The following is a 72,089-nucleotide window of genomic DNA, read 5'->3' as shown; positions in this document are numbered from 1 at the left end:
GGGTTTATATGTGAAGAAGCACACAGATCCTTTGGCTCTGAACAATAGTATTCTCATAAAACAAGCAAGTGCTACTACTGTTTCTGTTTGCAGAACATTCATTTTCATATATACATTATCATGGGCATATTTCTAGGACAAGGAAATAGTTTAGGGTTCTACTCTTTCTTAGGTGAAAAACAGAGCTCTGAGGAGCTTTTTGCACACAAAGAATTCTGAATTATTTTTAATTCTCTTGATTAAGATGAGGGTTACAATTTACAGAGCCCCACAATTTCATTAAGTGCCAGCTGATGCCAACTCTCCCTCAGTCTTACCTTTTTCTGTTGAGAACCCTCCTGACTCCTGCTAGGCTAGACAATGAGAATGCATGACTAAATTGTTTAAGTTGAATTTCTGGTTTTATTAGCAAGACATCTTTTTCCCATTAGTAGAATTTATAGTAGAAAATTGGTGACTATTTCACTTTGTTTTTACTGTTGCTTCTTTTGTTCATTTCAAGTTTTTATTTACATTCCAGTTACTTAACACATAGTATAATATTAGTTTCAGGGATAGAATTCAGTGGTTCATCACTTACATACAACACCCAGTGCTCATCACAACAAGTGCCCTCCTTAATACCCATCACCTATTTAACCCATCCCCCCACCAACCTCCCCTCCAGCAGCCCTCAGTCTGTTCTCAGTCCGTTTTATGGTTTGCATCTCTCTTTTATTCCCCCTATGTTCATCTGTTTCATTTCTCAAATTCTACATGTGAGTGAAACCATATGGTATTTGTCTTTCTCTGACTCATTTTGCCTAGCATAATACACTCTAGCTCTATCCATGTTGTTGAAAATGGCAAGATACCATTCTTTCTGATGGCTGAGTAATATACCACTGTGTATATATACACCACATCTTCTTTACCCATTTATCAGTTGATGGACCTTTGGGCTCTCTCCATAGTTTGGCTGTTGATGATAATGCTGCTGTAATATCAGGGTGCATGTATCTCTTCGAATCAATATTTTTGTGTCCTTTCAGTAAATACCTAGTAGTGCAATGGCTGGATCATAGTGTAGTTCTATTTTTAACTTTCTGAGGAAACTCCACACTGTTTTGCACAGTGGCTGCACCAGTTCACATTTCCACCAACTGTGCAAATCCTTGCCAACATCGGTTTTTTCTTGTGTTGTTAATTTGAGCTATTCTGACAGGTGTGAGGTGATATCTCACCATGGTTTTGATTTGTGTTTCCCTGATGATGCGTGATGTTGAGCATCTTTTCATGTGTCTGTTGGCCATCTCTATGTCTTCTTTGGGAAAATGTCTATTCATGTCTTCTGCCCATTTCTTAGCTGGATTATTTGTTTTTGGGGTGTTGAGTTTGATAAGTTCCTTATGGATTTTGGATACTAACCCTTTTCAGATATGACTTTTGCAAATATCTCCTCCCATTCTGTAGGTTGCCTTTTAGTTTTGTTGATTGTTTCCTCCACTGTGCAGAAGCTTTTTATCTTTTAATTTCTTTTTATTTATTTATTTATTTATTCTTATGTTAATCCCCATACATTACATCATTAGTTTTAGATGAAGTGTTCCATGATTCATTGTGCATAACACCCAGTGCTCCATGCAGAATGTGCCCTCCTCAATACCCACCACCAGGCTAACCCATCCTCCCACCCCCCTCCCCTCTACAACCCTGTTTGTTTTTCAGAGTCCATCGTCTCTCATGGTTTGTCTACCCCTCCGATTTCCCCCGCTTCATTCTTCCCCTCCCAATACCTTCTTTTCTTCTTTTTTTTTTCTTAACATATATTGCGTTATTTGTTTCAGAGGTACAGATCTGAGATTCAACAGTCTTGCACAATTCACAGCGCTTACCAGAGCACATACCCTCCCCAGTGTCTATCACCCAGTCACCCCATCCCTCCCACCCCACCCCCCACTCCAGCAACCCTCAGTTTGTTTCCTGTGATTAAGAATTCCTCATATCAGTGAGATCATCAGAAGCTTTTTATCTTGATGAGGTCCCAATAGTTCATTTTTGCTTTTGTTTCCCTTGCCTCTGGAGATGTGTCTAATAAGAAGTTGCTACAGTCTAGGTCAAAGAGGTTGCTGCCTATGTTCTCCTCTAGGATTTTGATGGTTTCCTGTCTCACATTTAGGTCTTTCATCCATTCTATTTTTGTGTGTGGTGTAAGAAACTTGACCCCAGTTTCATTCTTCTGAGTGTGGCTGTCCAGTTTTCCCAATACCATTTGTTGAAGAGACTGTCTTTTTTCCATTGGATCTTCTTTCCTGCTTTGCCAAAGATTAGTTGACCATATAGTTGTAGGTCTACTTCTGGGTTTTCTATTCTGTTCCATTGATCTATGTGTCTGTTTTTGTGCCAGTACCATACTGTCTTGATGACTACAGCTTTGTAATATTGCCTGAAGTCCAGAATTGTGATGCTTCCAACTTTACTTTTTCAAGAGTACTTTAGCTATTCAGGGTCTTTTGTGGTTCCATACAAATTTGAGGATTGTTTGTGCTAGCTCTATGAAAACTGCTGGTGGTATTTTGATAAGGATTGCATTAAATGCGTAGATTGCTTGGGGTAGTATAGATATTTTAATATTTGTTCTTCCAATCCATGAGCATGGAATGTTTTTCCATTTCTTTGTGTCCTCTTCAATTTCTTTCATAAGTGTTCTATAGTTTTCAGAGTACAGAACTTTTACCTCTTTGGTTAGGTTTATTCCTCGGTATTTTATGGGTTTTGGTGCAATTGTAAGTGAGAAATCCTTGATTTCTCTTTCTGCTGCTTCATTATTGGCATATAGAAATGCAACAGATCTGTACATTGATTTTTGTATCTCATGACTTCACTGAATTTATGTATCAGTTCTAGCAGTTTTTTGGTAATGTCCTTCAGGTTTTCTACATAGAGTATCATGTCATCTGCAAATAGTGAAAGTTTGATTTCTTCCTTGGGGATTTGGATGCCTTTTATATCTTCTTGTTATCTGGTTGCTAAGGCTAGAACTTCGAGTACTATGTTAAATAATAGTGGTGAAAGTGGACATCTCTGTCTTGTTCCTGACTATAGGGGAAAGCTCTCAGTTTTTCCCCATTTAGGGTGATATTAGTTGTCAGTCTTTCCTATATGGCCTCTATGATGTTGAGTTATGTTCCATCCATCCCTACTTTGTTGAGGGTTTTTATCAAAAATGGATGCTGTATTTTGTCAAATGCTTTTTCTGTATCTGTTGAGAGGATCATATGGTTCTTATCCTTTCTTTTATTAACATGGTGTATCACATTGATTTATTTGCAAATACTGAACCATCCCTGAAGCCAAGGAATAAATCCCCCTTGATCATGGTGAGTAATTCTTTTAATGTTTTTAATTTTTTATTACTCATTCAATGCCAACAAATTGGGCAATGTGGAAGGAATGGATAAATTCCTAGAAACATATAAACTACCAAAACCAAAACAGGAAGAAATAGAAAACTTGAACAGACTGATAGCCAGCCAAGAAGTTGAATCAGTAATCAAAAATCTCCCAACAAACGAAAGTCTAGGGCCAGATGGCTTTCCAATGCTTAAAAAAAAAAAAGGAAGTGAGAGAAACCTGGCAGGGCCCAGATTTTCCACAAATTACTGAGCTTCTGAAATATAAGCAGAATTAAACAAGATGGTTATTTGAAAAGTAATACACAAGTCAATGAGTTAAAAATAAATATTTTAGTTAATGATTTCAGTTGGCTCTACTAGCACCTCTCTACCAAATGTAATTACTTTTGGAATCATTCCAAATGGCTTCCTTTCTGCTTAAAAAAAATGCAATGTTATGCCAGCTTTTCAAGTAGCTTATAAACAGTTTATTAGCAATATTGATTTGAGTTCAAATAAACAAGAAGGTAGGAGATGTCTATCAGTTTCCATTTAGGATGAATATATTTTAATAAGGTACTATTTTGGGTAAATAATCATGACCGGATAGTTTTAAGGAAGTCCCTCTTGTTCTATTTTTATTTTCTTCCCTTTTTTGGTAACCTATTTGGGTCGCAGAAGCAGCTGTTTAAAAACTCATAATGCACATATTTTATTTAAATTACCTATCTAAATAACTCCACCAACACTGTAACTTTTGAGAAAACATTACTCTTTATACTTACTTTTTTTCAATAAGACAATGTAAATTTACAATGAAAAAGGAAACTGAGGACAGAACACCTGGCAAAGCCAAAAAGAGAGCTTAAAATCAAAATGAGTATGTTGTACACAGCTGCAAATAGTCCATGCTTTAAGCTGTAGCTAGATATAAAATAAGGAAATTCTGCTTTCCCTTTCCCCTAATTTTTAAAAAGATTTATTTATTTATTTTGGAGAGAGAGAGAGAGTGTGTGGGGGGGGGAAGGGCAGAGGGAGAGAATCTTCAAGCAGACTCCCCAATAAGTTCAGAGCCCAATGTGGAGCTCTATCCCATGACCCATGGGGATCATGACCTGAGCTGAAACCAAGAGTTGGACGCTTGACTGAGTGAATCACCCAGGTGTCCCACATCCTTAATTTAAAAAAAAAACAAAACTGTTTATTATGGAAAATGTCCAATCTGTACAGAAGTAGAGAGAACAGCCTAATGAACCTCATCTAGCCAGTAGCCAGCTTCAACAGTCATCAGCCCATGTCCAACCTTGTTTCATGTATATTCCACCATCCCATCTATTCCCACAGGACTATTTTGAAGCAAGTCCCAGACATCATATCATTCTTTTTTACTGAAGTATAGTTGACATACAGTGTTACATTAGCCTCAGGTATACAACATAGTGATTTGACAAGTCTATACGTTATGCTATGCTCACCACAAGTGGAGATACCATATGTCACCATTCAATGCTATTACAATACCATTGAGTATATTATCTATGCTGTACCCTTCTTTCCCATGGCTCACTCATTTCATACCCTTCACCCATTTTGCCCATCCTCCCACTCCTCTCCCTTCTGGTAACCACCAGTTTGTTCTCATCATATCATTTTAAAAGTATACATGTTAGTATGAATTTCTAAAAGACAAGAAGTCTTTTTAAAAACTATAATCTCAATACAATTATTACTTAAAAATTAATATCATCATATATCCAATCAATGTCTAATTTGCTCTGATAGTTATCTTATAAATGTTTTTTAATAGTTGTTCTGTTCAAATTAAGATCTAAACAATACCAACACATTTAATTTGCTTGAGAAGTCATTTTAAGGCATTTAAAATCCATAGTTTCTCTTTTGCCCTTTCATTTTTCCTTGCAATGTGTCCATGGTGTAAATGGGTCATTTGCTCTATAGTTTCCCACATTCTGGATTTTGCTGATTGTATTTCCAGATTATCAGTTGACTTGTACTTTTGTTTCCTGTATTTGTTGTAAACTGGTAGCTAGAACTGCTAGCTAGACCCAGAGGTTTGATCAGATCAGCCTCCGATTGCTTTTTTGACATGAATACTTCATAGATGTTTCTTTGTACTTCCACCAGGAGAATGTCTGGTTTTCTGCTGTGTGGCCCTAAAATGGGTTCTGGTGTTGTCAGCCTGATCCATTCCCATCAGCTTTTGACCCAATATTTTAGCAGACATTGCTAATTGTTGCTCTAGATCCATTACATCAAGAGCAGGACATTGTAAGTTTTAGAGGGGAGGGGGTTAGACCAGTGATGGGTATTAAGGAGGGCACATATTCCCTCTCCCTCTGCCTGCCTCTCTGCCTACTTGTTCTCTCTCTCTATCTCTCTGTCAAATAAATAAATAAAATCTTAAAAAAAAAAAAAAGGAGGGCACATATTGCATGGAGCACTGGGTGTTATACGCAAACAATGAATCATGGAACACTACATCAAAAACTAATGATGTACTGTATGGTGACTAACATAACATAATAAAAATAAAAAATAAAAAATAAAAATAAGATACATTTTTAAGAGCCAGAGTGAGGGTGTGCTGCATGACAAAACTGTGCCACCTTCCTGCCAAGTTTGATCATCACAAGAGTCTTCACTAGATTGGTAGGCAGAGAGTATAGCCAAAAAAGAGATTTGGCTTCTATCTCATGTTTTTTGTCCCCTCTCTTTTCCTGGTCTATTTATGTACAGGAAGGCTTTAGAAGTCAGATTCTCCTACTAATTAGTTACCTCTCAAGGGAAAGGCCACTATTTGGTGTGTGTGTGATGATGACTTACTAAGGACATATCTTAAAATCTCTGACTCTGGGACAGTAAACAGTGAAAGCAAATGTTTATAAAAATAGAAGCCCTGTTTATGGGCATTTTTTTGTAATAAAAATGAACAATGGATGAGATGCATGCAAAAATGCCAATACTGTAATTGCAACTTGTTGACCTAGAATGTTTTCCAAGTGATATAGGGACTGTATTGGGTAAGAATCTCTTTGAAATAATTTTATAACCCCAGATATGTCCTAAAAATTTAAAAGAGAATATAAGTACAGTTGATTACTAAAGGAAAAAAAAACTTTTATCGAATGAGCAAGTATATACACAGAGATATATAGAGTTCAAAAGATGATACAAAAGATTTATTTTCTTCTTGAGCTCACTCTCAGTTGTACCAAAGCCAACTTGATTGATAAGCAGGGAGTCTGTCCTGTTTATTCTCACTCTTCTTCCTCCTTCATTCACTGAGTATGGACTGAGTGCTCATAATGGGCTACCCACATTTCAGTTGATGAGACTAGAGTGGTAAACAAAAGAAAGAGCCTGCCTTTATTTTGACCTTGCAGTTGAAATAATAAACAAATACAAATATTTTTGTATATATGTATGTATATTTATATACATATAACATATATAATCTATGCATTTATTTATACAAATATCATTTATTTAAATGCATATTTACATAATGTGTACCAGGGGTTGATGAGTGCTGTGAAGAAGTCAGGGAAGGTCTCAAAAATAAGAGGACATTTGAGTAATGACATGAAGCAAGTAAAGAAGTGAGTCATGTGGCTATTTGGGGAAGAACATTCCAGACAAAGGAAAAGCAAGTGCCAAAACCCTGAGGCAGGAAAGTGCTGGAGTGTTTGCAGAACAGTAAGGAGGCTGGCTTGGCTAGAACAAAGTGGGTCAGAGGTAGAGTCATTTAAAATGATATCAAAATGACGAGAGAGTGCCTCTGTGTGTGTGTGTGTGTGTGTGCCTGGACACTTGCATGTGCATGCATTCACGCACGCATGTGTGGGTGTGTGTGTATACAGGATCAAGCCTTCATCTTTTTAAGCCTCACTTACTCTCCCCTCTCCTGCCATGCTTCTTCCACTCGGACTCTGACACTCTTGACAATCAAATGGTTTTGTCTGGTTTTCACCTTGATGGAACCAAGCCATGGAAGGTGGGGGCCAAGACTAGGGAGAAGACGTCTTTAGATGCTTCCGTGTGTGTTTACAGGGGCTGGGGTGGTGATTGATGGGGTAAAAAGAAAGCCTTTGAGTCAATAAAGAGCCTACAAGACATGCAACTCTTTCATACTAATATCAACCTCCTCTTAATGCTTAGTTTTGGTGTTTTTTTAATCTTGCACTCTATCTCTTCTCCAACTTACCAAACACTTTCTTCTGCCATCCTACCTGATATCAGTCAGGGGAGTGAGGGGGTGGTAGAATACTCTATCCTGCTACAATTACCATTAATACTTCACTTCTTCACTTATATTTAAACTACATATTATAAAGCTACAGAGTAAGATATAAAAGAAATAAAACAGCAATTAAAATAAATACAGGTGCATTATCTTCCCCTTCCCTAAACCCCACCCTCAGGGGCCAATATAGAACACTTTCTTTTGTACATTTTTACAATTACTGAAAACAAACACAAACTATGTATGTTTAAGACATAAACTGAATTAGACACTGTTCCAACTTGCAGAATATTTCAGGCCACTTCAACATCAGGTTGGAAGATTAACCAGGTAAATGATGCAGAACATAGATTGTGAATTTGCCAAAGTTTTGTCCAAAGTTGACAAAAAAGAGTCAAGATTGAGAATTCAAGTTTTTGTTATCCTGTGGAAATAATTACAAGATGAATGTTAGAGATTGAATCTCAATGTTAGAGATTGATTCTCGTTTTCTATTTTTTCACAGCCTAAGAAAATCTGGCTTGAGTGGTAGTTTATTATTTGCCAGAAAAAATAAAATATCTCAGTTTGAACCTCAGAGGAATGTGGCCCTTATTACTTGTGAGAATATGAATACTACAGAGTATGTCAATCTGGGCCTCTCCGTCATCTCTTTCTACTCACACCCTACATGCACTAGGGCTGGATTTAATCTTACATGATGTAGAAATCAATTTAGAAACTTAGTATTGAACTAAATCCTTTGTCAATAATGATCTTTAAATGATTTTTAAATGAACTCATTTGCTCTCAACATTGTGATTAGGATAATCACTCCATTGGAATGTATGTACAGTAGAGATAAAGGGCATTTAAGTAGTGAAGGCTGATTCTTCTATTTTCTTCTATGAATAGTTAATGTTTATACCCCAGGAGGACCATAGGCTAAAAAGGCACTTGGGTTTTCCTTTATGACTCTTGCAGATTCAGGCTGAACCAGCATGTTGGTTTGCAATAAATAGAGACATAAATCAGGAAAATAGCCAGTCTAATTTTGATTGTGTAAGAGAATGAATTCCATTGGGTCTATTTTTTATAGTTTTCTATTTCCAGTGTCTTCTAATGTGGTTTCCCTGCATAACAAGAGGAAACATCACTGAATTTTACTTATGAGTACTTTACTTGGTACTGGGTTTTCATTATACCCTCACAGGATGTCTTGAGGTTTGGGGTTATTTTTATCATTATTTTACAATCATGTTGCATACTTATAAATGGAGAACCTTGGGTGAAGTTGAGTGTGCAAGAGACCTGACTTGCCTAATAATGACAACAAGATGTCCTTTGTGCCTGGATGTGAAGAAGTGGAATCCCCCTCAGCAGAGTCATTTGAAGGTCCTTTCTTTTCCTAGTAGAGGTGATCATCTGTTTCAATATATCCATGTATCCATCAATCGTTTCCTACATCAATGCCCCCATAACTACCACAAATAATAGGCTATGGCTCTAGGATCTGGAAAACAAGCCAAATTCTCAGGTCCACATGGGGGCAAATCTGTAGCCTGACCAATGGACATGATCGCCAGTGACAACTTGGTGAAAGTGGTGAGGAGGGACGGCGTGGGGCTAATGCATCTTCTTACTTTGGGAGGCAGCCTCGTTCATCTGAGGGACGAGGGGCTGTTCTCAGCCTTGCTCTTTCTTAGCCTCTGCGCTCATTCATATCCCAGCCACCCCAACCGACCAACCTACTCACCAAAAGAGCACACAGATATCTGCAAGAAAAACAGGGATTGTCAAACAAACCTCTCTTACACAACATGCAGCTTACTTCTTCAAAACCTGCAAGGGAGAATGTCTCTGGCATCTGTCTACTAGCAAGATGGAGACTTACATCATCTTTGCGGTAGCCGATTGGCTGGAAGCAAGTTCGGCTCCCTCCCACTCAGGGGGAGGGGATTGCACAAAGACTTGAACAATAGGAGGCAGGAATCATGGAGCCAGCCACCTTACAGCCTGCCTACATACCACACTACTGTGGAATGATTATTTTCTCATCATATCTCATCTAATTCCAAAAAGATGGGGAGTAGATCATGGCTATACAGTATAATACAGCTGACCACTGCACTGACGTAGATAACATACAGTAAACTGAACAGTAAACTGGAAGGCAGTTTGCATCAGGCTGAGCCATATTTAAGGTCAAGTGATTATTGTGGCAGATAGATCACTTTGGAATACTTTTGCCAATTCCAGAAAAAGCAATCATGAAGTTTGAGGGAATAAGCATCCTGTTTTAATATACCAAATGGAATATAAATTTGAACTTTGAGAATGAATATTGCATTGAGTAGTGAATGGCTCTGTGCCAATGCCAGTGATTTTTTTTCTTCTAGACCACATTTCACTTTTCATTTCCTACTCTCCCCCATCACCATGCTCTCCATCCCCTTCCCAACCTCATTACATGAAAGTTTCCTCATGCTGGCCATTTACGGCCCATGCTGGCATGTTCTGCATTGGGACCACTGCAGTCACTGATAAAAGACATGCTGCCCACATATCCACATATCACTATGGTCTCTCCATCCACAACCACCACTGCCCTGGGCATGGCCATTGTTACTCTGTGTGCAGCCCAGGCCTCAGTAAGACCCCTGTTTCAGGCTTGGTCAGCTCAAGTGATCAAGCCTTCTCTCACTACTCTTAGCTGCCTCCTCCATCTACCACCTATTTATCTAGCATGGTCACTTGCTGCTACTTAGGTCAGTTTGCTAGCTCAGCATCTATGATCAACTTTGGTACCTTGACCATGCCCCAAGGCTGAAATGTTTGTTTACATTATTTTAATAGTGTTTAAAAATGAACTTCCTGATTCATCTGACATAGTGTATTTAAGATGTCAAATGAATCAGGATTTGCAGCTTGGGGCACCTGGGTGGCTCAGTTGTTAAGCTCCTGCCTTCAGCTCAGGTCATGATCCCGGGGTCCTGGGATCGAGCCCCGCATCGGGCTCCCTGCTCCGTGGGAAGCCTGCTTCTCTGTCTCCCACTCCCCCTGCTTGTGTTCCCTCTCTCGCTGTGTCTCTCTCTGTCAGATAAATAAATAAAATCTTAAAAAAAAAAAAAAGAGAGATTCGTAGCTTACTTTCAATGGAACATGTTTAAAGATCCATTGCTATTGCTAATGCCTTATCCAAGGTATTTTTACATCCCAGATACTTTTATGTTTGCTATATGTGATGCAAATGGTGACTCCCATTCTGTGACTCTAATTCTACTTGGTAGTCTCACTTTAAAGTCATTACCTTCTGCTTCAAGTGGACTGCTGATACTGCCATGTCTCCCTTCTCATTTCCTTATCAATTCAGTGTTTCATTTTATAGACAACCATTTTGCATGTTCTTCTCTTTTCTCAAATCTCCAACACCTTCTTCCACATTACTCTCTGCTGATTTTGCTTTCTACTTCACTGGGAATACAGAAAACACTAAAACAAATCATCCCACCCATCGGGTCCACTGGATTACACGCACACACCCTACCATGTCTCCCAACTTACTTTTTGACTGTACCCATGTGCTCTGCCTTTCCTCCACTTGTGGGTAAACTGTGCTCTTCCATTTATCCTCTAGACCCCCTTCCCTCTCATCTGCTCAAAAATATTATTCTAGCAATTGCCACTCTATCCTGCATCCCCCATTTTTTCTCACTCTACTGAATTATTCTCTCTCATTACTCAATGATTCCCACTTATGGGAGATATTCCCATAAGGTGTAATATCTCCCCTCTTTAAAAATCCTCCCTTGCTCTCACATCTCCCTACAGCCACTACCTCCTATCTGTGCCCACTCTGCGACAAAACTCCCCAAATACATGTGTCTACTCTCTGCCTGTATGCCTCTCTTTTGTTTTCCATTGACCCCTCTCTGGTCAGGCTTTCAGCTGCACCACTCCAATCCCTGACAGCTCTTGTCAAAGTGTCTAGTGACCTCCTCATTTTCTGACCCAGTCGTCAATTTTAAGTCCTCATCTTATTAGACCTAAGCAGCATTGGACAGAGCTGACTACCCCTCCCTCCCTCTTTGCTTGGCTGCATTCTATCTTAGCTCCCTCTCACCCCACTGTCCCCCTCCAATTCCCTTTGCTGGCTCCTCCTCATTTCCCTTTTCTCTAAATGTTGGCATGCCCAAGGAATTCTTCCTTCTCTATCCACACTTAACCTTCTGAGATTCCATCCAGTATCCTGGCTTTAAACACTACCTATATACTTCCAAGTACAAAACCACACCTCTGGCTTGAATTCCCTCCCTGAACTACACATTCACATGTCCAGATGACTTCCTGGCTTCTCAAAATGGATGTTTAAAGGGCATCTCAAACTCAGCATGTCCAGGACAAACATTCTGATTCCTGCCATGATCAAGTATGCTTTGGGAAACTCAGTAAATAACAAGCCCATTATTTGAGTTCCTTAGGCCCCAAATCTTGCCATCATCTTAACTCCTGTTTCTCTTATATCTCACATTCTGTCCGATAGCAAAGTCTATTGAATCTACCTTTAAAATATGTCCAGAATATATCCAGGCCTGACTGCTTTGCTCCACTCCCCATGTTACTGCCTAGGTCCAAGTCATACGAATGCCCCCTAGCTGTTCTCCTTCCTTCCTCTCTTGCCTTTTTATAATCTATATGCTACACATATAGGTTACAAGACCATCCTTTTACAATATAAGTCAGATGATGTCACTCTTCTACTGAAGACTCTCCAAAGGCTTCACTTCATTCAGAGCAAAAACTACATCTTTCCAGAGGCTTAAGTCCCTCATTCTTCCCACTCTTCCCCTTTCTCATTATGTTCCAAACTCTTCTGAAACACTCTTGACCCAGATATCCATGTGACTTGCTCACTCCCAACAGATCTCTCTCAAATGTCACCTTATCATGGATGCCTTTCCAAACCAACCCATATAACACAGCACTTCTCAGCTCCCCCACCATCTTTCTTAGCCTCTTCTATTTTTCTCCATAGCATCAGTTGCCACATGACACATTATGTAATTATGTGTTTATTTTTGCCTACCTCCACTAGAACATAAGTTCCATGACAGCAGAAATTTGTTATGTTCAGCACTGTAACTTCAGTGCCTAGAACAAATACTACCAAATCCATAGTAGCCATTCCATGAATATTTGAAGAATAAAATAATTTAGCAACACATTATATTTCAGAGAATATTCCTTTCATGAATAATGACAAAAAATAAATATCAATTGTGCCAGACCCTTTGTTAGCAAGAGGAAACAAAGCTGTAAATGATGTGGTCTCTGAAGTGAAGTTGCCCTGAGTCTACTTGGAAAAATTGGATATAGAAATAAAGTAATAATTCACAATGTAAGGAGGTGAAGGAAAATGCCACATGAGTGACCTAGGCAGAATATGCTTTGGTTCAGGCTAGAAATTAATTTTCTCATTCAATGAAATTAGACTGATTCCAGTGCCAGGTCCTGGGCTGGCCTGATATGGAAGGTTTTCTTGATTCCGGGACCATATGAGCTTGCCCTTGAAAGAAAAGTAGAATTTAAGTGAATCAGAACTAGATAAATAGCATTCCAGACAGGGAAAAGAAGTGAGCAAAGGCATGATATTAGCAATATGTATGACATGTTTGGATAAAAATTAAGAAGCCAGTTTACTGAGATGTTTTGTATATGGAAGTAAGAGATTATAGTCAGAAAGGTGGGGATCATGAAGAAAAGGCTAACACTGAGGTTTCATTTCTCATCTAATAGGTTACTATTTGAGAGGAAAAGAGATTCCTCCTTCATGCTCCCATTGCATCTTGCACTCACCTTAAGCTCTGTATACCCCATCTGTCACATTAGAAGTAAGAAGAATTGAGGGTCATATACACATGTAAACCTAAACAATGTCTGACTCCTCCACTAGAAAATAACCTTCCCTAACAGGGCACCTTGTCTATAGTTTGGTTGCTTTGGTTGTTTCTTTGTTCCTATTGCACCTGTGCCTGGCATAGTGGCAACACTTTAGTAGATGCTCAGGATATGTTAGTTGAATGAATGAATGAATGAATGAATCACATTGTCACTGGAACTGAAAGCAGCTGAAAATCCTTTGCCTGCAGAATACTCTTTTGATTTAAAATACAGTAACACACACAGCTAAGCAAAGCAAAAAAAAAAAAAGAGAGAGAGAGAGATACTTTGCAATTCAGCAACAAGACTCGCAGGCTATCTTAGCAGGTAAGTGTAGATCAGTGAGAATTCATTTTCAACTTAGTCCAGGATGAGTATTGCATGCACCACCATGAAATTTGCCCCCAAAGTCTTTGAATGTTTCTAACTGGAAACACTGGCTGTGTTGGTACTGGCCCAGCTGTTCACTGCCTGGCACAGAACCTTGCTCACAGCAGGTGCTCAGTAAGAGTCCGTGGAATGAAATGACAGAAGAAATAAGTGAAGAAATTCCATGAGTTTGCCTGCCTGCGGCTCAGGCCTCCTGACATTTGAGCAGGGCTCCCTACACAGGGGAGGCTGTGATGATTCAAACAACCCAATTGTCTGCACTGGGTGAAGATTTCCTCCAGGCTTTCACTGTGACATCTCCAACGAGGGACTCTCAGAGCCGAGTTAACACTAATTACCCACCTGGGGTTTGGGCGGGGGCGGAGGGTGATGGCTGTGTCTTCTGCTTCAGCTCCTTTAGAAGTGGGAGCAAATGGGATTTAGACAGAAGAGAAACTGGGAAGGGAAATTTTTCAGGTGAGTGTGAGGAATCAGGTAGGAGGTGAGTAGGACAGAAATCCAGCCTGAATGCCTGCAAGCCAGGAGCCAGGCCATCCCTTATGCTGTGGTGGAGCTAAGCTGCAGAGCTTGGAAAAGTGTCACCTAACTTCTCTGCAAGTGCTCCCTGGTCATCAGAAAGCTTGTAGACACATTCATCATCTTCTTCCCTTCCACCAATGGCCCATTACAGTTCTCTGCAGAGTGATTCATTGTTAGGGTGAAATTCCTAGGGAACTACATTCACACACACACAAAAAATCTGCTCTCTGGCTCCAGTCAGAACTCCTCAGCCCCAGGAGACACATATTTTCCCTCCTATTCTTAATCATTTTGTTAAAAGTGATTTGTCTGATCATATACTACATATGTTATCCCAGAGTCTCTGTTGTTGTCCTGGACTTTGGGACTGTTGAACAGTTTTTCCCTAGAGTGTTCCTATTTAACCGTAAATAGGCTGCCTAAAGTGCCTGCAATAGTGAGGTAAATATGAGGGATGCAACCTTCTAGAGGAAAAAAATGCTACCATATATATAAATATATATGTATATTTATTTTTTAAATTTGACTAAAATGATACTGCCTAGGTATATTTACACAAATCAATTATACTGGATCAGTAAAAATTTTAAAAAGAAACAAAAACCAGAAAAGAGAAGAGAGAGTAGGGACTTAAATAGTATAGATAAATATCTGGGTATTGCCTTCAAAAAGTGTAGTCCCAGGAAAGAGTAGAAGATGAGAGGAGTGAATTTGTCCTTCACCCAGGCAACCTCAGTTCCGTGAGCCCTCGTGGTGTGAGCATCTTGTAGTGGTGAATGGAATTCTAGTGTTTAAAGATTTGCATTTTTCATAGAATATGACATCCTTACACTAATCTTACTTTATCTAGTACTCAACCGAAGAAATAGCCATCTGACCCAGTTTTGAAAAAGAGGGTTTGGCTTCTTGAAATAATGGTATGTCGTTCTCACAAAGGGAACTTTTCTAAAGGATTTTCAAGGGTAATCTCGACTGCACATAACGTTTGCTTCTTACGCTGATTTTAGAACCTTACCCCCATGTGACTCTACAGTAACCTCCAAGCACCATGGCATTCCCAGAACAGCCACAAAGGTGATTCTTCTTTGTTGGAGATTAAAACTTAAGATATATTTAATGAGTGGGCTCACTGCTGTTGCAGTTGAGAAAGTAGAAAGACATTGTAATAAGTTCTCTAAGGGAATAATGATTCCTTACCATGAAAATGGCGACCCACTGCCCTCATCTCTGCTGAGAACAGAAGAGCAGGAAATGGGCTTACAATATGGCAAAAAGGATGTGTTTCAGATACTGAGATGGTTTCTTGAGAGAGATGTTTTATGTGGAAACCTCTTCTTATGTGGAAACTGTTCTTTTTAAGTTCATTCTGACCGGGGTAGTTTATTACCAGCATTTCTCAAAGTGTATTCTAGCACTGCTCATGACACTAAGAGGGTTTCCTCAAAATAAGGATTCTGTCATTAAATACATTCCAGGTCATTTGAGAGGTGTGGATTTAGACATATGAGGGTGGGTGGATAAATTGTACAGACTTGTAATGACCCCCTCAGAGCACGATCTAAAATTTTTCTAGCTTACCATATCCCAACCTTCAAGAATGACAAATCTTCACAGTTATCCTTTAGCAACACCACCTACAGAAGGATTCTTTTGGAACATTTTATTTTATAGAGAGTTTCTAACTAGTCAACTAGTAAGAGCAAGAGGTCTTTGAAGGAAAGTTATCTGCTTACCTCATTGACTATTGATTAAAAAGAAACACAAAAGTGGGGCGCCTGGGTGGCTCAGTCACTCAAGCATCCGACTCTTGATTTTGGCTCAGGTCATGATCTTGGGGTCGTGAGATCAAGCCCCGTATGGGGCTCCTTGTTCAGTGGGGAGTCTGCTTGAGGATTCTCTCTCCCTCTCCCTCAGCACCATCCCCCACTCGCATGCTCTCTCTCTCTAACATAAATAAATAAATCTTAAAAAAAAAAATAAAGGAGGCATAAAAGCAAATAGGAAAGGATGAAAGCACAGAATGAGGCAATATGTTGTCTGTGTGACAATTTAAACTGCATCGGTGCCAACATTGTGTTACTTGTGGGTGAGGAGAACTTTCCTGTACATTCTAGGAGTAGTTAGTTGACATTTAAAACACTCTCCTCAGGAGTCAGTTCTCTTGAGGGGCTTCTACATGCTCTTCCAGTATTGTCAAAATTAATACGAAAGGTTTGTTCTTCAGTGTAAGGGGTATTAGAAAATAATTCTATACTGCTGAAGTAAGTGCTGGCCAAGATAGGTGGTTAGCTAAGAAGATTGTACAGGAACGGTCACCCTTGAATGAAAAAGATTTAAGACAAGCCAGCCCAGCAGCCTTATGGAGCTAGAACCAGGCTTTGTTTGTCCCTGTGCTCCACACTTCACAAAGGCTCTGGGCCCAACCTCACTAGGAGGTAAACTGCTTTACCTTGGAGTGTTCTTACATTGTCCTCAGAGGGAGCTTTCCACACAAGGTTGTATAGGAAATCCGCAAGACTGAGTGAGGACTTCCCTGAACTTACAAGAGCAGATGGTGGAAAGCTGTTTTTCTACCTCCTTGCTAATAAATGTTGGTACTTCAGCTGCATTTTATCCAAGACTTGCTGTCAGTGTTACATCCCATCTGGCTCTAAACACCAGGGACCACTAGTGTTTACAAAAGACCCCCCTTTAAGAAGCCAAACTGGCTTAGGTTAATTTTCATTTGATATTAAAAAGTAACCCAATGAGAGGAATATCTTTGAGTCAACCTTCTTGGAATCACTAGAAAAATCTAATCATTCAAATCTCTCACAATCTCTTTGACGTTAGTAACTTTGGCCAGTGAATTCTAATCATCTCTGTATAGATACTATATGTAGACAAACATAGACCCTTATTTTACAAGATCTTCTGTTGGTAATAATATAATGCCAAATGCTGCTGAAAAACAAGTTTTACTCTTGCTTTTAGCCAAAGGTATTTGTTTCTACCATCCTGAAGGAATTTTCTAGGAAAATATGACTCCCCATTATTGATCAGTGGGTTGTCTTCACCACATCTTCAAGCCTTGTGTGGATCATATAGTTTCCTCTTTCTTGGATATACTTTAAGATTTAAGTTGATACCATGTGAGGGAAAGCAGTCCTTTTATGAATGCACCGTCCATGTCTTGATACATGTGTAAGTGAATGTCTGCTGAGCTGATAGAAATATAAGGACTTGGTGCCATTTTCAAAGACAGGCCTTCTTTTTCTAGCCATTGCTACATTTTATTAGTCAATTACAGTTGCCCTTTAAATGATGGAGGTAGGTTGTTGGAATGTATATTTAATTATGGAGGAAGTAAACTATTCTTTCAAGTGAGTTATCTGTGAAAGTAGCTTTTTAAACACCCCTTAAGAAGCAAAATAATCTATCACACTTTTATCACCATATGTCTCATGAGTAGGAAATTGGGTCCTGTCCAAAGAGATGCAACATATTTTGATTATACGCATTTTGCTTTGCATGCATACAGGATGGATAGCAGGAATCAAATCTACTATTAATAGGAGTTCCTCCAGAAGCTGTTATGCAAGTAAATCTTTCTCTTCCTTTTAGCTGCTAAAATAGAAGCTTACTGGATTTATTGTTACTTTCATATGTCATGAAATAAGCCAAAAATTTCTTGCCATATTTGTTTGACAAAATATGATGAGTGTTTGACTACCCTCAGGAGATGCAGCTCTAAAATATGTGGATCTTCACCAAGTGAGTGAAACTTTGTGGATTATATTTGGTTTATTTTCTTTATTGATTTCAGATTCCAGAGCAAAGGCACCATCTTCTAGGTGGCAATCAATAATAAGCAGCAGAAGAATGAAATAGCATGTCTTGTAATTTCATAAATATGCTGATCTTAATCTGCCTTCACCTGTCTATCATTGGTGCCTCTTAGGGAGAAAAAGTTTGGCCTTGGAAAAGCAAGTTTCGAAAATGGTTGGGAGAACAGAGTGTACAAGTCTACTTTTGTCTCCTGGCTATTTAGTTTCTTCATTTAAATTATATCAGTGAATTTTAGAGCTTATGAAAGTCATGAAATGAATCACCAGCTTGAGCCAAATAGAATGTAGGTTGGCAGTCACACTCTTGGGTTCCTGAAACAACCATTTTCTGTCCCAGTTCAGCTTTGTCTTGTTGCTCTCAGAAAAAATGAAATAGGTCATCTGTTCACGTCTGCATTTGACATAATATATATGGCCTGTGCTCACACCATGGGAGATCTATCCTAAACCTCTCTGCAGCGTGGTGTTGTGGCAGTTTAATCCTAAATCAGGGACACAGCCAAATATGGAATCATTAATGAGATATGGCAGAAGTGATTCAGCTTCTCAGAATCAGCTTTTAACTTTTTTTTTTTACCTTAAGACCGGCCTGAGATTCTCCTGCCCCACCTTGCGATCCGGGTCTGTCTGTGTATGTGTCCGTGTCTGCTTGTATCTGCGTATATCTTTCTTTCTTCAGCTGTGCCCCCATGCTCGGGAAGCTGAGCCAGGACTAAATAGATGAAGGGACACCTAGGAGCTTCCAGATTACACTCAACCCTGGAGCTGGAATTCATCTGCAGTAATTTATAGCCCTGGAAAAACCGGGTGCTCTTCCATTAGCTGCTCGGGACAGATGCATGGCTGTGCTGATGGCTGCTGAGTAACAGTCTGGGCTTAGACCGAGTCACCTTGGAGAGTCTTATAGGAATACTGAACGAAGATACAGTTAACCCTTGTACAATGCAGGGGTTAGGTGCCTACCCCCCACACAGTCAAAACTGTGTATGACTTTTGATGCCCCAAAAACTTAACCACGAAGAGACTACTGCTTCCTGCGCCTTCAGATCTGCGCTCCCCGCTGGAACTAGGGAGTGGTGGCCTTCACCTGTCAGAGCGCCCTCTGTGGAATCTCTCCACTCTCTCCTCCAGCCCCCCAGTGGCCTCACGTCCCAGGCAACATCGTTCGGATAACACCCACTTTCAGGGCCACAGCAACCTTTGCATCCAGCTCTGCTGAGCTCTGAGCAGTAAGCCTCGCTTGTTTCATCGTAGAGCTGAGGCACTTGAGTATGGAAAGGCTAAGGTGTCTGCTCAAGGTGACCGATTGCGCATTAGTGGCAGGGCTATGATTTGAGTCTGGACATCGACTCCTGGTCTGAAGCTTCACTTTCCGTGCATGTGGACCCTCCAGCAGCTCCCCATTGCCTCTAGGTAAAGGTCAACTCCACAGCAGGTCACAGAAGACCTTCATGATCTATCTTCTGCCCACACATCCAGTTTGATTTCCGGCCATTCTTCCCTTGCACTTTATACTCTAGAAGTATTGAAAGGCTCTTAAATACACTGGGTGGCATTTGACATCTACTTGCCTTCTACGTTGTGTACCTTCTGCCTGGAAAGCCCCTAGCCTTGACCCCTCTCTCAGTATTTTCTGCCTTGTAAGCATTTATTCATTTTTCAAACCCAGATTGTCACCTCTACCATGATGCCCTCTTCTACTCAGTTTTCTCCCTTGCCTGGTATATTTATTCACTTACTGATTTATTCAACAAATATTTTCGAGCACCCATTAAGTGCCAGGAACTGAGCTAAGCACAGACCATGCACCAGCAAACACAGCTGCCCAGCTCCCTGCCCTCCTGTCTCCTGGTCTTCGGGGGAGACATTTTATAAAGACAGGAAACACACAGATAAATGTGTGATTACAACTGGAATGACTGAAGGAAATAAAGATGCTCTTGGAGCCTGAAGAACCTGGTGGAGGAACAAGGAACACACGGTGTTGTGAGTTTTCAGTTTGCACATCGGTCCTCTGGAGGAGGCTGGGGGTTCCTTGACTCTCACCCTCATCTTCCCTGTCCCCAGCAGCGGTGAGCTCCGTGGGAGTCCTGCCCCCTGCAGGGTTGGGAGAGGGAGGGGGAGGTGGGCAGGCACGGAGATGGGTGCCTGCAGGTCACCTGACACCTGCCTCCTCCCAACCTAGGGGCTCCTGAAGCAGAATTCATGAGGAACACTGGACAGGACACTCGTTCTCTGGGGTTTGTTTTCAAATTTGTCAAGACTTATTTATTCTTCAGCCTTCTTACAAAGGTAGGGGTTTTTTTCAATTTAAGTACTTCGAATTCTTGAACTAAAGGTGCTTTGTAAACTCAAACTATAAACTAAATCACAAAGATAACTTGCAGCTTTTAAATAAAATGATTTGCCCTTCCTTTAGTTTTTTTCAATATCAGCGGGGCATAGAAATATAACATCTTATTGTACTCATTTAAGATGAAAGCTTATAATAGTAGTTTTTATTTGTTTGTCTCTCCTTTTTGTTTTAAATCTAACAGATATTGTTCCTTTGAATTAAAAAATGGCATCATTACTTGGAGAACTATTAATTATTTAGAGGAAACTATCCAAATTACAGTTGTTCATGTGGAATCATTCTCAGAAACTTTATTATTCTATACACTATAGTCAGTAAAGCACAATTTTTAAATACAATTCAGGTGACAAATAGTCCAAGATGTTTAAGATCTTTTACTTTGTATACTTAAAGTATTTGTAGTTTGTATTAGGAGTCTTAGTTATATTTTTGAAATCTTTTTGTTTATTCTTTTATAATTATTAATAGCAATAGGTTATTTAAAATGTTCATAGGAAATATTTGAAATTGTAATATGGAAAGTTGTATATGGTTTTCTTATTAAACATTTTTTAAAAGAAAAACAAGACCACCCAATATATTAAAGTCTACTTTAAATAGACCTCCCTTTAAGTGCATCTTATCATATACACATAAGGAAATGCAAACTACTTTTCACAGTGTCCCTTGGAACATATTAGTAATAATTTTTTTCTGTTACTTATAAATGACAGGATAGTCTTCACAAATTATATAGACAATATCATAGACAGGTGCTTTCTCAGTTTAATGAATAATTATGATTTTTTTTAAGAGACAGAGAGAGCATGGGGGAGCAGGGGCAGAGGGGGAGAGGGAGAGAATCTTAAGCAGGCTCTGTGCTCAGCACAGAGCCCAATGTGGGGCTCTATCTCAGGATCATGAGATCATGACCAGAGCTGAAACCAAGAGTCGGTTGCTTAACTGAGCCACCCAGGTGCCCCTGAATAATTATAATGATTTCTGATTTTTAAAAAATGTCATGGAACAAATACTTGATTACTGGCTTAATTTGAGAAGTGCTAAGAAATCTTCAGCTCAAATAGTCTCCCTCACTGGCACCAAATTTTACTATTAGCATTTAATTTCTTTTATGCTAAGGTTTGCTTCTCCTGATGAGCTTTGTTTTTTATTGTTAATGTTGCTTAAATGTGTTCTATTTCAGAGAGGACAATAATTAAATTCTCCATGATGCCTTAGTGAGATTGATTCTATTACGCTGCTTTGCTCTCTGGAAACCAGTTGCTTGGCGGGGACAGAGATTCTGAAAGGGACCAGAACCAAAAAGTAGGGTCGCTATAGGGTCAGCCCAGAACAAGGAGTAATGGTCACTGATCCTGTGCAATTATCAGAGGTTTCTGGGTGGCAAACGTGTGCCTTGCCAGAGGTCTTTCAGCCCGAAGGCTTTCTCTGATGAATTCAGCACACTGATCAAAGGGTTTGCGTTGGTCTCCTTTATTCATTCCGTCAATGAGAACTTGAGAATGAAAGAGATGGTTAAATGCCGACTGAAGTGAAATGTTTAAAAAATTAATTTGTCCTTCACTATTGTGTGTTTCAGAGACTGGAGCACAAGGAAGTGTTAGTGGGCTTGTTGTTCCTGGTTTTCCCGTTCATTCCAGCCAGCAATCTCTTCTTCAGGGTGGGTTTTGTGGTGGCCGAGAGAGTCCTTTACATGCCTAGGTAATTATTACTCATGATTTCCTCTTTAAGAGACCTGCCTTCCGTCACCAACATGGATAGTTCCAGAAGGACGGTCCTTTGCATGTGTCACAATTAGGTCCTCGTGTTGCTGAGGCGTGTATTACCTCAGCTTTCACAACAGCCGCAGGGAGGTCTGGGCGAGCTCGGGCTTGCACCTGTTCACTCCGGCTCACAGCGGCTTAACTCCAGCTGGGAGCTTGACGGCTAAATGGGAAGTACTGACTTGAGTATATTCGGGATTCCAGGGGATCATTTACCCCAATATCTATGTTTCATTAAACGTAATTGTAGTAATTTTCTAGAAATATTTGATTTGCATAAAATTATTAACTATGTTAAGTAGCATGATTATAATTAATTTCTTCCTGTCTTCTTTCTTTTTTCTTCCAACCTTAGAAAAAAATTTTTTTAAGTTTTTCAGCTTTAATTCTAATATATACAGTGTTGTATTAGTTTCAGATGTACAATGTAGTGAGTCAACACTTCCACACATCACCCGGTGCCTATCACAAGAGCGCTCCCTAATCCCCACCACCTATTTCACCCATCTGCCCACCCACCTCCCTTTTGGTAACCATCAGTTTGTTCTCTATAGTTAAGAGTCTGTTTCATCGGGGTGACTGGGTGGTTCAATCGTTAAGTGTCTGCCTTCGGCTGGGGACATGATCCCAGGTTTCTGGGATCGAGACCCGCATCCGGCTCCCTGCTCCGCGGGAAGACTGCTTCTCCCTCTCCCTCTGCCTGCCACTCCCCCTGCTTGTGCTCGCTCTCTCTCAAATAAATAAATAAAATCTTAAAAAAAAAAGTCTGTTTCTTCATTTGTCTCTCTCTCTTACCTTTTTTTTATCCTTTGCTCATTTGTTTTGTTTCTTAAGTTTCACAAGTGAGTGAAATCATATGGTATTTGTCTTTCCTTTACTGACTTGTTTTGCTTAGTATATTACTCTCTAGCTCCGTCCATGTTGTTGCAAATGGCAAGATTTCAGTCTTTTTTATGGCTGAATAACATTCCATTGTGTGTATATATATATATACACACACATGCCACATCTTCTTTATCCATTCATCTATCAATCAACATTTGTGCTGCTTCCATAAATTGACTATAGTAAATAATGCTTCTATAGGAAATAAGTCAATCAGAGAAAGACAAATACCATATGATTTCACTCATATGTGGACTTTAAGAAACAAAACAGATGAACATAGGGGAAGGAAAAAAAAGAGAGAGGGAAGCAAACCATTAGAGATTCTTAACAATAGAGAACACACTGAGGTTGATGGAGGGAGGTGGGTGGGGGTTGGGCTAGATGGGCGATGGGTATTAAAGAGGGCACTTGTGACAAGCACGGGATATTATATGTAGGTGATGAATCACAAAATTCTACTCCTGACACCTATATGTTAACTAACTAGAATTTGAATAAAAATTTGAAACAAAAAATATACTGCTATAAACATAGGGGTGCACATATCCCTTTGAATTAGTGTTTTCATATTTTGCGGATAAACACCCAGTAGTATGATTACTGGATCCTAGGGCAGTTCTATTTTTAACTTTTTGAAGAACCTCCATACTGTTTTCCACTGTGGCTGCATCAGTTCGCATTCCCACCAATAGTGCAAGAGGGTTCCTTTTTCGCCACATCCTCACCACTTGTTGTTTCTTGTATTTTTTATTTTAACCATTCTGAAGGTGAGAGCTGAGATCCCATTGTGGTTTTGATTTGCATTTCCCTGACGATCAGTGATGTTGAGCATCTTTTCATCTGTCTATTGGCCATCTGGATAACTTCTTTGGACAAATATCTATTCAGGTCTTCTGCCCATTTTTTAATTGGATTATTTGTTTTTGGGGTGTTGAGTTCTGTAAGTTCTTTATATATTTAGGATACTAACCCTTTATCAGATATGTCATTTGCGAATATCTTCTCCCATTCTGCAGGTTGTCTTTTAATTTTGTTGATTGTTTCCTTTGCTGTGTAGAAGCTTTTTATTTTGATGTAGTCTCAATAGTTTATTTCTGCTTTTCTTTCCCTTGCCTCAGGAGACATATCTAGAAGGAAGTTGCTACAACAGCCAATGTCAGAGACCATGCTCTTTTCTAGGATTTTTATGGTTTCAGGTCTCACATTTAGGTCTTTAATCCATTTTGAGTTTATTTTTGTGTGTGGTGTAAGGAGGTGGTCCAGCTTCATTCTTCTACATGTGGCTGTCCAATTTTCCCAACACCATTTGTTGAAGAGACCATCTTTTTCCATTGAATATTCTTTCCTGCTTTGTCGAAGATTAGTTGACCATAAAATTGTGGGTTTATTTCTGGGTTTTCTATTTTGTTCCATTGATCTATGTGTCTGTTTTGGTGCCAGTACCATACTGTCTTGATGATGACAGCTCTGTAATATAACTTGAAATTGGAATTGTGATACCTCCAGCTTTGCTTTTTTTTTTTCAAAATTGCTTTGGCTATTCAGAGGTTGTTTCTTTTTTATTTAATGTAAAAATGGGAAATAAGCTAAGAGAATGGTATGCTTAAAAATGCTAAAAATGAGAACTATGTGACAGGATATGTTAATTAGCATGACTGTAGTAACCATTTCACTATATAGATATATATATAGATATATCAAATCATGTTGTCTTCCTTTAAATGTATACAATTTTTATTTAAAAATATATAAATAAATGGAAATTTTGAAATTTTTTAATAATTAAAATAAATAAATATAAAAATGAGGACAATATCAAGAAATCTATCTTTGAGGAAAAAATGGCATAAAAAGTATAAAGAGCATTCAGGCATATAAGATTACACAATGCCACTTAGCTCTGAATATTTGAACTATGCTAAGTCTTGTCTGTTCTCTTGTCTTATTCAAATATAGGTATTCCAAGGCAATGATTCTTTCTGGATCCCTGGAAATTACTCTGAATCAAGAAACAGAGTGTTCTGCCAATTATCAGTTGTGTGCCCAGGAGAAAGACACTAAATTTCTTTGGGCCAGGTTTTCTCATTTTTTAGAATCAGGGCATATGATTAAATAATCTCTGAAATTATATCATTTTAGAAATGTTGTATAACAATGCCCAGTATCTGAAAGTCAGTGATTGTAAACCAAAGAATTATAAAGAAATTATTATTCTTATGACTTTGAGCTAGCAATAAAAGTGATCAATATTATACATTTTAATTAGAAATGGATTTCAGAATTGTGGCTCCCCTAAGAACAAAGTACTTAATAGCTTTCTTGAGACATTTCAAAGTCTTATTTTCAATTGACTAAAGGAGTAGTCAGTTCAATTGTGCCTTATAAGGCTTCAGCACCATTTGAAAAGCAGTTAATTGCTTAATAAATACTATTCAATAAGATTAAAAATAGGTCAGGACGCCTGGGTGGCTCAGTCGTTAAGCGTCTGCCTTCGGCTCAGGTCATGATCCCAGGGTCCTGGGATCGAGTCCCGCATCGGGCTCCCTGCTCCTTGGGAGCCTGCTTCTCCCTCTGCCTCTCTCTCTCTGTCTCTCATGAATAAATAAATAAAATCTTAAAAAAAAAAGATTAAAAATAGGTCCATAATCCTGGGTATTCTGTATGTGCCTCACTCTCTCCACTCTGACTTCAAAAGTGCCAAATATCACCTGCCTCCTAATTGCACTTTGAAATCTGTATAAAGGAAGTGGGAATGGTTATTTAGTACTGGCTACCTGCTTTAGCACTGTAGAGTTTACGGTCAGAATTTCACCTGCTTTAGCACTGTAGAGTTTACGGTCAGAATTTCACCTGCTTTAGCACTCACTGTAGAGTTTACGGTCAGAATTTCATCAGCCAAATACATGGGAATAATCTTTTATTCTGATAACAAGTGCCAGTTTTATGGGTGTCCTTTTTGAATAAGAAGACATGTTTATGGCTTAAATTGATCCATTACAAATTTCTTGCCCTCTTATTTTTATCCAGAAGGAGACATATAATTTGATGGCTCCTTTTTCATGTTTCAGTCATATTTCAAATGGCTAAAATTTCTTACAGTTAAAGTTGAAATAGTTAATGAGAGATGTCAAAATAAGTAATAGATTCTGATCTTTCATCCACAAGCCAGAATAAGGTAATTTATTCACTCTAGTACAAAAGTGTAAATCCCAAGCTAACAGAAAACTTGAATGGGCTGGAATAAAGGAAAAGTAGACAGAATTAGCAAAGGAAGAAATAATATGTGGGATAGAACTTACTGGAATAATTGAGAATACAGATGGAGAAATTGGATAAATAATTGGGGAAGAGGAAAAACTAAAAATGGCTATCAACTTAAAAAGAGATGTTCTTTATACTGCACAATACCTAAACTTATAGATATTTGAGACATGAAGAATTTGAAGAACGGCCTTCTGTTATTTTCTATTGTGAGTAAAAATTTCCAATCATATCTATCAATATAAAGTGAAAAACTTTAATCAAGTAAGAATCTTAATAAAAATGAAGTTCCATATTTATTTTTTGAGATACCGTGTGAAGAATGTTACATACAATATGTGAGATCCATTCTGATGCACTATCTGTGCATGTGAATCTCTGATGTTTCAGAGTCTCTGGAAAAGAGAGATGCTTAATTGGTACTGAATATAGTTCCTGCCAATGCCACATCATCAGCAAAGGCATTTTTTGTTATCAGAAACTTAGTTTAGTAAATGTAATCAAAAGAACACTGGGGCGCCTGGGTGGCTCAGTTGGTTAAGTGACTGCCCTTGGCTCAGGTCATGATCCTGGAGTCCCGGGATCAAGTCCCACATCGGGCTCCCTGCTCAGCAGGGAGTCTGCTTCTCTCTCTGACCCTCCCCCCTCTCATGCTCTCTCTCTCTATCTCATTCTCTCTCTCAAATAAATAAATAAAATCTTTAAAAAAAAAAAAAAGAACACTGAACTAGCTGGTAACCTTGGAAAAGCATTGAAATTTGCCAAATTACCACTTTCTGATCTGTAAAATAAGATGGTTGACCTTTTTCGATGACTTCCAAATGTTGGTTGAAGGAACACTGTGGACTGTCGGTCCATGACTGATCGGTGGCTACATGGAAATTAAAGGAAGACAGTGTAGAGAATTTTTCATAAATCTGAGTTTATGCAGTTTTTAAATTCTGAGGTTATGTCTGTTCTACTTTATTGCTGTTAGAACTTCCTTTCATTTATGAAATGATAATAAAGGCAAATGGTTGTTGTATTTATTAATATACTTATTTTGGAAAATTACATTAATTAATAATTATTACTATTCTTACTTAACAACCCCCTGACAGTACTCCCAGTCTTTTTTAAAAATCTTTTTTTTTTTTTAATTCTGGTGCCACAAGGTTACATGATTTCTAAGATTTCATTTACCTCTAAAGTTCAATTGTTTTGTGATTAAAAGTATTGTAGAGAATAGGTAGGTACTGGGCAAGGTTGAGCCATCTGATGGAATATGAGTCATTCCAGATTTTAAGGAGTCTAAACCACAAAAAATCATAGAAATCCCAGAAACCAGGCACAGCCTTGATGCTTTGTTTGGCATTCTCATAGAACTACTATACTAGAGAAGCAGGAAAAGCAGTGTGGGCTTGTCAAAAAACATTCTCCTAAAACACTAGCAAATATATCAGGATACAATTTCACAGTTCTGAAATGTAGTGCACATGTGTGTGCATGACTATGTACATAGATATCTGATGGCTCCTGGTCCTGAATCTATTTTTCATGCATTCCTGTCATGGCTACTTGAAGCACAAAAACAAGTCTCTATCTTCATAACATAAGAATTATTTGGGGGCGCCTGGGTGGCTCAGTTGGTTGAGCGACTGCCTTCGGCTCAGGTCATGATCCTGGAGTCCCGGGATCGAGTCCCGCATCGGGCTCCCTGCTCAGCCGGGAGTCTGCTTCTCCCTCTGACCCTCTCCCCTCTCGTGCTCTCTGTCTCTCATTCTCTCTCTCAAATAAATAAATAAAATCTTAAAAAAAAAAAAAGAATTATTTGGTAAGAATGGCAAGAGGGAAAGAAAAGAAATTTTTAATCAAGTATAGAATTCTGCTGCCAGTTAGGAAATAGAAAGTCACAAGAAACTGTCAATTGTGCCCTAACAAAAAAAAAGGAGGAAGAAAGAAGAAGAAGAAGAAGAAGAAGAAGAAGAAGAAGAAGAAGAAGAAGAAGAAGAAGAAGAAGAAAAAGAAAGAAGAAAGAAAGAAAGAAAGAAAGAAAGAAAGAAGAAAGAAAGAAAGAAAGAAAAGAAAAGAAAAAGAAAAAACAGACTAGATAAACCACAAAACCATAGTTTTTTCAAACCAGTCAGGGTCCTAAAGATGCAAAGAAACCTAAGTGACCTAAACTCCAGAAAGTAAAAAATTCTTCATAAGCAAGAAAAGCTCCAGGGCTGGTCTAGTCCCTGGTGGTACAGTAAAGGGAGGAGAAAGAATCTGCCATAGACTGAAGGTAAAGAGAAATCAGCTAAAATTGTAATGAATATTTAACAGCTAATTGTAGGTTGGCATTACAGATTATAATTCCAAGGAGCCCAAGTCACAGATAAATCTATATCCACTCCCCAGTTCTTCACCATGGGTCTTCACCTGATTGTCGAGAAGGAACAGACAGCTGAGAAAAAAACAATTTGGGTTATTCCATGCAAAGCAGGAGAGCTGACAGGAGCTCCTTCCCTCCCACAGGCACTTCAGACTTTAAGGTGGCAAGAGCTAGAGTGGGAGACAGGAGAGCCAAGTAGAACCTCCACAAGCATTTCCAGCAGAATGAGATCTCCCTAAGAACAGAAAACGTGGGGCAGGCCTGGAGAGCAAAACAGACCCCCAAGCTGTGGAGAGAGGTGACATCCTGGCTCTAGAGCAGAGACTTCCTACAGTTTGGAAAGTCGGCTGTTTGGACATAGAGCACAAGGATAATTCTGGAATTTCATGACAGCTCACACCCAAAGTTAGCAGACACAAAAAAAGTCCTGATCCTACTCTCAAAACATTTGCAGCTATGATGAACTGAATCAAACTGAAGCTGCAAGAAAACCTAGACTCAGATTAACAACAGGTCCAATTGACTCAGCTCCTCAATGAGCAGCCTGATACAAGGACTGTGGTTTCAATGGAGGTAAATAATATTTACCTCCATCTCTACTATTCTATTACACAAAATGTCTAACATAAAACTAAAAATTATGGGACACACAAAGAAGCAAGAAATGTAGCCTGTGGGGGCGCCTGGGTGGCTCAGATGGTTAAGCGTCTGCCTTCGGCTCAGGTCATGATCCCAGGGTCCTGGGATCGAGTCCCACATCGGGCTCCTGGCTCAGCGGGGAGCCTGCTTCTCCCTCTGACCCTCTCCCCTCTCATGCTGTTTCTCTCTCGCTCGCTCTCTAAAAAATAAATAAAATCTTAAAAAAAAAAAAAGAAATGTAGCCTGTGGTCAAAAGAGAAAATAATCAATAGAAGCAGAAAAAGAGATGACACCATGAGGAAAATAAATATGTGAGCCACACAGTGAGAAAACAGTGGCTGTACCATTTTACATTCCTAACCAACAGTGCACAAAGTGGGGCACCTGAGTGGCTTAATTGGTTAAGTATCTGACTCTTGATTTTGGCTCAGGTCATGACTTCAGGGTCATGGGATGGAGCCCCACATGGGGCTCTGCCCTCAGCAGGGAGTCTGCTTCTCTCCCTCGCCCTCTGCCCCTCCCCCTGCTTACATACTATCTCTCTCTCTCGCTCTCTAAAATAAATAAATAAATATTAAAAAAAAAAAAAAAACAGTGCACAAAGGTTCCAGTTTATCCACATCCTCACCAACACTGGTTATTTTCTTTTCTTTTCTTTTTTTTAATGGTAGCCATCCTAATGGGTATGAGATGCTACAAGCTTTTTTTTTTAATAACAATTTTATTGAGGTATAATTCACATTCTATACAATTCACCCATTTAAAGTATGCAGAACAATGACTTGCACTATATTCACAGAACTGTGCATCACCACTCTCTAATTCCAGAACATTTTTATCACCCCAAAAAGAAATTCCATACCCTTTAGCAGTCATTCCCTATTTACCTCAACCACCTCCAGCCCTAGGGAACCACTAATCTCCTTTCTGTCTCTATAGGTTTGCCTATTCGGGATATTTCATATAAATGGAATCATATAAAATGTGGTCTCATAACCTGTCTTTCACTTAGCATGTTTCCAAGGTTCTTTCATGTTGTAGCATGTAGCAATACTTGATTCCCTTTTAGTGCTGAATAATATTCCATTGTATGAATATATCACATTTATTTTATCCACCCTTCAGTTGATGAACATTTGGGTTCCTTATACTTTGGAAGTGGTGTAAATGCCGCTGGTATGAACATTCACATACAAGTTTTTGTATATACATATGTTGTCATTTCTCTTGGATAGTTACTCCACAGTAGAATTTCTGGGTAATATGGTAACTGTGTTTAACCTTTTGAGGAATTGAACTGAAGTAATTTTGGTCCGCTGCACTTTCTAGTGCCCTAGTGTTCTTAAAAAATTAATACACTTCAAGGAGACTAGATTGCTGACAATCATCTGCTTCCTACTTATAATACATAAATACTTCACTAATTCTCTACCTCAGAAAATAAATGTCCAACAGCAAAGTTAAGATAGTACTATGATGATTAATTTTTTGTGTCAACTTGAGTGGACCAAGGGATGCTGAAATATCTGGTTAAACATTGTCTCTGGATGTGTCTGTGAGGGTGTTTCCAGAAGAGATTAGCATTGGAATTGGCAGATTGAGTAAAGCAAATTGTCATCCCCAATGTGAATATCATCTAATCAGTTGAGGGTCTGAATGACACAAAAAGGTGGAGGAAACCTGAATTCTCACTCTGCCTGACTGTTGAACTGAGACATAACTCTTCTCCTGCATGTGGACTGAGGCTCCTCTGGTTCTCGGGCCTTCAGGTTTGGACTAGAACTACAACATCAGCCTTCCTGGGTTTCCAGCTTACAAATGGTAGATCCCTGGGACTTCTCAGCCTTCATAATCATGTGAGCCAATTGCTTATAAAAATTTTTCTGTCTCTTTTCATATAACTATATTCATATCTCTATATCTATCTATCTATCTATCTATCTATCTATCTATCTATCTATCTATCCTATTGGCTCTGTTTCTTTGAAGAACCCTGACCAATACAAGTATTTATATTATATATTATTATCATCATTTATTGAGCATTACCTAGGCTCCACATTTTGTCATTAGCTCAACAACCAAACTAGGTAATTACTATTATTATCCCCATTTGCTCATGAGGAAATTGAGATCTAGAACAGCGCTGCCCAATACAGAAGATGTGAGCCACACTCATAATTACATCGGTAATTTTAAATTTTCTAGTAGTCACATTTTAAAAAAGAAACAAGTGAAAATAATTTTAATATATATTTTATTTAACCCAATGTAACCGAAGTATCATCATTTCAACATGGAATCAATATTTTTTAAATAACTATTAATGAGATGTTTCATATTCTTTTTCTCATACCATGTCTTTAAAATACAATGTTGTGGGGGGCGGAGCAAGATGGCGGGGGAGTAGGAGACCAGGATTTCGACTGGTCCCAGGAATTCAGCTGGATAGGGATCAAACCATTCTGAACACCTATGAACTCAACAGGAGATCGAAGAAAAGAATAGCAACAACTCTCTGAACAGAAAAGTGACCACTTTCTGGAAGGTAGGACGTGCGGAGAAGTGAATCCGAGGTGATTTTCGGGAGGATAGATGGTGGGGGAGGGGCCTCCATCTGCCGCTTCTGGAAGTGATAGAGCCGGGCAGCACAAAATCGGAACTTTTAGAAGTCGGCTCCGCTGTGGGACGTCGCTCTAGTGGCTAAGCGCGGTGAGGAAACCTTGTGGGACAGTGTGGTCTCAGGACCCTCGGGGTCACAGAAAGACCTGGGGTGCCTGAGTGTGGCAGAGCTCCCAGGTAACAGAGCAGGGAAGCCGGCTGCAGAGACAGAGCCGAGGCGCGGGCTCTCAGCTTGGGGTTGCCATAAACCGTGAGCCGCGGCACAGTCGGGCCACTGCTCCTCCAGCAGGGACCCAACAAGCGGCAGATCCAGGGAGACTCTCCTTCCTCCCCTGGGAGGAGCGGTGCGGGAGCGCACCGCAGGGATCTGCTGGGTTTGGAGACTCCACAGGGGTCATGTGCCAGAGATAAAAACACTCGGTCACAGGCCGGGTGACCACGGAGTGTGGCTGGAGACCGGGGAGACGGGAGTGACTGACGGCTTTTCTCTGGGGGCGCACTGAGGAGCGGGACCCCAAGTTGTCGACTCCACCTGGGCGGAGATTGGGAGGCCGCCACTTTCACTCTCGGCCTCCAAAGCTGCACGGAAAGCTTGCAGGGAACAAAAGCTCCGGAGAGCAAACCGGAGCAGATTACTTAGCCCAGACTGGCAAGGGCGGAGCAATTCCGCCTCCGGCAGAGACATTTGGGAACCAAGGCAACAGGCCCCTCCCCCAGAAGATCAGCGAGAACAGCCAGCCAAGACCAAGTTTACCGATCAGTGAGAACTGCAGAACTCCAGCGCTAGGGGAATACCGCACATAGAAATCATGGCTTTTTTCCCATGATTCTTTAGTCTTTCAAAGTTAATTTTTTTTAACTTTCCTTTTTTTTTTTTGAATTTTTCTTTTTCCCTTTTTCAACCAACATCTTATCAATCCCTTTTTAAAAAAATCTTTTTTATGTTTCATTTTTAGAGTCATATTCTATCCCTTCATAGTAGTTAACCTTATTTTTGGTATATATATGTAAGTTGTTCTCTCTTTAAAATTTTGGGATACAGTTTCTTCTAACAGATCAAAATATACCCTAAATCTCTAGTATATGGCTTTGTTCTAGTCTCCTGCCTGATCACATTCTTTCCCTTTTTTTTTCTTAAATCCCCTTCTTTCTTTTTTCAACCAACTTCTTATCAATTCCTTTTATAAAATCTTTTATAATTTTCATCTTTACAGGCATATTCCATCCCTTCATCATACTAACCCTTATTTTTGTACATATATAAGTTTTTCTTTCTTTAAAATTTTGGGAGGCAGTTTCTTCTAACAGACCAGAATACACCCAAAATCTAGTGTGTGGCACTGATCTATGCACCAGCCTGATCATATTTGATCATATTCTGTTTTTTGTTTTTGTTTGTTTTTCTTTTTCTTTTTCTTTTTTTTTTTTCCTTTTTTCTTTCTTTCCCTTTCTTTTCCCCCAGTTTCAGGTCTCTTCTGATTTGTTTAGTGTATATTTTCTGGGGATGTTGTTACCCTGTTAGCATTTTGTTCTCTCATTCATCTATTCTCCTCTGGACAAAATGACAAGATGGAAAAAATCACCTCAAAAAAAAGAACAAGAGGCAGTACCGACTGCCAGGGACCTAATCAATACGGACATTAGTAAGATGTTGGAACTAGAGTTCAGAATGATGATTTTAAAGATAGTAGCTGGGCTTGAGAGAAACCCTTTCTGGAGAAATAAAAGAACTAAAATCTAACCAAGTCAAAATCAAAAAGGCTATTAATGAGCTGCAATAAAAAATGGAGGCTCTAACTGCTAGGATAAATGAGGCCAAAGAGAGAATTAGTGATATAGAAGACCAAATGATGGAAAATAAAGAAGCTGAGAAAAAGAGAGATAAACAACTACTGGGTCACGAGGGCAGAATTCGAGAGATAAGGGATACCATAAGACGAAACAATATTAGAATAATTGGGATCCCAGAAGAAGAAGAAAGAGAGAGAGGGGTAGAAGGTATATTGGAGCAAATTATAGCAGAGAACTTCCCTAATTTGGGGAAGGAAACAGGCATCAAAATCCAGGAGGCACAGAGAACCCCCCTCAAATTCAATAAAAGTAGGTCAACACCCCGACATCTAATAGTAAAACTTACGAGTCTCAGAGACAAAGAGAAAATCCTGAAAGCAGCTCAGGAGAATGTTAGAAACATTAGATTGGCAACAGACCTATCCACAGAGACCTGGCAGGCCAAAAAGGACTGGCATGATATATTCAGAGCACTAAATGAGAAAAATATGCAGCCAAGAATACTATATCCAGCTAGGCTGTCACTGAAAATAGAAGGACAGATAAAAAGCTTCCAGGAAAAACAAAAACTAAAAGAATTTGCAAACATGAAACCAGCCCTACAAGAAAGATTGAAAGGGGTCCTCTAAGCAAAGATAGAGCCTAAAAGCAACATAGACCAGAAAGGAACACAGACAATGTACAGTAACAGTCACCTTACAGGCAATACAATGGCACTAAATTCATATCTTTCAATAGTTACCCTGAATGTAAATGGGCTAAATGCCCCAATCAAAAGACACAGGCTATCAGATTGGATAAAAAAACAAGACCCATTGATATGCTGTCTGCAGGAGACTCATTTTAGACCCAAAGACACCCCCTGATTGAAAGTGAGGGGGTGGAAAACCATTTACCATGCTAATGGACACCAAAAGAAAGCTGGGGTGGCAATCCTTATATCAGACAAATTAGATTTTAAACCAAAGACTATAATAAGAGATGAGGAAGGACACTATATCATACTTAAAGAGTCTATCCAACAAGAAGATCTAACAATTGTAAATATCTATGCCCCTAACATGGGAGCAGCCAATTATATAAGCCAATTAATAACAAAAGCAAAGAAATACATTGACAACAATACAATAATAGTGGGGGACTTTAACACCCCCCTCACTGAAATGGACAGATCATCTAAGCAAAAGATCAACAAGGAAATAAAGACTTTAAATGACACACTGGACCAAATGGACTTCACAGATATATTCAGAACATTCCATCCCAAAGCAACAGAATACACATTCTTCTCTAGTGCCCATGAAACATTTTCCAGAATAGATCACATCCTAGTCACAAATCAGGTCTCAACCGGTACCAAAAGATTGGGATCATTCCCTGCATATTTTCAGACCACAGTGCTTTGAACTAAAACTCAATCACAAGAGGAAAGTCAGAAAGAACTCAAATACATGGAAGCTAAAGAGCATCCTACTAAAGAATGAATGGGTCAACCAGGAAATTAAAGAAGAATTAAAAAAATTCATGGAAACAAATGAAAATGAAAACACAACTGTTCAAAATCTTTGGGATGCAGCAAAGGCAGTCCAAAGAGGAAAGTATATAGCAATACAAGCCTTTCTCAAGAAACAAGAAAGGTCTCAAATACACAACCTAACCCTACACCTAAGGGAGCTGGAGAGAGAACAGCAAATAAAGCCTAAACCCAGCAGGAGAAGAGAAATAATAAAGATCAGAGCAGAAATCAATGAAATAGAAACCAAAAGAACAGTAGAACAGATCAATGAAACTAGGAGCTGGTTCTTTGAAAGAATTAACAAGATTGATAAACACCTGGCCAGACTTAACAAAAAGAAAAGAGAAATGACCCAAATAAATAAAATCATGAATGAAAGAGGAGAGATCATAACCAACACCAAAGAAATACAATTATAAGAACATATTATGAGCAACTCTATGCCAGCAAATTAGATAATCTGGAAGAAATGGATGCATTCCTAGAGATGTATAAACTACCAAAACTGAACCAGGAAGAAATAGAAGACCTGAACAGACCTATAACCACTAAGGAAATTGAAGCAGTCATCAAAAATCTCCCAACAAATAAGAGCCCAGGGCCAGATGGCTTCCCAGGGGAATTCTACCAAACATTTCAAGAAGAATTAACACCTATTCTTCTGAAACTGTTCCAAAAAAGAGAAATGGAAGGAAAACTTCCACCACAGCATTACCTTGATCCCAAAACCAGACAAAGACCCCATCCAAAAGAATAATTGCAGACCAATATCCTTGAAGAACATGGATGCAAAAATTCTCACCAAAATGCTAGCCAATAGGATCCAACAGTATATTAAAAGGATTATTCACCACGAAAAGTGGGATTTATCCCTGGGCCGCAAGTTTGGTTCAATATCCGCAAATCAATCAATGTGATACAATACATTAATAAAAGAAAGAACAAGAACCATATGATCCTCTCAATAGATGCAGAAAAAGCATTTGACAAAGTACAGCATCCTTTCTTGATCAAAACTCCTCAGAGTGTAGGAATAGAGGGTACATACCTTAATGTCATAAAAGCCATCTATGAAAAACCCATAGTGAATATCATTCTCAATCCGGAAAAACTGAGAGCCTTCCTCCTAAGGTCAGAAACACGGCAGGGATATCCACTATCACCACTGCTATTCAACATAATACTAGAAGTCCTAGCCACAACAATCAGACAACAAAAAGAAATAAAAGGCATCCAAATCGGCAAAGAAGTCAAACTCTCACTCTTTGCAGATGATATGATACTTTATGTGGAAAACCCAAAAGACTCCACCCCAAAACTGCTAGAACTCATACAGGAATTCAGTAAAGTGGCAGGATATAAAATCAATGCACAGAAATCAGTTGCATTTCTATACACCAACAAGACAGAAGAAAGAGAAATTAAGGAGTCAATCCCATTTACAACTGCACCCAAAACTATAAGATACTTAGGAATAAATCTAACCAAAGAGACAAAGAATCTATACTCAGAAAACTATAAAATAGTCATGAAAGAAACTGAGGAAGACACAAAGAAATGGAAAAACATTCCATGCTCATAGATTGGAAGAACAAATATTGTGAAGATATCAATGCTACCTAGAGCAATCTACACATTCAATGCAATCCCTATCAAAATACCATCAACTTTTTTCAAAGAAATGGAACAAATAATCCTAAAATTTGTATGGAACCAGAAAAGACCCCGAATAGCCAGAGGAATGTTGAAAAAGAAAAGCAAACCTGGTGGCATCAGAATTCCAGACTTCAAGCTCTATTACAAAGCTGTCATCACAAGACAGTATGGTACTGGCACAAAAACAGACACATAGTTCAATGGAACAGAATAGAGAGCCCAGAAATGGACCCTCAACTCTCTTCGACAAAGCAGGAAAGACTGTCCAATGGAAAAAAGACAGTCTCTTCAACAAATGGTGTTGGGAAAATTGGACAACCACATGCAGAAGAATGAAACTGGACCATTTCCTTACACCACACACAAAAATAGACTCAAAATGGTTGAAAGACCTCAATGTGAGACAGGAGTCCATCAAAATCCTAAAGGAGAACACAGGCAACAACCTCTTCGGCCTCAGCCGCAGCAACTTCTTCCTAGAAACATCGCCAAAGGCAAGGGAAGCAAGGGCAAAAATTAATATTGGGACGTCATCAAGATAAAAAGCTTTTTCACAGCAAAGGAAACAGTCAACAAAACCAAAAGACAACCGACAGAATGGGAGAAGATATTTGCAAATGACATATCAGATAAAGGGCTAGTATCCAAAATCTATAAAGAACTTATCAAACTCAACACCCAAAGAACAAATGATCCAATCAAGAAATGGGCAGAAGACATGAACAGACATTTTTCCAAAGAAGACATCTAAATGGCCAACAGACACATGAAAAAGTGCTCAACATCGCTCAGCATCAGGGAAATCCAAATCAAAACCTCAATGAGAGACCACCTCTCACCAGTCAGAATGGCTAAAATTAACAAGTCAGGAAACGACAGATGTTGGCGGGGATGCGGAGAAAGGGGAACTCTCCTACACAGTTGGTGGGAATGCAAGCTGGTGCAGCCACTCTGGAAAACAGTATGGAGGTTCCTCAAAAAGCTGAAAATAGAGCTACCCAATGACCCAGCCATTGCACTACTGGGTATTTACCCCAAAGATACAAATGTAGGGATCCGAAGGGGTACGTGCACCCCGATGTTTATAGCGGCAATGTCCACAATAACCAAACTATGGAAAGAGCCAAGATGTCCATCAACAGATGAATGGATAAAGAAGATGTGAGATATATATATATATAATGGAATATTATGCAGCCATCAAAAGGAATGAACTCTTGCCATTTGCAACAACGTGGATGGAACTGGAGGGTATTATGGTGAGCGAAATAAGTCAATCAGAGAAAGACATGTATCATATGACCTCACTGATATGAGGAATTCTTAATCTCAGGAAACAAACTGAGGGTTGCTGGAGTGGTGGGGGGTGGGAGGGATGGGGTGGCTGGGTGATGGATATTGGGGAGGGTATGTGCTATGGTGAGCGCTGTGAATTGTGTAAGACTGTTGAATCACAGACCTGTACCTCTGAAACAAATAATACATTATATGTTAAAAAAAAAAAAAGCAGGAAGGGAAGAATGAAGGGGGGGAAATCGGAGGGGGAGACGAACCATGAGAGACTATGGACTCTGAGAAACAAACTGAGGGTTCTAGAGGGGAGGGGGGTGGGAGGATGGGTTAGCCTGGTGACAGGTATTAAAGAAGACATGTTCTGCATGGAGCACTGGGTGTTATGCACAAACAATGAATCATGGAACACTACATCAAAAACTAATGATGTAATGTATGGTGAGTAACATAACAATAAAAAAATACAATGTTGTATTTTATACTTACAACATGTCTCAATCCAGAATCACAATTCAAGTACTCAACAGACACAGGTGGCTAGTGTATTAAACAGAACAGATCTAGAGACTTACATAGTTTGTCTTTCTCACACAAAAGCATGAACTCTTGTTCATGAGAAGGCTATATTGCTTCTCATGCCTAGAGATGTCACATAATTTTTCGAGCTGGTAGAAAATCAATGATATGAGTGGAGATATCTCATATTAAAAAGTAAATTAGAACCTAACAGTTTTTCAGAAAGTAAAATGAATGACCTTGCTCTCAAGGTTGCTTTGTGAATACGCTAAGGCTAGTGTAGGAAAAAAATAGATAGCTATATCTCTCTATGTTGAATATAAAGAAGCTCTTCAGACCCAGTCTATAAGACAGGGAGCTAGGAAATTGATAGAAGGTTTGAAATTTTTTTCTTTTTTTAAATTTATTTAATTTTTTTTTATTACGTTCAGTTTGAAAATTTTTGAATCTGAAAAGCTCTGGGCTGCAGTTACAGTCTTCTGGAAATGTTCCCATTCATCAGATCTTTGGATGAAGAAATCCACAAAGTTCTATTTGTTTTGTCTCACAGAAACCAGCAGCTTCCAGGTCAAGTCTGACACCAGGATTCTCTCCTGCACAGAAGTTACGGACCCCCGAGCCTCGGCTGCTGCAGCCTCAAACACCAGCCTGGCATTCCTGGGCTTCACTCTAACATCGCAGACCAACATCCATGATGCCAAAATAAGAGCTTATCCCCAGTAATTTGTCAAGTGCACATAAATGGAGGAACTCAACAGATCAGAATCTAGTAAGTTAGGGATATTTTTGGTCTAGATCTTATTAAAATTTAAGTAAATTTCAATAAATCTGAAACCTACTTTTAAATTTTTATGTCGCTTTACCTGGCTTTTTAAAAAGTCCTAAATCATGAAGTGTGATGTCAGTCCTTCAATGGGAGCCTGGAAGTTTGTAGATAATTTGAAGCATGGTTTTAATGATTAGGAAGGAGAAGCAGGAGGAGGAGAAAAGAAGAGAAAAAGGAAGACGCATTGTGACAATTCTTCCAAATATTTTTTCTTCCTATGAAATGGTTACATATCAGAGAAAGAACTTTGATAAAGCCTGAGATTAAAATACTGAGGATTAAGGGAGCTAAAACTGTGTTCTTTGAATAGTGTCTTCAGGTTACAAGAATCATGTGTGCTTTGCTTTTACACTAAAATGTTTTAAAATTAGAGAACATAAAAATCTGCACATTAAGACATGCATCTATAACATGCAGTGTTTGGTAAATGGGATAAATATTTGATGGATAATTTTTTTAGAAACAGAAATATGACTCTTACTTGGAATTTAACCTAAAAGATCTCCTTTATACTTTCTGCATATGAAAAACAACATAGCTATTTATAATGGTACATTAAATCAGTATTTCTTTCTTTCTCTTCCTTCCTTCCTTCCTTCCTTCCTTCCTTCCTTCCTTCCTTCCTTCCTTCCTTCCTTTGGTTTCTTTTATCAGCAAGCTTGGTACATACAGTTCTTCATAAAATATATGAAGGTTTTAGGGCCAATACTGGGCCAACTGGTTCAGTGCAAGAAAAATAATCAAGATAAGCATTTCCTTGCAGGTCCAGCTGTACCAGAGCTCTCAAGACTGTAGCCTTCAGTTAAGAAAATTAAGAAACTTCTATGCCCCAGGGGATCCTTCTACTAAATTGTATTACTATTTTTTATACAAACTGGAGATTTGGAGGAAAAAACTGTTTCCCCACTGCACATTTACTATCTGATTAATTAACATTTGTTACACTGTATCTTATTTTTTTCCTTGTCTTTATTCCTGGTATTAGTTTCCTAGGGCTGCCACAACAAATTACCACAAATTGGGTGATCTAAAACTACAGGAACTTATGCTCTCCTATTCTGGAGGTCAGAATTCCAAAATCAAGGCATTGGCAAGGCCATGTTCCCTCCAAAGTCTCTGGGAGAGAACCCTTCCTTGACTCTTCCAGCTTCTGATGGCTCCAGATGTGGGACTGCATGGAGACCAACCTCTGCCTTTGTCCACAGGGGACCTTCCCTTTAAGTTTCTACTCTGTGTGTCTCTTACAAGGACTCTTGGCTTTGGATTTAGGACCCACCTAGATAACCCGGCATGATCTCTTCTCAAGATCCTTAAATTAAGTACATCTGCATAGACCCTTTTCCAAATAAGGTTACACATACCAGATACATGGAAGTACCTTTTGGGGGGCCACTATTCACCACCCCGCCCCAGCAAATCTCAAGTTCCTTCAGACATAAACACACATAGTCACTGGTACCTAGCAAATGACTTGCCACTTCAATTCTAAATAAATACTTGAGAAAGAATGAGTGAAGAAGAAATAGATACGCAGTGGCGTTTTTAAATTATAAGAACCTTGGTTCTGTTTGTAAGGGAGGAAATTTTCTTTTTCCTCTATCCATTTTAGGTTCATCAGCTGGAGCCTTGTAAATTATATTGACAAAAGGCAGATTCACAAGAGAAAAACAAGTTTTTATTAATATGTGCATAGTGCCCAACCGAGGGGCACAAAGCGATGAGTAATTCGAAGAGATTGTTAGAATTTAAGCCTATGTAGCATCTTAGCAAAGGACAATAATTTTGCACAGAAGTGACAAAACAAAGCAAAATGACTTTGAGCTTCGAGGGCACAAGTTGCGGAAAGGCAAATATACAGGGAAACTAAGGGTAGAAAAGGGCTAGTTAGTAAGGTTTGTGTAGAGGTTCCTCTGGCGCCACCTGCAGGTCGATGAGGATCTAGATCAGGATCGCCTCTGGTGATGAACTTCTGTCCCTCCTGGTGGGGGCGGGGGGAGGGGGGCAACCTTTATAAATGTATGTCCTGCAAATAGGGGGAGGGCAGGGAGCTTTCTTTTCATCTGCTTCTTCTCAATGCCTTCAGCTCAAAATAATCCTTATGCCAAAGGGGGATATTTTTGGGGTGGCCGATTCGGCTAACTTTCATGTGAACAAAACTATAAAAATTCCGCAGACCATGTTAGTCACACTTTCTTCTGATGAGCAGTTTTCCCCTCGGTGTCTGCGGGTGGTACTCCACAAGCCTTTCCTTTCACACTGCGCTGCACCCTGAGCAGTAACAGACCCTAGGAGCACATTCGCCCAGGAGGGGAGAGCAGGCGCGGCGTGTGAACCCTTCGGCCCAAAGGTTGACTTTCCTTTCGGGTTCTGATTCTGCTTTGAAAACTGTTGTGACCTGCATCTGTGGAAAGCAGCTCCCTAGAACTCTTCTGTTTTAGAATGTAGCCCACAGGAGCGCCTGGGTGGCTCAGTCGGTTAAGCGACTGCCTTTGGCTCAGGTCATGATCCTGGAGTCCCTGATCGAGTCCCGAATTGGGCTCCCTGCTCAGCGGGGAGCCTGCTTCTCCCTCGGACCCTCCCCCCTCTCATGTACTCTTTCTCGCTCTCTCAAATAAATAAATAAATAAATAAATAAATCTTAAAAAAAAAGAATGTAGCCCACATCACCCAAACCAGATCAGTTTGCTGATTTTTCAAAATGTTATTTTTTCAAAATGCAAAAGATACGTTTACCCAAAGCTTTGAATTTTTGTTAACGAAAGCATGGTAGGATTGTGTCTGTCCCCTATCATGACTGTCACTTACAGGTACTCTCAACAGGTTGTGATGAACTTATTGACAAGTTAAATCGGCACAGTTTAATTCTTGGTAATAGAATAGAGGTTCTCTTTGCTGCATGTGATTGAAATAAGAAATGAATCCATAGTAAACAGTAAAATCATTGTCTCAAAATTTGAAAGTCATCATCTCTATAAATTGATGTGAATTGGAATGGGAAATATTTTGTCTGTCATTTACAAGCTACGAGGGGTGGTTAGCAAAAGTCCTCTCTTTATGTAGTGATTCAACAAAGTTTAAGAAGTTTTAAAGACAGTTTTAAAGCTTTGCTAAACATCGTGGATTTGCATTTCCTGATAAATTCACTTTGGTCGTGCATCAGAAAGTGTAACTGAGAGATGCGAGTGTCTGATTGTTATAAGCACTGCGAGCTGAGCAGCCTGTCAAAACAATTACATTCAGGGCGCCTGGGTGGCTCAGTTGGTTAAGCGACTGCCTTCGGCTCAGGTCATGATCCTGGAGCCCCGGGATGGAGTCCCGCATCGGGCTCCCTGCTCAGCAGGGAGTCTGCTTCTCCCTCCGACCCTCTCCCTTCTCATGCTCTCTCTCTGTATCTCATTCTCTCTCTCAAATAAATAAATAAAATCTTAAAAAAAAAATTACATTCATAATTTTAGATACTATCAGCCTGTGAATGAGAGACTGTCTCTGTGTGTGAGGGATTACTCCATTCTCGGTGCTCCAGCCACGGTGCTCCTTGGACAGGCCTTGAGGAGGCATCTTAAAGAGCCTCTGCTTTGTATTGAGCTAAACTTGAGTTTGGCTTTTGGTTCTCAAGGTTATGATTTTGCCAAGTATCAGTAGTTCACACTGGCTCTTTTGTAAAGGTCTCTGGTCAACAGCCCAGATTTTCTCACAAAGCCAGAGCAAGCTGGCCTCTGCTTGCTTCTTTGTGAAGGCCAGAAGAACACCCAGTCTCTTTCTCATTCCCTTAATTTACCACTCCCAGGAAAAGGACTTGCCCTCCCGAGATCGATGGCGTAAAGTCTTCTAACCCTGGCACAGCCCTGGCTGTCGTAGTCTGCAATTAAAGCAGAAATCGAAAAGAAAACAAACTTTTGTAGTGGAGAAACACCTTAATCTCAGAGAGAGGTAGCTCAGGTTCTTCAGAAATGTGATACTTGCCAAGAAATTTTCAAACTTAAGTAGGGGCATTGTGTATGGGCTCTCACTCATTTAAACTATCTCAATAGAGTGGCTTCAGAAAAAGGTTATCTGGATTTTATGTTATCCAGATGCCTGTGGCCGATGCATTAATTGGAAGAGAGTGGTGTTTTCTTGGGGGGCGAGGGGGGGGCGCAGTGCTGGAGCAGAACTGCAAGTCAGATCGCCCTGTCAGACTCCACTGGCAGGAAAGTTGTTGAAGCCTTCATCCATGCAAGGGGATGATACTAGCACTTATTTCATAGGGTTTTGATGCGGACTCTAGTTCTAAATTATATAATACATGCACGTGCTGAGCCTGTGCATCTGAGATCCTCTGGCCAGCCTCCCACAAAACCTTTCCCAATGGCATGAGTCTGAGACAGGCTGAGGAACGTGGTTGCTTAAAGCCCATGTCCCTCCTTCCTAGACCAAGTTCTGTATAGTCAGCACCCCAGAACCCTGGCCCATGTGGCCCTGAGCCCACTTCCAGGGCGTTGCTGCATTCTTCCTCCTGTGAGCCTGCCAGGGAACGGCTCCACACCTGAGACAGGCCTGAGGAGCAGCTCTTGGCCAGGGTGTGGAGGAAGCTAGGCCTGTGGTGGTGATCCCCTGGGGGTGCTGCACAGAGCAGTGGGGCCGCTGGGGCTGGCTTCCCCTGCAATGCTACATCCCCCCACACTCCAAGGAATCTAGGGATTCGAAACATAAACATGGCCTTCCAGTTGTTTCGAAGATATATGGGCCAAGATTGGAAGATAGAATATTTTTTTTAAAGATTTTTTTATTTGACAGAGAGAGACACAGCGAGAGAGGGAATACAAGCAGGGGGGGAGTGGGAGAGGGAGAAGCAGGCTTCCCATGGAGCAGGGAGCCCGATGCAGGGCTCGGAGCAGGGAGCCCAGAGCAGGGAGCCCGATGCAGGGCTCCATCCCAGGACCCTGGGATCATGACCTGAGCCGAAGGCAGCAGCTTAACGGCTGAGCCACCCAGGCGCCCCTGGAAGATAGAATATTTTAATAGTTTTTAATAGTTTGTTAGCTTGATTTACGACTTGGAAGTATTCAGACATAGGGTATGTGGCCTCCATTCCTATTCTTGCTTCAGGTCCTGCAAATCTCTGGGGCAGGCTCAGGTGAAGAACGTGCAGGGCTCTTAGGACTCAACAGCACTAGCTATCATCATCATTATTATTTGTCATCATTATTCTTGTCTTCTGCCACTTAGGGCAATGTGGTCATTCTTCTGGAATGATTGGAAGATTAGCTTTCTCCTTTCCCTCTGCTCTTCCAGGCGCTGGCTGGATTTCCTGTATGAAGGAAGGAAGCTACTCTTGAGATTTAATGAATAGAGAGTATTTGGAAGGAAGCAAGGGAAGCAGGGTGACGATTCCTGGGCTCATTTAAACCCCAGCAGCAAAGGGTAGTGGTTAAGTCCATTGTGGACTCCAAAACCCAAAGTTCCTAGATTCAAATCTTTGCTCAGCTCATTATTAGCAGTCTGACTTTGGCCAATTTAATTCACATTTCTTCCTCTCAATGTCTTTGTCAGTTAAAATAGTAACATTAAAAATATTGACATAGATCCAGCAATTGCACTTATGGGTATTTATTTGAAGGAAATGAAAACACTAACTTGAAAAGATAGAGCATCCCCATGTTCACTGCAGCATTATTTACCATAACCAAGACATGGAAGCAACCTAAGCATCTATCAAAGAATGAATGGATAAAGAAAATGTGATACACACACACACACACACATACAGACACAAGAATATGATTCAGCCATAAACTGGAAAAAAATCTTGCCATTTGCAACAATATGAATGGACCTTGAGAGTATTATGCTAAGTGAAATAAGTGAGACCCAGAAAGGAAGGGACCATATGATCTCACTTACATGTGGAATCTTTTTGAAAAAGCCCCAAGCTCAGAGAAAGAGAGAACAGACTGGCAGTTGCGAACACCTTGTCCAGACTAGTGGGTAACAGCAAGCTGCTTCTGTGGAGGGTCAGATAGCAAACACTTACCACATTGTGGGCCATGTGGTTTCTGTTGCCACTCTTCAACTCTGCCATTATAATGGATAAGCAGCCAGGGACAGTGCAGAAATGAATGAGGATAACCTCGTTCCATAAAATGTATTCCAAAAATTGCCAATGAGCCAGATCTGCTGACTCCTGGGCATTGGCGAGCAACCCCTGAACCTCAAGGTCCACTTCTTTTCTCCCCAAGAACTGTTTGGCAGCCATGTCCGATGGGCACATCAGCATGGTCTGTTGGACAACAGCAGGCTGTTTTTAGGAAATCTTGATACTTTAAGGTAGAACACAGGAGAACTGTGGGATGGAACGGGTCTCGCGGTTGTTCGTTTTAAACAGACTTTTGTTCTGGGGCGTGCGAGGCTTATCAAGGTATTTTTGACATTAATGGATGGTACAGGGTGAGGTGAGGGGCATTCAAAGTCCTGGGTCAAACTATTCCTGCCCAGAGGTCAGTAGAATGGTAACTCCTTTTGGTCAGCAATGAACCCTAAAGTTTCAGGGTGCTGGACCAGTCAGCCTACAGGTTTGAAGCCTGGAGTTGGAGGTCACTCAGATTGACTTTCTGATTCTCCAAAGCCAGAAGCCTCAAATACTTCTTTCTTTCCTTTCCACCTTGATGCCAAAGTTCAGACATCTAGATAGATGAACAGAAAGAAAGTGGAAAGATGCATTTTAAAAGGAGGTATGTATGTTTAGAAATAAAAATATTTAGCTGTACTCTTTTTTTTTAAGATTTTATTTATTTATTTGACAGAGAGAGTGGCAGGCAGAGGAGAATGAGAAGTAGGCTCCCCACTGAGCAGGGAGCCCAACGTGGGGCTCGATCCCAGGACCCTGGGATCGTGACCTGAGCCAAAGGCAGACGCTTAACCGACTGAGCCACCCAGGCGTCCCTTAGCTGTACTCTTTAACCACATCAATCTCACTCAGTAGACTGCAGTTCTTTGAGGGCTAGGTCTTTGTTTCATTCATAAATGTGTCCTTATGATTTAGCATGTTAATGGAGACATAATAGAGAGTGACTGAATGAATGAATAACTGAATAGTCTATATTCAAATAGATAGGTGGATAGATAGATACATGCATTCACACATACACACACATACACTCCCAAATGGACAGTGACTTATTTTTTATCTAATATAAGATTTCTTGGCCGTAGCTTACTTTGCCCTCCAACTCCTCCATAATTATTTGTAGCTCTCATCTTTGCAAAGAATGAGACTGTTGCTCAACTGTACATGGTAATGCACATAAAAATCATTCACGTTCTTCTGAGTCCAGTCGGCAAGCGGGAAGCACATCATCGATGATATCCACCAAGCCGAAGTCTTTTAGGGACACAATATCAATATGCCGAAATCCCACTCAGATAACATGTGAACTTTGTGTCTGTCAGGAACACTGGGCCGGAGTCAGGAAGAGCATCGCATCAACACAGTTTGTCTGTGACCAGTTCCGAGCTCTGCCACTTGGGAGTCGGCCTGTAGTGGATTTTCCTTCAGCATAAGGACTCCAGCAGAAGTCCAGACTACTAGGCAGCGTATCCTTGGAGAGCGAGACCCGTGCCCCTTGGTGACCAGCATCCCCCCCAGAGGCAGGGAGGGAGCTCTCAGGGACTGTCCCCACACAGCCCTGGTGGGACCTGCTGCACCACAGAGTAGTGTTATAGGAGGCCAGTGACGTGGGGGAACAGGGGTCAGAGGGCTCCGTTGGGATCCGAGAACATGCTGGTGGGACTTGGCATGATGCCTGAGGTGCTGAAATCCAGGTAGTTAGAGTAGGTGAGACGAGCCTTTCAACTCCGCGACCATGAAGAACTAGCAAACATGCTGCTGTAGCCCATTAGAGAATTAACTTGTGTTTCTCAAGGGAAGCATGAGCCCTTTCTGAAAGTTAGTTATACGGGATTGAATACTCAAGGAGGCTCCATCGCACCCCCGAAGTAATCCTGCCTCTCTCCCTCTGTTTCCCAGCATGGGCTACTGCATCCTTTTTGTGCACGGATTGAGGAAGCTCTGCACTTGGCTGAATCGATGCGGGGCCACCACGCTGACCGTGTGCACTGTGCTGCTATTATTGCTTTTCTCCTGGAAAACTGTGAAGCAGAATGAAATTTGGCTGTCAAGAGAGTCCCTGTTCAGGTACGATTAGATGGAGAAAAGCAAAGCTCTTCCCATGCATTTCTTTGCTTACATATCAACTTCCAAACAAATGAGGTAACATGGGTGTGGTAATATTTATTAATCAAGAAAATCTCCAAGCAGAAGACATAATTTATTTGAGGTCTTAACTTTAGGGTTTTTTTTTTCAAAGGATAGTATATGAACATGGGCTGGTTCTAATGTGAATTTAGAAGAGAAGGCTCATGGGAAGGTTTTCCATCTGTGAATTCAGATGAAAACAGTTATTAATGATGAGCTGGACTGTAAAATCAGCTATAAACAAAGAGAAACTGATAAGCCTAATTTCGTTGCTCAGTCAAGCAATGCGCAAAGGCATTCACACAGAAAGAAGAAATAAAAATGCGGTACATTTTTTTAACGAATATTCCTGGGATCTGTCATCTAGTTACTTTGCAAGGAATCAAAAACCTTTTTCATGTCCTGATAAGTTTTTATGTGGCAGAAGTTGTTTCTAAATATAACGATGTTAATTCATAGCCTTACACTTGTAGTAAAGTATAAACACTCCTCCCCCATCATGCTGAGTGTCCGAGGGTTTCTGCTCCACCCCTTCTCCAGCTCCAGGAAACTTCTGCTGGCTTCTGCTTGTATCTCAACATCATTTTTTTTTTTTAAGATTTATTTATTTATTTGACAGCGAGAGAGGGAACCACAAGCAGGGGGAGTGGGAGAGGGAAAAGCAGGCTTCCCGTGGAGCAGGGAGCCTGATGCGGGGCTCGATCCCAGGACCCTGGGATCATGACCTGAGCCGAAGGCAGACGCTTAACAAGTGAGCCACCCAGGCGCCCCTATCTCAACATCATTTTTAATGGCCCCAATTCTAACAGTCTGCCAGGAAACACCCAGTCCAGTCATTTATTCCTGCTAAATTAGCTGTCTATGCTCATTAAGACTGACTTGGCCAATTCTATCTGCCTGGTTGGTGTCTCTTGTTTCCCTTCTCAGCTGGTACCCAGTGGTCGGTCATTTTAGGTATGTACCCATTATCCCATCTGTCACCCCTTTTCTCTCTCCCTTGACTTTTCTTGTGCTTAATTTGCTAATCCTCAGCCTTAAGAAGAATCCTCTCCCTACTCCCTAGATACAGGCTGTGTGTCTTGACATCCTTCTAAAGAGTACTGTAGGGAAAGGGAGGGAATAGTAACAGTACAATGGAGAAACCTGACAAACACTACCTCAGCTGCTGAACAAGGTCAATATCAACATTCATAAATTATTTGCTGATAGTCTATACTCTCGATACAATGAAATAAAAACAATGCTTTACCTGTGTGGTCTTCCTCCCCAAACCCCATAACCCCAGTCTTACCACAAGAAAAATAAGATACCTTCCAATAGTGGGGCATCCTACCAAACCAAACCAAACAAAACAAAGAATGATCTATGTTCCTTCTCCTACAAAAAAGCCACAAGGTTTGCTAGTTAATGTCTTAAAAATGGGCTGCTACCCACAACTTTGGTCTCTTTGTCCTCAGCTGAGTTGTAACAGAAACTTGCTCACCTCTAGCTGATGGTTCATACTATGTCCCTGCTTCCCAGTTCTCATTGCCAAGTTTTCATTCCCCAACGCCTCCCTCTCTGGATAACCTTGATTCCTCCCACAGTTTGGTTGTGAGCATTAAATGAAATGAAGCACATGCAGTGCCTATGATCTGTGAGTAGTTCATGGGTGCCAGCCTCACTCTGCTGGGAAGATGGAACCTCCATCGTATGGAATGAGCATCCACAGCATATTCTCCAATTCACAAGCTCTGCAATCTCTTCCTCCTTCCTTGTTGTCTCGGAGAAAGAGATGTGTCTGTTATGTACTGTGTAAAATGTCATTGGATTATTTCTGAAAAGTCAGTTTTTATCACTCACACAATAAATGATAAAATTAATTCATAAATGCAATTTTTAAAAATTTTAATTCCAATATAATTAACATACAATGTTATATTAGTTTTAGGTGTACAATATAGTGATTCAACACTTCCATACATCACCCAGTGCTCAACAGGACAAGTGCCCTCCTTCATTCCTACCATTTATCTAACACATCCCCCACCCACCTCCCCTCTGGTAACCATTAGTTTGTTCTCTATAGTTAAGTCTGGAAAAAAGAAGTCTGTTTCTTGGTTTCTCTCTCTCTTTCTGTGCTCATTTGTTTTGTTTCTTGAATTCCACATATGAGTGAAATCATATGGTATTTGTCTTTCTCAGACTGACTTATTTCCCTTAGCATTATGCTCTCTAGCTCCATCCACATTATTGCAAATGGCAAGATTTCAGTCTTTTTATGGCTGAATTATATATAATTCCCCCCGCTCATGCACACGTGTGCTCACTCACTCGCTCTGTCTCCCTAATAAATAAAATGTTTGAAAAAATAAAAAAAATAAACTCATCTGATTTCGAAACTTGACCATTTCACTTTTTCTGATAAAAGATTAAAATTCAGTTTGGCATACATGCCTTCTGTTTTTCTAATACTCAGAATAATACTGTGGAGGGGGTCTATGAAATTAACCTTCGCTTCTCTTAGGTTTCATCCCATCTCCATCATACCCGTCTACCATCAGCATCATTACCACATATCAGTCTTACAGGACTGAGCCCTTAACCTGTCTGATCTAATGCTACCTCCAGGTACATAGTGTCAGAATTGAGTTGAATTGTAGGACACCCAGCTGGTGTCCAAGAACTGCTGGGTGGTAGAGGGAAAACCCCACGTGTGTTAGATAATTGTATTATCTAACCATTCTGGCTTCCATTTCTTCATCTGTAAATTGGGTGGTGTGAGGACGGAGTATAGAAGAGTATGGCACGTGATCAAGCATTGCAAGCTATTAGTATCGTTACTGGGACCCCAGGACTGAGATTCAGGGACAGTGAGAGCCAGTCCTGCCCTCAGGAGCAAGCAGTGCACGAGACAGACCCCTGAATACAGTGACATTAGCATAACCACTGCGCTGCATTAAGCTGGGCCTCCAAGGAAGCTTCTCTTTGAGACCTGCCCTAAGCTTCAAAGGGATGAGTAATCCCTAATTCGCCACAATGGGCAAAACCCAAGAGTTGGCCATACTGGAATATCTCAGTGATTTCATTTACTTGCGTGCCAAAGGCCTACCTACTAATTTCAACATGATCTGCTTCAGAAAATCAGTAGAATTGTCAACAATTTGGGTGAAGATGTTTTGACAAAGACCCTGCTTCGGTTTTCTCCTCAGTTCCAAACGAAACCTATTTGACTTCTCCTAGGACATATGGCCTCACCAAGGCCTCTCTAAAGATGTGGAGTAGTTCTGCTTGACGGATCCAGAAGCAGCTTTACAGAATACCTTACGATAGGCCTTCATCTTAGAGAAAATTCAAATTCTGATCAAGTTCCAATCTCTCAATGAACTTCTTTTGCACAAAAGAGATCCCACTGTCTAAGGCATGTTCAGGATGATAGCTCCCCCGGCAGTTTCCACGGGTGAGAACCTTACATATGAGACGCATAAGAACCCAGCACTGTTTCATGACATTGCTTCCATTTATTGGGACGCTGTGCCCAGAGGTTTACACATTTTAACTCAGTCTTTATAATCTCATTTTACACTGACGAATCTGAGGCTCAGTGAGAGCAAGTGATCTACACAAATTAAAGTGGCCCAGCAAGCAACAGGAGAGCCAGGATCTGAGCACATATTTCACTGAAACACCAAAGAATACACAAACTTTTGTATTACTGTTTTCCAACCTAAAATAGGTCCGGTATGAGCAAAGAGAAATGTTCATAATCATGCTGCAAGGAATTTTCTTTAATTCCTATTAGCAAGAAACCACCTGATAGCCTAACCTGGGGACAGTGATTACTACACATCTTCACCTGGGTATAGTTACAGCCCATGCTACCTTACACTTGTTCAGATTAGAACAATCACTGAGGGGCACCTGGGTGGCTCAGTCAGTTAAGTACCTGACTTCAGCTCAGGTCATGATCTCAGGGTCCTGGGACTGAGCCCCATGTCGGGCTCCCTACTCAGCAGGGAGTCTGCTTCTCCCTCTCCCTCTGCCCCTCCCTCTGCTCATGCTCTCTCTCTCTCTCTCACTTGCTCTCTCTAAGTAAGTAAATACAGTATTTTTAAAAAAAAGTTACTGAAATAACTTCCAAACGGATCAGTTTTTCCTCCAGATTCTTCCAAATATCAAGAAAGACACAAAATGAAATACCTTTTTTTAAAAAAAAGATTTTATTTATTTATTTGACAGAGGGAGACACAGTGGGAGAGGGAACCACAAGCAGGGGGAGTGGGAGAGGGAGAAGCAGGCTTCCCGCTGAGCAGGGAGCCCGATGCGGGACTTGATCCCAGGACCCTGGGATGGTGACCTGAGCCGAAGGCAGACGTTTAACACTTAACGACTGAGCCACCCAAGCGCCCTGAAATATCTTTTCTTTAACGTCCAGTTGGTGGACTCTCTGGAACTTGCTTAGGAGTGTCCATGGACCACAGGTTAAGAATCCATGGCATCAATCAAGAGGAGAGACCAGGATTAGGGCCATATGGACTGCCACATGAAACACCCAGTTGTCCACCCACTGGGAGAAAGTTGATGAGCTCCTGAGGGAGTTTATCTCACCATAATTTAAGGACAAAAATGAACACTTCAGACCGGGGGAAGCAAACTAGAGGCTTTGGGTCCAATCAGTCCTCCATCAGAATTCGTGTGAATTTTATGGGACTCAGCCACACCCATTTATTTTTGTACTTTCTGTGGCTGCTTTCAGGCTACAATGGCAGAGTTGGAGCAACAGAGAGCATATGGTCTGCAGAGCCAAAAATATTCACTCTCTGACCCTTTACAGAAAATTTTCCAACCCCTGGCCGAAATTATCCCCTCCCTCCCCAGGAAGCATGTTCCTCTGTGCTATTCGGTTCTGAATTCCTGAGCCATAGAGAGCGGTAGACCACCTCCTTCAGTGAACATAAACTCTGAGTGTGAAATCTTAATGCTGTTGGTTTTCCTGTAGTGATTTTTGGTTTCACATCGCACGTTGGCTCAACCTCAGGACTGATTTTGATCATGGACAGGAGATAAACGTAATGGCTAAGAGCTTGAAGCTTTGTTCAAATTCCTACTCAGCCACTTCCTAGCTTTGTGATCTTGGAAAAATAACTTAATCTCAGGCCGCCTGGGTGGCTCAGTGGGCTAAGCGTCCAACTCTTGATTTCGCTGAGGTCATGATCTCAGGGTCTTGAGATCAAGCCCCGGGTCGGGCTCCATGCTCAGCGGGGAGTCTGCTTGAGATTCTCGTTCCCACTGCCCCTCCCCCTGCTCTTGTGCTCTCTTTATCTCTCTCTGTCTCTCTGTCTCTCTCTCAAATAAGTAAATAAAATCTTTAAAAATAATAATAACTTAATCTCTCTGTGTTTCTAATTCTTCATCTTAAAATGGAGATGACAATAATACTCCCTTTCTATAGGTGATAGAAAGAAATAAGTGAATCCACACAAATGTTGTACTTAGCCTAGAGCTTAATTTATAGTAAGTATCTTGTAAGAACCAGCTCTTATAAGTGTAGATATTGTTGAAACTAGGAGTCAGGTCAAAGGAGGGTCCAGAATTTAAAAAGAAATGAATTGTCCCTTTCTGCTCCTCTTGGCCACTGGCTGACCATTACTTTTTTTTTTTTTAATTTCTGTTTGCTTTCTTGCCTAGAATTTGAAGATATCCTCCTGCTCTGCTGTCAAGTAATGTCAAAAGAATAACTTAATATTCCTAAAACTTAAAGATACAATTGACAAAACTTGTTTTTCTGCCACTTTTATAGTTCTACAACAAAGTGGTGTAAGACATGGGACTTAAGATTCTAAATTGAAGAGAGGGTTTTAATTGAAATCTTGATGTGCTGTAATTATAATAACAATTTTGGATCTACTAAAATAACTTATGACCTTTACATTTGCTTGTGGAGAAAATATACCCAAAATGGCATATATTTCAATTAAAACCCTTAGAAGTACTAACCTAGGGTCCCAAGAAAGCAAACACAGAAACCTGACTCTGGAGAGAAAAGGAATCTCAGAAGTTACAGATACGTAGGATGCTTTCCATTTATCCCATTTTTATTTTCTTTTTGCTTATTGTAAAATGAAAGACAGGAAAAGAGTAGCAGGAAATATAACGGGGGAGCTTACAGTAGAATACAATAAGAAAGCAGTGTGTTCTTGGGATTTGAGTTACCCCACCCACCCCTGCTTGGCTATTATGAATATTATTATTTCCTCTTGCCATCACAGAAAAGGCTCTGGGCTTCTCACACTTCCTCAGGACCATTTGTGTATTCCTCATTTGAAACATAAATTAGAATGACTATGTTAACCGAGCGAGACATAAAGGATCAATAGAAACAGAAATGCTAAAATGCATAAAGATGATGATCTTCTCGCCTAGATGTCTTTGCAACCTACATCTTACCAAAACTCTTACATTTAGATAGATAGCATTTTTCCTAGGTAGAAATCAGAATTTTTTTTAAACCATTACTACCACTGTCATGCGGATCCAGATCCAGTGAGTCAATTCCTAATACATTCCAGGGACCATAACTATTTTTAAGTTATATTAACAATGCTAGCTAACTCACGAATGTCAAAAATCGTCAAAGCCGCCATTTGTAAGTTCAGCACCAGCTGCTCTTGGGCACTCTGTTTTCCCCAGCACTGGTCTCTCCCCTCCACATTCACTTCCAGTTCCCACTTCTCTGAGATTTTCTCAAGCTCCCATTTAGTGTATTCTAACTGCAGCAGCCTTGGCTGAGTTCTTAGGTGCAAACAAGTCCTTATGTGTAAAACTTTCAACCAAATTCCAATAAAAGTTTACACTGTCCAAATACGTTTCCCTGGTAGGTTACACCACTTGGTATGAAATTTCCCTGTACACCTTACCTCTAAATTAACTGTTGTATTAGTTTCCTAGGGCTGCAGTGAAATTACCCTAAATATGATAGCTAAAAACCAAAGAAATGTTTTCTGTCACAGTTTTGGAGGCCAGCAGTCTGAAATCAAGGCATCAGCAGGCTCTGATGGACAATTGATTCCATGCCTTTTACTAGCTTCTGGTGGCCACTCGGATCCTTGGCGTTCGTTGGTTTGTGGCTGCATCACTCCAAATTCACCTCCAGCTTCACCTGGCCTCCTCTGTCTCTTCTCTTATTCTTACAAGGACACTGTCATTGGATTAGGACTCACTCAGATAATCCAAGCCTCATCTCAAGATAATCTAATTACATCTACAAAGACTCTTTTTTCCAAATAAGGCCATATTCCCAATGGGCATATCTTTTGGGGGGCCAACCCACTACAAATATGAAATTATACCAGGTTATCTTGGTGAGGGACAACTGCCCAGCAGTACCTTCTTCCTCTAGCCATTCCCAGTTTCACATTTGGATTCTCACCTCCAATCTAATCAACAAGAGGTCCAGGCAATTTTTTCCCAAACATTGTCACTTCCTAAAGAGAAGGAGCAGGAACTGAATCAGAGTACCAGGTTGAAACCCCAGTTTTGACACTTACCAGCTATGTGATGCTAGGCAAGTTACTCAACCTCTCTGCTCATCAGCCTCCCATCCATAATTTGTGATGATAAGATTATAAAGACTAAAGGAACTAATAGATATAAAGTGCTTAGAAGAGCATCTGGCACATAGTAAGCATTCATGGATTCTAGCTGCTATTCTTATTCAAATTACTGTATCACCGAATTTTTTTAAAAAAAATTTAAGGATTTTATTTATTTATTTGAGAGACAGAACACAAGCAGGGGGAGGGCCAGAGGAATAAGGACAAAGAGACTCCCGGCTGAGCAGGGAGCCCAACTTGGGGCTCGGTCCCAGGACCCTGAGATCTTGACCTGAGCCAAAGTCAGACACTTACCCAACTGAGCTTCCCAGGCACCTCACCTTATCACCAACTCTAAAGTCCAAGCTTAAGTTTAATAAAAAATAACAAAACATAGGGACGCCTGGGTGGCTCAGTCAGTTAAGCGGCTGCCTTCAGCCCAGGTAATGATCCCAGGGTCCTGGGATTGAGTCCCACATTGGGCTCCTTGCCCAGCAGGGAACCTGCTTCTCCCTCTCTCTCCCTCTGCTTGTGCTCTCTCTGTCAAATAAATAAAATCTTTAAAAAAATAAAAATAAAAATAAATAACAAAACATAAATACTGATATGACCTTTTTGAGAAAAAAAATCAACAAAATCATTTTCAGAATTCCAAAACTTTCTATAGTGTTAACTGTGGGGTTTTAGCTTAAGAACTCTAAAGTGAACTAACTAACTATAAAGTGAACGTTAACAAATCAAACTTCCAAATTGAATGAGGTGCCAAAAATAAGTTTAGAAGATGAAAAATTCATGTCCTTATTAAAGTATGATATGGCTTATTAACAAATATGAACTTTAAAAATAATAGCATTCATTTCTCTGTTGTGTCTTACATACATGAATATTAAAAGAAAGAACAATGTTCTATCAGTGCCACAAAAGGTAGAAGTAAATAAGAATACCAACTAGTTGAGAGTACTCTTTTTTATTCAAATATAATCTTTTTTTAAATTTTATTTTATTATGTTACGTTAATCACCATACATTACACATTAGTTTTTGATGTAGTGTTCCATGATTCACTGTTTGCGTATAACACCCAGTGCTCCATGCAGTATGTGCCCTCCTTAATACCCATCACCAGGGTATTAAACCCATCCCCCCACCCCAAGTTAAGAGTACTCTTCATGAAAAATGTTCCTTAGGTAAAAATCAGGGATTTGGGGAGATGCAGTAATGCTCTTCTATTCTCAGGAAGTTGCATTTAAAAAGGGACGGGAAGGGCGGGGGTTTGGGGAGAACTGACCGAGTATACAAGATTGTCCTCTAAGGAATCATCTATCACCGAGTCTTGTCATTTCTGCTTCCCAAACATTTCCTGAATCCTTTGTCCTCTCTCTATACCCAGTGCTGTGTTTCTGGCTCTTAGCTCTCTTGCTCCTCCCTTACTGCAACAACTCCCAGAGAAATTATTCCAAAATGTTACACTCTTGGTCTCACTTCTTTGCTTAGAACATTCCACTCATTCCCATTGTGCTTCAAAAAATAAAAAAATAAAACCCAATGTCTCTAATGTGATCCCTAAGCCGCTCAAGCCCCCCCCCCCCCCGCTCCCAGACTCAGCCTTCTAGGATCCAGCCACCCTGAATTTCTTGCAGCCTCTCAAAAGCCCCACGCTCTCTTCTTTCTAGGTCCTCTGTTTAGGGATTCTGCCCCTCTCCAGATCCCCTATCTGCTCTAGAAACTAATTTCTATCATTCACAAAGACTCACCTTGGCAGTCACTGCCCTCCGCGAGATCTCCTTGGCCCCCATGTTTGGGATAAGCCTCCTTTTCTCTGCTCCCATAGCACCCGGTCCCCACTGTAACAAACACATTTTGTAATTGCCCACATTCCCTGCCCTCTTGTAAGCTCCTTGAGGACAGGGACACTGACTGTCCCTGGCATCAAGCACCATGCTTGGCATAGGGTGGGCCCCTGGTACATATTGAATTACTCAGATTTTCATATGCTTGAAAATTAATTTGTCCAGAACCATCTCACTTCTGGAATGTCCCCCCTCTTAATTCTGCTCAGGTCTGTACAGGTCTTCACCTTTCCTTTCCTTCTATTCACTTGGAACTCATCATTTGCACTGTTGGCCAGGCCAGGCATGTGATAATTCTCTCAAAGAAGCCCAACTTTATTACCCACCATTATCGAGTTATTAAGGAACTTTCTGAGTCCCAGTGCACACCCCTAGGTCTGGAATGTGTTTTCCTTCCAAAAGGCACCGCTGAGAAGGGTGCACGCAAAGGAGGAAGCAGGGACTTTGCAGGCTGGGAGGGAGCGCGGGACAGAGTCTCACACACAGAGTTGCATGGTTTCCCACACTGAAGGAAACCAGAATGGTGGGAAAGAATAAAGGGAAAGAAGGCAGAGAATAAAGGGGCACCACACATTATGTCTCATTTCATACTTTGTAGAGAAGGTTGTGGTTATGAGTTAGTCTCCTTTTAGGAAAACCATTTAATCTTGTTCTTTCTCGTGCTTACAAAGATCACCTGCGTCTGTTTCCTCAACTCTCCATGATGAAAGAGGCTGCCCTTTCAGATGGACAGGCATGAAGGGAAGAAAGGGTGTCCTAATTCCAGGCTCCTCCCGCAGGGGTGTGCACCTACAGTCAGTCACCCTCCGCAGGGTCTAGCCTCGCTGCGGCGTAGCCCCGGTCCTCTCACCGCCCACCCACTGCACCCTAAGTTGGGAAAGCCTGACCGGCCTGCTAAGTGAGACGTGCACGCCTCCCTCGTTGTAGGATGTGCCCTCCGGTCTGTAACTGGGCCCTGCTGTGCTTGGAGATGCCTCAGGGAAGACGACCTGCCTGGGCTCCAGGTGTGTCTCTGGCACACCCAAGCCTTTATATTTACGTGCTGCAGGCATTTTGTTCACATGCAGGTAGCATCCTTGCTCGGATGAGCACACCTGCCTCCTTCCCCATTTTCCATAGAGGTTTGTACCAGTAGCTCAGATAATTCACAGATTTTGAAAGCCCTAATTTAGATAGGAAAAAAAAAAATTCAAATACAGATTCATGAGTAAAACGTAAAGGAAACTGGCAACATTCTTAAGCACTACTCTTTTCTGCTTTTTAAAAAATGTATTAATTTACTTATTTTAAAGATATTATTTTTTTATGTGACACAGAGAGACACAGCGGGAGAGGGAACACAAGCAGGGGGAGTGGGAGAGGGAGAAGCAGGCTCCCCGCGGAGCAGGGAGCCGGATGCGGGGCCCGATCCCAGGACCCCGGGATCATGACCTGAGCCGAAGGCAGATGCTTAATGGCTGAGAGCCACCCAGGCGCCCCTAAAATGTATTAATTTAAAGTCGAGTTCAAACCCTGCCCCACAATGCCAAGGTTCACTACAACTACGCCAATTTCCTGAAGGACCAGGGTCGGACCCGGGAAGCGGGGGGGACAGTGGACATCTCCTTGGAGGTGTAAGGGTCCTGGACTCTCCATCTTTCGGCTCCGTGTTCAAGTCTGTGGTGAATGTGCTAATTCTGCCTTGCTTCTAATTCTTGGTGTTTTCCTGCAAAAGTTTCCATTGCTACCCACTACTCAGTGAAGTGACGCTTGGTCGAATACACACACGCAGGCAAACAGGAGTTGGTTGTCAAAAAGAAACTTGCAAATTCTCTGAGCATGTATTTCAATGAATTATGAATGGAAAATCTAGGTCTCTCAGTACTTGAGGAAGATTTTTATGGCGTCCCTTGAAAGCAATTAAGATGCCCTGACACGTTACATTAATTAAGAGTAAAATGAGAAGGCACTTTATTGCCATGTTGGAGTTTAAGCTTTTTAGCTCATGTATGTATTTATATTTTCCCCAGGTAAAGAGTTCTGATGCTCTCCTCACGCCTTTCCCTGGGATGCAGTAAATCAAATACGTTTTTTGGCTTTACTTCCTTCTTAGGAAAAGCCCATTGCCATAGGGCTCTCAGACCCTCTTTGTCTCTCAGTGATGACTTTTCATGGTGGCCATCTCTCAAGAGTCCAATTAAGGATATATTTGATCTTGAACATGTGGAGACTTGACAAATAAAATACTCGAAGAGTACAATCAAGTTGAATTCTCTCCTCTATTACATGCCACGAGACTCATAGAAGACTTTTCAGCAGGATTCTGGACGCCACAGATTGGCCACATTTGATTGCATTCTCTAATTCAGTTCCATTCTCATAGATGCCTGAAGCACATATACTACTAGGTGTATATAATAGAATAATATATTTAACTTACAATATTGAGGCCCTGTTTTCTAAAGTTCCTACCAGGATATTCTCAAAGCTTGGTTTTAAAAATTATCATTCTTACAGTCACTGGAATTTTTTTAAATTATTCTTTGGGACAGTATTCTGCACCAGTGAATTATTCATCAATTACTTATTATTCAGCATGACTGACAACTTAAAACAGTACACAATCTGCCACCATGAGCTTTCCTAAGGATCACAAGAAGCAGAAGTTTCAAAGGGAAAGTCAAAAAGGCCTCATAATTGTATCGAGGAAGAGAAGACATGTGGAAAGGCTTACTAGGGAGTCATATTCTTTTGCTGGGAGGCAGTTTACCAAAAGTTTACAGCTATGTCTTACATTGGTAGAATTATGTTGATTTTTATATTCTTAAAATGCTATGCTTTAGCAATCAGAAAATATCATTTAAACTTTAAGGGTTATATTCTGGTTGAACAATGAACTAACACTTAACAATTTTCCATAGCTTTCTTATGGGGAAAAAAATGAGCACTTTAAGTTTACCTGAAAAAATATAGGATGAAGGGCGCCTGGGTGGCTCAGTTGGTTAAGCGACTGCCTTCGGCTCAGGTCATGATCCTGGAGTCCCGGGATCGAGTCCCGCATCGGGCTTCCTGCTCGGCAGGGAGTCTGCTTCGTCCTCTGACCCTATCCCCTCTCATGCTCTCTGTCTCTCATTCTCTCTGTCTCAAATAAATAAATAAAATCTTTTTAAAAAAATATAGGATGAAAGGAAATGCTTTAGGATTTTTATTTTTCTTTCTTAAAACCTATTTTCTGCCAGAAAAATAAGGCAGACTTTAGGTCACTTGAACATAAAATGAGTGTGATTCACTGATGGTTGATTTTAAAGGATTACAGTATGCAGTTGGACACCTTGAGCTTATCTCCAGTAAAACAATAAAAATAAATGTTACTGTATTAACTGTGCTTCTGTGAGAAGCATTCTCTTGAGAAATGAAAAACAAAACAATTAAAGCTACAGATAGACCACACAGTGATTGATGAAATATTTGATCCTCTCAGACCAGGCTCAAAACTCTGGCTGGTTCAAAAGTACCCTCCTTATTATCTGGAGGATCCTGTTGTGAATATTCGTCAGATGTTGGCATCTTTTGAAATTATTACAATTTATGTAAGCATTGCTGAGGGAGGAATTCCTTTCCCTTCCAAGTGCCTATCCCAACTCACCACTTCAGTGTATTTAATATTTTCCACATCTGCTCACAGCAAGCAAGAGAATAGGGAAATGCAGGGTTAAAGTATCCAAGTCACTTCCAAAAGTCATCCACACAGCTATAATGTCTATGCAGATTCCAAGAGCAGTAGCGAAGTTAGTCATCCGAATTTTATTTATTGTGAGTTAATTACTTTTTGGCGAGCTTGTATTTCTCAAACTAGCCTAATATGAAACTGACAATTATCTATAACATAACCATTCTGCTTCTTTTAAATTTTTATTTTATTTTTACACTATTACAGAACTACCTTTCTCCCTTCCCTTTGGGCATGGTCCATTTAAATATATTTGTATAGGATGAGAAAACTTCCCCTGGAAAACTACTACATTTATAGTTTCAGTTTAAAACCTACAAAAGTAATAATAAGTCAAAACAGTGCAAACATGAATGTTAGCTTTGCTTTGCTGGGAGGGGCCATTGTCATATTTATACCTATTCCAGGTTCTATAAAGTTTGGGATTCTCCATGCTAGAGAATCAGAGCACCACTGGTAGATCTGCCATGGGCCTCCAAAAGCTTTCTGACCATTGGGCTACCCTGGAGAAACTTTCTGCCATCCCCCTCACATGATGGGAGTATAAACTCCAGACACCGCCCAATATCTCAGCTCTTCCTGCACAAGCACCATCACAAAGTGCCTCATCCAATAAACCCAAAAGGAGACACAGTGATCCAGTCTGGATAAAGGTACGGAAAATGTCCCTTCATGAGCTTCTCGCTGGCCAATAGTTGGTTAATTTTAAAAGTTAATCTAAAGTGGAGAATCATAAAGCAAATAATATTTAACCTTAAGCATTTTGTTTTAACCTGAAACATACATGTGTACATTTGCTCATATTTTAAAGTCTGGCCAAGGTCTTTTAATAAGTGCCAAATCAGCATCAATACCTAATTACACAGCTGTTCTAGATTTTTTAGCAACTTTACATTTTTAGTCTTCCCAGAGAATATACGTCCTTGGTTTTCATAGAAATGACAGCTTCTTTCACACTCAGATTTTATCCATTTATAGGATGCTTTACTAAATTATGCAATTACAATAAAAAATGCAACTGAATAAACTTGGGAATAAACACTAAGTGACTCGTAGCAATCCAACACCCCGGCCAGTGCGAGCCCAGGCAAACAGGTGCACTAAGTTGGTGAGGGGGGCCGCTTCCCCGAGCACTTATCAGGTCCCCACTCAGTAAATTCACAAAAGGACTGGAGAATGGCTGCTGACCTAGTGACTCTGACGTGGAGATTATTTAAGGTGGAATATATCTAAACTGGTAAAAACCATAGTTTCTACTATTGTTCAGACTCACTGGATGACAATTATTGGTTCTTTTCAGCTAGCTCTCAAAACCTGGCATCTAGGAATGCAAAATGAGGTATGCTACTGCCTAGGGAGTCAGGCTGGCCTCTCCAATGTCACTAGAATATTACCCCACATTCCCCCCAATGTTTGTGCGCCTAGATGTCCTTCCTACCTCTCCGCTCCCATAATGCCCCTGTGGCCCCAGCGCTTGAAGACTTGCTGATGCTCCCCAGGTGTTTGGGTTTCAGTGCAGGATTTAATCCAGATGAGAGGGCTGAGATCCTCAGTCCCTGAGACATCCTGCTTTCTTCTTCACATGTACAATTTCGACACAAGATAAACAGAAAATTAAGTCAGATTGATTTTCTCCTCCAATGTTTTGGTCAGCCAGGAGGTACATTACCCCGCTCTGGGGGGGGACCTCGAGTGTGCCCTGGGCCTTGAAATGCTTAGAATGGCCTTGGATGCTCCTAATATGTCTGTCATTGATATTTTAAGCAGCATTTCTGAAAGGAAAGAAAACTGTGCAAACAGTATTATAATTCCCGATCATGTTGTTTAATATTTCCTATAACTAAAAAGGTAGGACTATGCTTTTAATAATTCTGTACAAAACAAAAATGAAAGCGAAAACCCTATCCCACTTTTTAACTTGCTTAAACATTGGAAAGGCATGAACTTGTTTTTGTTAAAATTCCTTTAATCATAGAGATTTTTTTATAATAATGCCCATTAATACAGTACTTAATCATCCTTCCTGTGTGGACAACTGGAACCCCTCAAGAAAATTATATAAGACTTGGATATATATTTTTTTCAGTTAGAAAAAACAATTATTGGGCGCCTGGGTGGCTCAGTAGGTTAAACATCTGCCTTTGGCTCAGGTCATGATCCCAGGGTCTTGGGATCAAATCCCTAGTTGGGCTCTCTGCTCAGCGGGTGTCTGCTTCTCCCTCTCCTTCTTCCCCCTGCTTGTGCTCACTGTCTCGCTCTCTCTCAAATAAATAAATAAAATCTTTTTTAAAAATAGAAAAAACAATTATTTCAAAAAGAAATAAGTAGGTGAACAGTAATGAAACATCATTAGAGCTGTCCTGAAATATAAGAAAAGCTAATTACACATGCAAATTAATCTACTTTTTGAGGGTATCCTAAGTGTATTCAATAAGATTATTATATTACATTTCTTATGAAAAGTGTGTTCAATTAAACATGTGGGGTTTGAAAATTGTAAGATTTAGGACCCATAGAGTAGGAAAACACACCACCTTATTTACACAGCTAAGTTTGAATTAACTTTAAAATAACTCTCACAACTACAGATGGCCTCAGATGCCGACTGGCATATGTTTCTGGAAGGAATAAAATTCCAACACCACTTGTTGCTTGGATTTAACACATGAAGTTTCCTCCTTTGGAGGGGGGTTATTAATATATTGGTGCTCACATTTAGAGACCTGAATTTCCTTTAGGATATCTCATTTGGAAGCTTGGTATTATTTTTGTATCTGCTGATGAAATTACATTCTCACTATACATGTTGTGTTAAGTTTGGTAGTCTTGATCATTAAATTTAAGAAGTATTAGTTTATTTTTAAAAATAAGCTGGAGTTCTTTTAGCCACAGAGTAGTCACATGCATAGATACATCTTAAATTGAAACACTATAATCTTTATTCAAAACAGCTCTAAATGTGCATAGATGTTGATCTACTCATAATTTTACTTAAAATAGCTTTGTGTGTGATTTGTCCTTGAGGCTATCATGCTGCTTATGTTCCTGTAAAACTAGTTTTCCTGAACCAGTTTTAAAAGAACGAGGCACCGTTCTGGGTAGCTTTTCTAACTGCACAGAGCTATTTGTCTGTGGCCTTTGTGTAGGGTCCTAAAATTTCCTGCCTCCTCTCCTTTGCTCTGGATCTTCTCTTCCCGTGGCCTTTTTTGTCCACTTCATGACGAGCTTTGCCTCTACTTCCAGCATTCTCTCCTCAGGGTGGGGCCCTGTCCTGGGAGGGTTAGGGATGGGGGCTCCTTTACTTGTACACTGCTGGAATTCCACTGGATGTTGAGTCCCACAAAGAGACACGGAAAAATATTTGGCTTGGTGTCTGTGAAGATCAACTGTCTTGGATGATGAAGTGGTGGAAACAGATGGATGCCAGAAGATGAGAGTCTTCACTCTGCTAGTGATGAAGAAATAACAGAGGATAGTTTCACCGAAGGGAGCAAGTCCAGAGCCTTTTTTTTTTTGAAGATGAGAAAGCCATGGGAGAAATGGAGAGCTGGATGTTTCAGCCTAGCACGAGTTCATGAGGCTTCTGGAGACAACTGAGTCAACTCAGAGGTTCTGCAGCGTGTACTCCTTCCACCTCTACGTGAAAGGCCTAAGGACCTTAAAATAAGCTGGTTATTAATAAGAGTAGGTTCAGAAAAGAAACAACCACATTTGTTAGAATGTAGCAGGTGTGGCCATGACAACTTGTATGCAAATGATTTCAGTGGTTCCCCCATCGCCTAGTGAAATGTGCTCTTGGCTCTGCTCTCACAGGGAAAGAAACTAAGGCACAGACACAGACCCAACCCACACAATTGGAAAGTGTCACAGGCATAAAGGAGCCCAGGGCTTCTCATTCCCAAACCAGTTCTCTTTCTATTTCACCAAAGCAGCTTCCCATCCATCCTGCTCCCAGAACAAGAAAGGGTTAGATTATGTTCACAATATTCTGTTTACAGGAGGAGAGAAGTATGATAGTGCTTTCAAAAAACAGAATGTTATTAGCTAAATGTCCTACTTTCTGGCACTTCCAAGGTTAAGCCTCAACTATCAGAATAGTCAGCTATTGGGCGCCTGGGTGGCTCAGTTGGTTAAGCGACTGCCTTCGGCTCAGGTCATGATCCTGGAGTCTCGGGATCGAGTCCCGCATCAGGTTTCCTGCTCAGCAGGGAGTCTGCTTCTCCCTCTGACCCTCCCCCCTCTCATGCTCTCTCTATCTCATTCTCTCTCTCAAATAAATAAATAAAATTAAAAAAAAAAAAGAATAGTCAGCTATTTAGAGGTACTCATTTCCTGACTCTTCAGCCTTGGTTTTACTTTAAATCCTATTGGCAAATAAACAGAAGGGAGGTTATGTTATACCAAGAGCTGAGTTTCAGTTAGGTTGAGTGATCATTCCCTTCTGGGCATAAAGGAGGAACCCGGCACAGAGCAGGGGTATGACTGACCTGAATGTCCAAGGCCATGTCCTGAAACAGTTTATGTGGGGTAGTTTTTAGTCCTGAAAAATGCAGCGTTTATGGGTGATTTTTAAAATATTTTTCTCTTTGATTTATTTTTCTCAACAGAAAATAGAAAATATCTGACCTTACACATACTTAATCTTCAATAAATAAAATCTGGGAATGGAAATCAGGCAAGTAAATCTGGGTGTGTACACACAGAAAGGAAATTACAAGCTAGAGCACATGATGCCATTTGACTGGAACTGTGGAATCACTTATAAATCACTTGAACAATGAAAAATTGACAGCATCCATAACTCTTTAACAGATTGTGCCAACTATAAAGGCAATTCTTGAAATAAAAAGTAAATCTCATCTTTTAGTTGTATAAATTGCTTATCTGTGGACGGCCTGCTGTATAATCCTTTCTTGTGAGATTCAAGCCTATAGAACTTTGGTCAAAGATAGAGCTTAAAAATAGTTGAGCATATTTTAATTTATTTAACATCGTATTTTTATATAACACCTGGTGAACCGAGTCTCGTTCATTTACTGCATGTTATTGATTTTAATAGGCTCTCAATTATGCCATAGTTTTTAGAGATGTTCATTTTGTGTGATAGGATGCAAATTTTTACAGTTAAAGAAGTAATCTTACTGGCCCAGGTTACTTAGAAATATTTCACTTCTGTTGAAGTACTTCTCACTGAAATAATACAGTTCAATGGGTTGGTCAAGGGGAAAAAGCAGAAATTATTTCACATTGATATCAACTGGTAGCAGCATATTTATATACAGCATATGCTACGTGACTGTTGAGCCAAATGACCATCGCTCAAAGGGCTCTAGTCACTATTGTACTGAAAACTGAGTCATTGCTTATATGATGTGGGAAAACAAATATTTTTATCAGAAATATCAGCCTCTTGGGGCGCCTGGGTGGCTTAGTCGTTGGGCGTCTGCCTTCGGCTTAGGTCCTGATCCCAGGGTCCTGGGATCGAGCCCCGCATCGGGCTCCCTGCTCCGCGGGAAACCTGCTTCTCCCTCTCCCACTCCTCCTGCTTGTGTTCCCTCTCTCGCTGTGTCTCTCTCTATCAAATAAATAAATACAATCTTTAAAAAAAAAAAAGAAATATCTGCCTCTTAACACTTTAAAAACACAAGTGCTTCTGAGGTACTAGTTATTTTGTTTGTATGTTTATTATAATTTTTCAGTTTCTCCTAGATTCGGTTTCTTCAACCATAAAGTTCCAAAAATTTGTTTTTCTTGAAAAAAATTGGGAAAATTAAATGATATAATAAATGGAAAAGTACCCTATAAGCTGCAAAGTACAAGACAGATGTAAAATGTCATTGTCATTATTTTAGATCATTTGGATTTTTTTTCTTTTATTCCTGAATTCCATTTTTACCTTAAGCAAATACAATGGCTAGGAGGAAAGGAAGTTATTTTCTTGCCTACCTACTTAACTACTTCTGCTTAATGAGATGCTGGTAGATGCAAAGTAGATTTTCTTAAATATGTTGTGTTTATTAAACATTTAAGTTTTTCAATACCAGAATAAATATTCTCAATAGATTATTTTTCATGACAACTAATTTCCTATATGTCTTCCTTTTCTGTGCATCTAATCAAACTATATGTCTCTGTACCTATATATCATTTATTTATTTATTTATTTATTTATTTATTGGGGGGAGAGAGAGCATGCAAGCACGGGGTGGGGAGGGCTGGAGGGAGAAGGAGAGAATCTTAAGCAGGCTCCACACTCAGCACAGAGCCAATGTGGGGCTCCATCTCAGGACTCTGAGATCATGACCTGAGCCAAAATCAAGAGTCAGAAGCCTAACCAACTGAGCCACCCAGGCACCTCTATATTTGTCTTTTGAAATGAAATAATAAAGTTTATTACTTGAGTATATTATATATGCTTTTTATTTTATTTTATTTTATTTTAAGATTTTATTTATTTATTTGAGACAGAATGAGAGACAGAGAGCATGAGAGGGAGGAGGGTCAGAGGGAGAAGCAGACTCCCCACCGAGCAGGGAGCCCGATGCGGAACTCGATCCCAGGACTCCAGGATCATGACCTGAGCCGAAGGCAGTCGCTTAACCAACTGAGCCACCCAGGTGCCCTATTATATATGCTTTTATAATAAATTTTGAAATTCATCTTATAAGAAAAAGTGGTTTTAAAAAGTGGCGAGAGCAGCTAAATGCAGTGTCTGTTCACACCAGGACTAAAATTCACCAGTCTTTTCCAATTCAGTGAAGTATTTTTTTTCTCTCTCTTTTTTTTTATTATTATGTTACATTAATCACCATACATTACATCATTAGTTTTTGATGTAGTGTTCCATGATTCATTGTTTGCATATAACACCCTGAGTTTCTTCTGATGGGGTAAGGAATAACTATGAACAGAACTTGCATAATATACCTGTAACAGTCAGAGTCTAGATACGTTTAAGTTTATTCTGACAATTGATGCGGAAACACAGAGAACTCTTAAATTCTTCATCTTCCAGTGGAAATAATCCCCACTTGATTTTTCTGATGATCTCAAGTGCAATATAATTCAAACACATATTTAAGAGAAAAATACAAAGTAGGTTTTATAATTGCATAGGTCTGCAGCAAATAGAAAAACATCTTTCATAAAACTAAATTTATAAAAAAATCCAAAGTGATATCTTTTACCTGGTTATTGAAGAATCTCTTAAATAAAATTCAGCTTTGTTTCATAAATTATATAGTGCTCACCTGTCATTGGGTGAAGCCGCAGAAATTTTTACCAATCAGATCCCTGGAGAGAGAGATTATTACTTGCAGATCTCTGTTATTACCAGAAACAAAAAATGTCTCCACATTATCCAGATGGAGGACTGCAGCGTGGTAATAGAATCAGTAAATTACACTAAATGCCACCAAGCCAATTCTAGTTTCGGGCTATTTGTTAAAACAAAGTTTCTACTCTGAGTATAAAGGCCTTCTCTGCTTACAGAGTTCATATTTTTTGTTTCTCCTTCTTTATGTTTGTTTCTGGTTTTGAGAGGCAAACTTCCTATTTTGGATCAAAAAGAAAAAGATGGGGCCCCTGGGTGGCTCAGTCGGTTAAGTGACTACCTTCGGCTCAGGTCATGATCCCAGAGCCTGGGATCGAGCCCCGCATCGGGCTCCCTGCTCGGCGGGAAGCCTGCTTCTCCCTCTCCCCCTCCCCCTGCTGTGTTCCCTCTCTTGCTGTCTCTCTTTGTCAAAATAAATAAATAAAATCATTTAAAAAATAATAAATAGCCATATTCACTGACTACAGAAGTGCTTTTCTCTTCTTTTTCTTTCTTTTTTTTAAAGATTTTATTTATTTATTTATTTATTTGACAGAGAGAGAGACAGTGAGAGAGGGAACACAAGCAGGGGGAGTGGGAGAGGGAGAAGCAGGCTTCCCGCCGAGCAGGGAGCCCGATGAGGGGCTCGATCCCAGGACCCTGGGATCATGACCTGAGCCGAAGGCAGACGCTTAACGACTGAGCCACCCAGGCGTTCCGAATATGGCTATTTAAATGCCAGTGGGATCCTGAGTGAATACAAAGTCCAGAAGGCAGCTGCGTGACTGTGGACAGGTATCTAGACATGTAGGTGAGCCCATTGTGAAAGCTCTTGTTGAGTTGGGTCTGGCCTTTCCCATAGTTCTCACCTCAGGTGTTTATTTCAAGGGCCCCCAAGCCCAGAGAAACAAGGAAAATATCAAGTTATAAGAAATTACTTCTTCTGTGATAAAAAGGAGGGAAATGTCCTAGGTATGCTTTCTGTGACCACTTGTCATCAGAGAAACAACGAGCATGGAATTACCTACACCATGTTCACTGAACGCCCCCTAAATCTATTAGAGTTCACAGCATTTTACTTCAGTCATAAATCCTGGCTGAGCTATGCTCTTTGTATTCACTTCCAGCGCGGTACCCAGGTTTTTCATGGGCATGGAACACGGGACTATTTTTCTCCCTATCATCATTACAATATCCTCAAGCTCCTCTCACAGACAGCCTTTGGGATTTGTTGTTCCTCAGTTACTGCTCACAGCGTGCTTGGGGACAGAAGAGGCCCTAGAACTGCCTACCAATTGTAGCTGTGCACTGGGGGCACCTGGGTGGCGCAGTCAGTTAAGCATCCAGCTCTTGGTCTGGGCTGGGGTTGTGATCTCAGGGTCCTGATCTCAGGACGGTGACATGGAGCTCGGGATCGAGCTCACGTTCAGCATGGAATCTGCTTAAGACACTCTCTCTCTGCCCTTCCCATCCCCTCTCTCTAAAATAAATAAATCTTTTTATTTTTTATTTTTAATTTTTTTTAAATAAATAAATCTTTTTTAAAAAGGTGTGCACAAAGAAGCAGCAGGATATGCTCCTGCTCAGCGCATTTTCTCTGCCCAACTTCCTCCAATGGTATGTCTCACCAAGCCGCTTCCCAAGCTCTTGTGTGGGCGCTGTAAGCCGTTGCAACATGTCTTCCCTGGCCTATCAATAGGAACTCCTTCTGCTCCAGAATTAAACCGATCTTCTCAAATAGGGCAGAACAGGGGGCGAGTAGGGCATTTGATTGTCAAAGGATTTGACAAGTGCAGATCCTGTTTTTATTGCTCGGACATTATCTTGGCTTTTCTACATTGAAGCTGTCCCCACAGTTTTGTTCCTTGGGTGACAGAGATGGGGAGAGCCTATTAAATTGACAAATATGTCCACTCTAAATGTAGCAGAAACATCTAAATTACATACCTGTGATCATTTGGCTTCTTTATCGTTTAGGAAGTAAGCGATTCTCTTGCTTTCTACGTCAGCACAAATTTTCTTTATTTGCTTTAAACTTTAGGAGGACTGGCCCTTTTTTTTAATGTCACTGTGCATTATTTAATATTTTATTTTTACGGATTTTGCCAGGATTTTCATGCTGTGAACTACACCAGATAGGATAGAATCTCATGGCAGAAGGAGAGGGAAAGAGACAAATGGTGGATGCAGATGAAGAACCATCTTAGGGATATGATTTATTTTTATGTGCATAAATTTTGTCTTTCCTTCTTCATAATGTTAGCTTTACTGATGCCCTGATCCAAAGACATTTGTGTAACTCCTTCATGTACAAACCAAAGAATTCCCACCGTCTTGAGGGCACTATACGGACGGATGGTCAGCAATCCCAGCAGGCCAGAAACTCAGCACCTCATGAGAACTTTCTACCAAAAGAACTTGCAATAACTGCTTAAGCCATAAAAGGTTGTAATTGTTTAATAATGCTGGCTTTGTATATTTCTAAACCTTGCATTACTTAGAGGTTATATTTATACTACCATGTGTCAGATCTACGCTCTCCTGCCAAATCTGCATACCTCCAACAGCAAAATTCTTTAAAACTTTATATTTTTTTTAAACTTTGCCTCCCCCCCCCTTTTTTTTAAGTGGAAGTTGGCCATAATGGAATGATTGGCACAGCCATACCCTCTCAAAAGAGAAAGTAAAGGAAGAGTTCAGTGTTTTATTTTGGTTGTGGAATACCTGGATTAAAAAAAAAAAATAAGCAAATTGTTTCAAACTTAGAGGTGTTTGACAATTGTGGCTTAACATTCACATTTCAAGTTGTATCCACACCGTGCAAGTGCCCTGAACAACATTGTGGCACTGACCAGACACACAGCAGAGGCAAAGATAAATTCTCAGAAGGTCTCACCAGCCACATCTCAGCACAGCTGGGCTCTTTTAAATCTCAAGAATCTCTGAAGCAAATGGAATCTACCATTGATCAGATAGCCTTGTGATTCCTAGGAATCCTTCCCTTCTTGACTCAAGTTGTGGTGCTGTGGCCTCTTCCTAAAGTTTATTAGGGTTCTCAAGCGTTGGGACATTGTAACATTCATCCGAATGTATTCTATCCCTTGTCACTCAAGAAAAATATTTACCAGAGTGTCTTCCTGGAAATGCTCGTTCTGAGGGATGTTCACAGTCGCCAATTAAATACAGGCAAGGGAGAGTCTAATGTTCAAATAAACTTAGCAAATGCTTACTTAGGCAAAGATAAACAGGTTCCCTTGTTAAGAGAGTCAGGAATATATTAACTCATCTTGTGAATCTTCAAGAAGGGAACCTGGTATTCAGAATTTCCCAAGAAAACTCTTTTTTGGCAGAATTTTCCCAAAATAAAGCATTCCATAGATACTTTTGGGAAAAGACTAGTCTAGAAAAAGAAAAAAATAATACTTTAAAGAGTTGCAACCAAAAGAGCATGCAACAATTTTTACTAGAAATAGGAGACAAAGTGATATTTACCTGCAGTTAGTGGTGGTAAGCTTTGACCTTATGAACACCTCATAGGCATAATCAGTGATGTTTGGTTTTCACTCACGGCTTTCTTAAGGGGTGATAATACAATCAGGGTCATTAAAGACTGGGTGACAAGTGGAGCTCTACATATT

General features: G+C 40.3%; 1 long non-coding RNA gene across 1 annotated transcript; it reads left to right on the top strand.

The window, feature by feature from the left end:
* The first annotated feature begins 21,982 nt into the window (after positions 1 to 21,982).
* Positions 21,983 to 47,892, top strand: LOC118025458. The gene is made up of 2 exons (XR_004683322.1): positions 21,983 to 22,350; positions 47,782 to 47,892. It is a non-coding gene; the product is annotated as an uncharacterized LOC118025458 (long non-coding RNA).
* Positions 47,893 to 72,089: the final 24,197 nt, after the last annotated feature.

This window comes from Mirounga leonina, unplaced genomic scaffold (genome assembly GCF_011800145.1).
Source record: "Mirounga leonina isolate KUSES-001 unplaced genomic scaffold, KU_Mleo_1.0 Mir_201, whole genome shotgun sequence".
In the NCBI taxonomy this organism is placed as follows: Eukaryota; Metazoa; Chordata; class Mammalia; order Carnivora; family Phocidae; genus Mirounga; species Mirounga leonina.
Note: the sequence above shows the minus strand (reverse complement) of the source record. Positions and strands in the feature narration are given on the sequence as shown.